This window comes from Nicotiana tomentosiformis, chromosome 4 (genome assembly GCF_000390325.3).
Source record: "Nicotiana tomentosiformis chromosome 4, ASM39032v3, whole genome shotgun sequence".
In the NCBI taxonomy this organism is placed as follows: domain Eukaryota; kingdom Viridiplantae; phylum Streptophyta; class Magnoliopsida; order Solanales; family Solanaceae; genus Nicotiana; species Nicotiana tomentosiformis.
In genome coordinates, this window is record NC_090815.1 from 34,498,301 (window position 1) to 34,570,389 (window position 72,089).

The 72,089-nt window shown below is 37.8% G+C and overlaps 2 protein-coding genes and 1 long non-coding RNA gene across 3 annotated transcripts; 1 reads left to right on the forward strand and 2 right to left on the reverse strand.

Annotated features, from left to right (window-relative positions):
* Positions 1 to 9,906: 9,906 nt before the first annotated feature.
* LOC138908934 (DExH-box ATP-dependent RNA helicase DExH12-like) lies at positions 9,907 to 16,857 on the reverse strand. The gene has a single exon (XM_070199721.1). The coding sequence runs from the start codon at positions 16,403 to 16,405 to the stop codon at positions 10,049 to 10,051; it is 6,357 nt and encodes a 2,118-aa protein (XP_070055822.1). The 5' UTR covers positions 16,406 to 16,857; the 3' UTR covers positions 9,907 to 10,048.
* Positions 16,858 to 34,376: 17,519 nt separating this feature from the next.
* On the reverse strand, positions 34,377 to 36,136 carry LOC108948639 (uncharacterized). Its single transcript, XR_001973375.3, has 2 exons — positions 34,979 to 36,136; positions 34,377 to 34,581 (listed from the first exon to the last, which is right to left on the reverse strand). It is a non-coding gene; the product is annotated as an uncharacterized lncRNA (long non-coding RNA).
* Positions 36,137 to 63,190: 27,054 nt separating this feature from the next.
* On the forward strand, positions 63,191 to 63,706 carry LOC138909491 (uncharacterized). Its single transcript, XM_070200692.1, has one exon. It carries the CDS (start codon positions 63,191 to 63,193, stop codon positions 63,704 to 63,706), a length of 516 nt encoding a protein of 171 aa, XP_070056793.1.
* Positions 63,707 to 72,089: the final 8,383 nt, after the last annotated feature.

Here is a 72,089-nt window from a genome sequence, read left to right on the forward strand (position 1 = left end):
CTTGACTTATCATCGTCGTTTGCGTCTTCCATCAGGCCCAACTGGTTCTCGTCCTGCACCTGACCCTGCTCCTGCTGCGAACCCTTCTCCTAGTACACCGATTGCACTTCGGAAAGGTATACAGACCACACTTAACCCTAATCCTCATTATGTCGGTTTGAGCTATCATCGTCTGTCATCTGCTTTACATACAAGTGGTACTTGGGAGCTTGTTCCTCTTCCCTCAGGTAAATCTACTGTTGGTTGTCGTTGGGTTTATGCGGTCAAAGTTGGTCCCGATGGACAGATTGATCGACTTAAGGCCCGTCTTTGTTGCCAAAGGATATACTAAGATATTTGGGCTCGATTACAGTGATACCTTCTCTCCCGTGGCTAAAGTGGCTTCAGTCCGCCTTTTTCTATCCATGGCTGCGGTTCGTCATTGGCCCCTCTATCAGCTGGACATTAAAAATGCCTTTCTTCACGGTGATCTTGAGGATGAGGTTTATATGGAGCAACCACCTGGTTTTGTTGCTCAGGGGGAGTCTCGTGACCTTGTATGTCGCTTGCGTCGGTCACTTTATGGTCTAAAGCAGTCTCCTCGAGCCTGGTTTGGTAAGTTCAGCACGGTTATCCAGGAGTTTGGCATGATTCGTAGTGAAGCTGATCACTCTGTGTTTTATCGGCACTCTGCTTCAAGTCTCTGTATTTATCTGGTAGTCTATGTTGATGATATTGTTATTACTGGCAATGATCAGGATGGTATTACCAATCTGAAGCAGCATCTCTTCCAGCACTTCCAAACTAAGGATCTAGGCAGATTGAAGTACTTTCTAGGTATTGAGGTTGCCCAGTCTAGCTCAGGTATTGTTATTTCTCAAAGAAAATATGCTTTAGACATTCTTGAGGAGACGGGGATGATAGGTTGCAGACCTGTTGACACTCCGATGGATTCGAATTCTAAACTTATGCCAGGACAGGGGGAGCCGCTTAGCGATCCTGCAAGCTATAGGCGGCTGGTTGGAAAATTAAATTATCTCACAGTGACTAGACCCGACATTTCTTATCCTGTGAGTGTTGTAAGTCAGTTTATGAATTCTCCCTGTGATAGTCATTGGGATGCAGTTGTTCGCATTATTCGATATATAAAATCGGCTCCAGGCAAAGGGTTACTCTTTGAGGATCGAGGTCATGAGCAGATCATTGGATACTCAGATGCTGATTGGGCAGGATCACCTTCTGATAGACGTTCTACGTCTGGATATTGTGTTTTAGTAGGAGGAAATTTGGTGTCCTGGAAGAGCAAGAAACAGAATGTAGTTGCTCGGTCTAGTGCAGAAGCAGAATATCGAGCAATGGCTATGGCAACATGTGAGCTAGTCTGGACCAAACAATTGCTCAAGGAGTTGAAATTTGGTGAAATCAGTCGGATGGAACTTGTGTGCGATAATCAAGCTGCCCTTCATATTGCATCAAATCCGGTGTTCCATGAGAGAACTAAACACATTGAGATTGATTGTCACTTCGTCAGAGAAAAGATACTTTCAGGAGAGATTGCTACAAAGTTTGTGAGGTCGAATGATCAACTTGCAGATATTTTCACCAAGTCTCTCACTGGTCCTCGTATTGGTTATATATGTAACAAGCTCGGTACATATGATTTGTATGCACCTGCTTGAGGGGGAGTGTTAGTTTACAGCATGTATATAATGTAGTATTGTCCCACATTGGTAGAAGAGTAGTATGTCCTTGTATAGTATAGCTATAAATAAGGACCTCTTGTATTGTATTGTTCATCTAATATCAATAACATATTTTCTCCCGTGCCTTCTCACAGTTTGAACCTTGAATGAAACATGTCATAATTTCTCGCTGTTCTTGGGTTTTCCAAATTATTTGCAATTCAAAATCTTCTAAAGCGAGATGCCTTGATTGTATGTGCTAATTGTTCAGTGACTTTATTCCTTACAGCATAAAGCTCCTTGCATTGAGGAACTTGAGGATAAGATGCAGAAGCTTCACAAAGAACGAGCAGCAGCCATCTTAGAAAGGAGAGCTGCCGATAGTGATGATGACATGAAGGAACTAGTAGCTGCTATAAGTGCTGCAAATCAAGTTCTAAGTAAAGGAGGTGGTGATGCAGAAACAATAAAAGCTGTGGCAGCTGCTGCTCTGGCTCTAAGAGCAGCTGTGAGGGAAGGAGGGGATTTTCCAGTCGAGCTAGATGAATTCAGTAGAGATGGGAATATGCAGAATCAGATGGATGTGAGCAGAAGGGCAAACGCCCGAGAACGCAGGAGAGCAAGAAATGATGTTATGAGAATGCCAGCTATAGGATCCTATCCGCCAATAGAAGGAGAATTAGACACTTATGAAAGTGACACCGAGAGCAATGCGTATCGGTCTCAGCATGATCAATTGCTTCACTCTACTAAACAGATTTTTGGTGATAAACATGAATACTCTGAATTTTCCGTAGTTGTGAGAAAGTTTTATAGATGGAAGAAAGATTATACTTCAAGCTATCGTGATGCACATGTGTCCGTTTGTATACCTGCTATTTTCTCACCCTATGTGAGGCTGGAGCTTCTGAAGTGGGATCCTCTACATGAAAATGCAAATTTCATGAATGTGAAATGGTAAGTGCATTTCCTCTCAAATTTTGTAAATACTAGACTCAGGGGTTGTGAGAGGAAACTTTTCCTTGTCCGACTGGGAGACTTCCTTTTTGGGACCTAGAAGTTCGTAGCACTATAATTGATATGTATGAAATATTCAAATACGAAAAGATGTCGTTGAGACATATATTCACTTCTATACAAATTTTTCATGTCTCTCACACCATCTTGGTAAGGAACTTTTGACTTATAAAAAGATTCTAATATGTAAAATATACATATATACATGCTCTTTTAAGATTTAACTTTGAACTATATTTTGTGTCATTCCAGGTATACTTTGCTTCGTAAGTATGGACTCTCTACAGATGAAAATCCAAATAGCTTTGATGACGCTGATGCCAATCCTGTTCAATTGGTGGTGAAACTTGCAATGGCCATTCTACATAACCGGTTAGCTCAGTGCTGGGATGTGTTTAGCACCTGTGAGACACAGTGTGCTGTATCTGCCATAAATCTGTTGTTAAGAAGACGTCTTCCGTCCACTGACCCTTCATACACTGATCTAGTTAACACGGTTCATGAGCGTCTAGATAAGGCTGTTGCTAATTTGACGGTCTCTTTCTTAGATCATTACAAACGTCTAGAAATCTTTACTTCATTTAGTTTCAGACAAATGGTCTGAAACTAAGTATTGGTCTTTGCAGGTCCTTGTGTTGGACTCACTTGTAACGGAAGCTGTACCTGATGCAGCACGAGTCGCTGCATATAGGTTTGGAATGTCTCTTCGCTTGATGTCTAATATATGCTTGTTCCATAACGGTGGGATTCTTGCCATGGCTGTCATAGAAACTTGCTCTTGATAAACTCTTATGTGGGAAGATTCTTCCTTATCTTCGAGGCATCCAAGCAAACATTCACGATGCTATTATGAGAACTGAGAAAGTTGTTTCATTAACTGGTATTTTCGCAGGGGATCACAGGTATTGTTTATTTAAGTAGGTCATTGTTAACCCTTTTGTTTTCTTTACCTACAGATTGTCTTTAGTAATGGTATATGATGCTTTCAAGGTTGCTACATATATGAACAGCTGTCTACTTTAATTTATTATTAGCAAGTTCTATATCTTTCCAAGAGGGCTTCTCTTATGAACACGTGATATGTTCATAAGTTCATTAGACTATTTATTTGAGAATGAGAATGTATGTTTAGACTCTTTGCTGTACATATTTAGAATCTCCTTTAGTGCAAAAGTGTGTTCTATTAAAAAACTTCTGTTGTTTGACTTGTTGTACGTATCGATATTGTTTTCGTGGTCCCTTTTTGTAGTCGAAAGTTACAGCCTCTGGTGGATTACGTGCTAGAACTCGAAAAAGGGCTTAAGGAAAAGCATTGTTCGTTTGGTCAAGAGATTTGGACTCATTTCGACGGTTTTTCTGCTGATAAGAGCGGTAAAGAGTTAGCTACTGCAAAATCTCTTCCTTATTTGCACAAGATGCTACGAGCTCTCAAGGAAGATGATCATGCTAAGGAAATGAGCAGACCATATTTTGAGACAGATGATCCGTTTTGATACCCTTTTTTCTTGGTGGTGTCAAAATGACCCTTTGCTTTATTTCTTTGGGCGTTTTATCAGTTTATACCTAGTTAAAATCTTTTGCACAGTGTTAATATCCTACATAATTGAGGCAGTGAAGGAGTCCTGTGTGCTGTACAGGGGAGAGTTGTAACCACTCGTATATCAGCTAGTCATTAACAATTTTTTCTGTGTCGTGAGCATTTGTCATTTGACCAATTGGCTGGTCCTGGTCATATATAACGGAGTGGCTTATATTTGAATGTTTGAATTTGGTTGGATTGACATCTTTTTGTTTGGGCTTAAAAACTATTGGTATTTAATGTCTGAGTAATCTATAGAAAATGGAAAAGAAGGTGCTAGCAAAGATTAAGGACCCGTTTGGCCATAGATTTTGCCACATTTTGGCCAAATCCCAAATCCCAATAGCTGGTTTTGGGCCAAAATATCACTATTATATTTTTTAAAAATTGCCCGAAACTTTATATTTTATAAAAGAGCCCACCATTTATTATTTTGTAACGATGTTGCTTCGTCTTCTCGGTCATCTGATAGTGTATCATGTAGTTTCAAGAGGTTGTGAGTTCGAGTCATCCCAAGAGCAAGGTGGGGAGTTCTTGGAGGGAAGGAGCCGAGGGTCTATCGGAAACAGCCTCTCTACCCCAGGGTAGGGGTAAGGTCTGCGTACACACTATCCTCCCCAGACCCTACTAATGGGATTATACTGGGTTGTTGTAGTTTATTATAAAAATAATAATTTTGTATCAAATTTATTTATGTTCAGGACTATGGTTTGTGATAATATAATGAATGTTATTGATAATGGTACTGTTAGGTATTTGTGATAGTTTTTAGAACTTGTGAGTATAAGTCATGTTTCATGTTTTTCCAAATTAAACTTCACCCAAAACAGATGTCCAAACACATTTTCATCTTCAAACCAAACTTCACCAAAATCAGATTTTTCAGAATAAATTTGAGAATTTATGGCCAGTTGTGTTTAGTTTTGACATGTGATGATTACACTTGTACCAGGAACTCTTTAGTTTGTGACAACTGGTGGTGAGAAATGCAACGGCTACTACAAATTCCAAGCTGGTCAGGTGGGGCCGGTTAGTTCGTGACAATGGGTATTAGCATTTCAGAAAAAGATTTGGCGTGTACAAGTCCTTTGTATGCTATTATTAATAAGGTCATTTTGAGATGGCCGCTGGTAATTCGTTAATTTGCCTAACATCGAGTTTGAAATAGATGAGCAGTTCTCCTAACGATGTCATCGGTTATATTTATTTTTTCTATTTTTACTTTGACACCACCCGTTAAAGTTTATTATTGACTTTATCTAGGATATATTGGTAATCTAAACTTTCTGCGTTTTACATTGTGAGGCAATCGTAAAGCACCTTGGGGCAACATGTGGGGCTCCTGTCTCATCATTTGACTGTTACGAAGGTTATCACTTCTGTTCAATATATAATGATGGAAGTCAGCTATGGCTGATTAATCCTATATGGTTATTGATCAAAGTATCAATAAGTTATACCCATACAAAGAATTAGAGATAGAACAAAACATCCAAAATCCTCTATATCCATTATGCATTATTAATAATTTTGTACTGAGATGCTTCATATAATTGAACTATTCTGCATTGACCACCGTAGCCCACCTCCTTTCTCTTGTTGTTCTTTTCCCCATATTACTTTGTTGGCTGAGAAAATACAAAATACCTTTATGTGTTCTGTAATTTTCCAAATTAAACGAACAACACTCGCACACAGTTTTGAACACCTTGCATTTTAACTCTTGAGATGTGATTGGGATAGTTAAGTAGAAGCAAAGTTTGCAAGCTTAAAAAGACTAATAGAGGTTGGACATTTTTTTTTGATAAGATAAGATTTTGTTAATACGCAGTTTCAAGAAAATACTGCAGAAAAGAAAAAGAAAACAGAGCTAGACTTGGTACATCAGATCTCTATAAATTCTAACAAGTCTAGCACATCATGGACTAAAAACACAGTTCCCATTCTCCCAATAGTTCAAATTTTGAAGGCATCTAAATTTCAGAACTTGAAGTGCTCCTTTAGGCCATTAAAACATCTCCTATTTCTCTCCCTCCAAATTGTCCATGCAATGCACACTGGAATAGTAATCCAGATCTTTTTCTTGCACTTCCCAACGTAGATTGATTTCCAGCACCCTAACAAACCTCTGAAGTTCTCAGGCATAAAACCTTGAACACCAAAAATAGCCACAAACATGGTTCAAAGAAGAACAACAGATTCGCATTGCCAGAAGCTCTCACATAGATAGTATCTGCTACACATATTAGAGCCTCTCGTCCTCAAATTATCTTGAGTCAATCATGCTTCATGAGCCACCATCCAACCAAAGCAGGCCACTTTAGTTGGTGCAACTGTCTTCCAAATCTCCAAGGTCAATTAGTTCCCAGCTTTGAATCAATTTTTATGAGTTCTCTGTGGTAAGACTTCACAGTGAGCACTCCATTCATAGTAACATTCCACCATAATGCATCTTCCTTCCCCTGATTAATCTCTAGTAAATGCAATTTATGCAAGAATAAGTCCGCTTCTTGCATTTCCCATTCAAAGAAATTTCTTCTAAACTGACAGTTCAAGCAAGTATCATTAAACATTTCAGCAATTAGAACATAAGTCCATAGCCTGACTCTTTGCCCATATCCAATCCTAATGCTGATATTCTTGCTAAACTTCCCCCAAAGACGAGAGATCTGTTTCCATACAGCTAGTCCATAAGGTGTTTTCACAGTCTTGGGAGCCCAAAACCCCTCTTCCATATTTGATCTCAACCGGTCTTCCAGGTAGCTATCTTCTCATCATTGAATCTACATAGCCATTTCTGTAATCTCACTTCTCTCTTCTCTGCATGGAATACTCTATAGGTTTAACTATTACAAAAACCACAAAGGTATTGCCAAAATATAAATTTTAAAATTTTCCACGAAACTATTGTTAAATTATAAATTTGACAACTTTTCATACACATTTCACAAATAATGACATGCTTTAGTAGCGTTCATGAATTATTTTTCACTTCTAGCTTGTTCATAAGCGACATAAGAAATGTTCAAGTCTGAAGAAATTGGTTTTGCTGAACTGTGAAATTACCAGGTACTGTACATCCGAAAAGGAAAAAGGAGAATTGGGGTAAAGTGACAATACTGTTTGCAAAGGAACCATATTTTCCTCCAAGCCTATCATTTTAGTTACATCATATAATCCTTCGACTCAGTAAGTCCCTATTTTAATTATCCTTCCTAGACAAGAGAAGGCTAAAGGTTATCAGTTTCACCACACCCTTAAGACTTAAGAGGCCTCTAAGAAAGGTACGAATTTACGTCTTGGAATAATGAATACCAACACAAGAATGGAGGATCTAATAAGACTTAGTACCTGACGTGGCAGGGGTTGTAAGAAGGTGAAATTAACTTTCACTTGAATGGCAAGCTTGATACCATCAGAGTCAATGGCAACCTTCCCTGCTTGCTTGAGTAGATTTGAGCATCCGTCAGTAAATCAATAACATATTGATGCCTCAGTTCTAGAACTGATGCACAACTCGAGGCTCGTAGTCACCAACTCCCATTGATTTTAGCAATGTTTGGACAATCTTTGTATCCCTTGGCAAATCCTCTTCTCCACCTTTAGCCATTTCTTTCAAGGTTCAACCTTACACAGCCAAAATTCACCTTCAGATTCATTTTCTACACATCAGTAGTGCCTATTTAGTGCCAAGTCCAACAAAGAATTGCAGAAACTAGATCTCTCTACTGCAGATTCAGGAATCTAGTTCACAAATGGCCCCAATTATGCTACTAATCATCAAATACCAAAAAGCTTGATCACAAATGAGAAGAAGAGCAATATCACTTATTTTAGTTGTTAGTATTCTTTGAAAAGAACCCAACACATGTAATAAAATCCAGCAAACAATTATTTTTTGTAAGTAAGAATATTTATACAGCACCCAGACCAGTTTTGAATTGAGGCGTTGTTGTTGTAAGAATATTTCATACACACAAGCCAAAGTAAGCGCTTAAGAGGACAAATTCTTAAGCCATCCTCAAGCCATTTACATCTTTTTGCTTATACTGAGAGACCAAATGCATAGAAAAATATGCTTCATACTATTCATGCATATTCCTTCAAATATCTTCTACTGCACTCTTGCCATAGACCATAGTTTGCTATATAGAGAGAATCGATGCAGCTGACCACAACTAGTTTGATTGAGGCGAAGTGAAAGAATGAGAAATAGAACACCATATACTTTTCCACATTAGTTGCAATAATATTTCACTCTATAATTAAATATACATAAAATAGAGTTCGAGGCGTAGAAAATGATCACGATTCACCGTGCCACAATTCTCTGCGCCGCAGCGAAATAGAGTTTGAGGCAGAGAAATCTGAGGACAACACATATTACAGAGGCAAGAGATGAAAAAGTAGAAAGGGAAAAAGGGTGAGTATAGGGGGGATAATGGAGGAGATACCAAGAGGGATAAATGGCATGAGGAAACCAGATAAAGATGAGATACGATAGACTATTAGATTGAAAAAGGCCTTGAAGTGGGTCAAATGATTGTATCTAATTGGGTCTTCACAGAGTCACAAATGATATCTTTAAAACAAGCATTTTATTATTAAGATAGCAAAATAACAGGAAAAAATAAATAAATTATCTAGCAGTTATGGTTAAGCTAGCACCTTCCAAGTACACTACAAAAGTATCTCCTCCTTGTTATCAGAAAACTGAAAAATAATAGTACAAATAAATATTCTAAAAAAATATCAGAATGAAAGCTAAAGCAAAAAGAATTCGTCAAACAGACAAGCCATTCTAAATATAAGAAACAAAGCGATCCAGCCAATATTTAGAGGTACAAAGTAAGAACGCCATAAACAGGACAAGAATAAAAATAAAATATAAATATAAAATGACACCCAAATTCCTTTTTACATGTACTTGATTCTATTGAGCACAAACAAATACTCAAACATAGCTTAATACCCAAAAGTGCGTTTAATGGAATAAATTAGATCGCCTTTATCCACTTCAAGAGGCGTGGTAATGGAACCCTTAATCTTTTGTATTTTATGAAATGCAGGAACACTGTGTTGTTGGACTCTCTCTCTCTCTCTCACACACACACACACTCTCTACCTTGAATTTCAGATATAAAAGTATAAAACCATTGAGGGAGAGAGCCAGGGAATGAAAATCAGAGACAAGAATTATTATTTTTCGTTTTTAGAAAAGCAAGTAGAGACAAGTGGCATAACACATATTTTGCACAAAAATATCTCTCACTTCCCTTACTAATAACACAGGAAAAGAGCTATCTTTTCACCTTCAGCTTCTTACTGCTAATTTTAAGCAAAACCTTCCACTTCACAAAGAAATTGAAAATGAAACACCACTACAAGGATAACTGGGACAAAGAAAATAGGTAAAAACTAAGTTGTATATATCGGAAGATTCATAACACCAAGCAACAGGGAAGGGAGAAGACAGAAATCTCCAAGTGAGAAACACAATAATGATATCAAATGAACATAAAATGCCATCTTACCAGCATTAAAACCAATTACTAAAAGCCATAAAGCAGCTGCAGACAATAGAAATATATATATATATATATATATATATATATATATATATATATATTTGATTTTGAGAAGATGACATATTTGTAAATATATAAACATGAACTACACAAAGCAGTGTAATCCTTCATAACTACAAAGCGAAATACAGACTGGGTTCCTAGCCCTTAAGACCTCACAGACAACAGGGATATAGGGAAAGTTCTCAAAAAAGAAAACTACATCAGACTCTTTCACTGTCCTCTTTAATCATTGCCGCTTTAACATCAAGTGTAAGAATATACTCCTGGTCACAACCCAGATAAGAATCGCACATGAAATAGAGTGTGTAGGTCCTCTTTCCAGCTTCTGCAGGTGCAGAAAAATTGAGCTTGACACTGGACTTCCTTTGCAGGGTAACTCTCTTAATGGCCAGCAGTTGGTTGCTCTTTGTATCGCCAACAACAAGCCACCATCCTTCTTCCTTGGTTGTGGGATATCTAGGTGCAAAAACAGGTCCAACCTCTGTTCCACCCTCAAGATCTCGCTCAAGGGTTACCTGCACACTCACATCGCCTCCAGCACTCACATTATCACGGTTCAACACATCATATGTCAAATCAATGTTTGGAAACCGATTACAAAACCGGGCAACATCCATAAGCTGTAAGTCCGACATTTGCAAGAGCTCACGCCTCTCGTCATCTTCCATCTCCATTAAATCAAACACTGTTTCTATACTCTTTCCTGGATTTTCTTGACACTTCTTAGCCAATTCATTTGTAAAGTGTGGAACCTGAAGAAGTATCGAGTCATGTTCCCACATTCCCTGTGTCACCATCTGGCTCACCTCCATTGCTAGAAGTGCTAGACTAAGCCATTTGTTACTGGAAATAACATCAACCATTGCTTGAAGCAGCCTAATAGCAGAAAGAAGCACCTCTTGCTGGTCAGAAGCAAGATTTCCACCCACCACTTGCCTAGAAAAATGGGCTTGTAAAAGAGCATTAGCCTGGGTGTGAGGATCTGTGTATTTCGGATTCTCAAAGGAGAAACGCTGGTGATTAATCAACCTTCTTGTCAACTCCTCTTCACCTGGTCTTATAGGCAACCGTTTATACTCCGACGCTGAAGCCAATATTTCCAGTAAGCCCTTCAACTTCGTTTTGGAGGACAGGGAAGAGCTAAATCGCTCTATTGTCGTGTAACTGATATAATAGTATGACGCTATCATGCCAAGGTTCAAAGGTGAAAGCAAAAAGTCATCCTCAACAGCAACGCATTTGCTTGCCTCCAAGTCACTGATAGCATTCTCCACCAGCTCTGAGAGGTGGTCCGACAGATGCCTGTGACTAACACCCTGCAGATTGTAGTAGTTTGGATTCTGTGGCAGCCTTCTATACATGAAGGTCCATGTTAGGTAATCCACCGCATCCTGCTTGTTCTGAATAACTCCCACAACCACCTCAGCAATCAAATTGTCATGGACATAGTGTTGCAGATGGCTTTCAACTGGGAATGCATCATACAAGAACTTCTTGTAGTAGTCCTTGCGTGGTGTATGGCAAAGGATGACACACTTCCCACAGCTATCTACAAGAGGTCGACTGGCATGACCCATCATCTTCAACAAATCAGTAACTGGATAATCAGTGTGCATATTTTCCCTACCATCATAGTACTGTGTTCCCGTCACCACCACCAAATGGGCAGATAGTGGTACTCCCCAACACATTGTACTGTTCATTACACATACTTGAATCCATCCAGTTTCAAACAACGTCTTCACTATTTCCTGATCAGTGCCGCTCAATCCGTCATGCAAGTAACCCACACCATACTTGAGTGTCTCTTTCAGCATAGGTTCATTGATCCTCTCCACAAAAGGCTCCAGCTCTTCTGCAGATCGTAGCAGAAACATGGGTGTGTCTTCTCTGTCCATACTAGAATAACTCATCAGATCAACAGCAGTCAGGCGTGCATGCTTCCTCGTGGGAACGTACACAATTGCAGGCTTTCCTTTCCTTGCATGTTGGACAATTGCAGTATATGTGTGTTTTGTCATGGCTTGCATCCTAGCTTCAAAGTTGGCAATATCAACATCTTGAATGTGAATATCCAGTGGCACGGGCCTAACACCAGAAGGAAAGTTGAAGAGCCCATGAGATGTAGCCCCAATCCATTCTCCCAAATCCTTGGCATTAGCTAGGGAAGTTGACAAAGCAACGATGCGGATCTTGTTCTCAACCCGGCTTGAAATATATCTCATCCGAGAGACAATCACCTCCAGGATTGGGCCACCTTGACCACCAATCAGGTGTAATTCATCAATAATGAAAAGACTGACTTGCTGAACATGCTTTCGCTGTTTCCAGCGACGAGATAAAGCATCCCATTTCTCAGGCGTGCTGATAATTAACTGACCCTTCTCTAACAGCTTCAGATCTTTGGCAGTCTCCCCAATTAATTTAACAACTCTAATTCCCAGAGAGTCTCCAAATTTCTTCTTCCAATCACTGAACCGCTCCTTGGCCAGAGCCTCTAGTGGAGCTATATACACAGTACGACTGATATTATCAGGTCCTTTCTGATGATTCCTCAATATGGCAAATTCAGCGCAAATGGTCTTCCCACTACCAGTTGGAGCTGCAACCAAGACATTGTCATCTGAATTGTACAAAACGGTGAATACCTGAGTCTGAACCGGATTGAAATGCTTAAAATCTTGATAAAGTGCTTCATATGCTGGATGCCTCAATGCAGTAACTGGTAGAGGTTGTAAGTCTAGTAACTCAGTGGGAGGAAGATATTTTTCTGGCAAAGTCAGGTGTAGGAAAGAGACTGGCAAAACAGTCTCAGACCCTAGCCACCTGTCAGAGACAACACGAATGAAATACTGAAGGGGCAATGGCTCATATATTGGGACTGTGAAGTTCAAAGTCTGGTCTTTATCAATATACTGCTTCTTCAGCATGAAATATTCATGATGAAGAATATATTCCCCATCATTGTCTTCAACAATCACCCAGAAAGGTTCTACAAAACCATGGACCGCGTCCTCCCACTGGAAATCCGGTGTAATGGTCAATTCTACCCTCAAGACTGACCGGGTAATTGGCTGAACATGTGCTGCGAGGTTCAGCTTCGGGAACTGATGAATACACTTGTCTAACATTCTACCCTTCTTCGGGAACCGGATAAACTCTCCCAACTCTTGTGATGAAAGATCGTAATAACGCTCCCAAGCAAGATCTTTCTTCTCCAACTTCATCAATATCTCATTTGAAATGTCGTGGAATTGGCGGAGTGGTGTTTGTACGCTCCACATCCTCTTACTTATCATTTTGCACCATTTCAAGGTCTTCTCAGCTAACTTAGCCCATCCTCTCTTCAGAACAATCTCAAAAAGGGCTCGCATCAGACGTGCAGCACTTTGAGATATATAAACCATGTCGGATGATAGAGACAACCCTTCAAGCTTCAGCCGTGAAATATACGCCTGCAGTAGAACATTGATCTTGGTTCTAGGCTCCTCAAGACTCTCTTTTATCGGAATAGGGACACGATCTAGAAGCTTTGCCAATTCTATTTTCTCATCTTGTCTGACTGTTACATATTTGAATTCCTCACTGAGAGAGAAAAGCCTACAAAGTTCAATATCACCCGTGATGGGCTTCAAATGCTCATTGTACGTGGAAATTGTCCCATGAGTTATGTAATAATAGCTCGCAATGCGCCCCAGGTCAGTCACCTGGAAATATCCACTTCTCTTATCGTACTTAACCAAGTTACTCTTGTCCAGCAACGTAGCAGCAGAATAAACCAAGTCAGCACGCCTTCCCTCCAAAGCATAATCAGTTTCGAGGGCATCCGCTGCTAGACCATAAAGTGTGGGATTCTGTACCATGCGAACATAGAGGTAAGTATATAGGAGCCACTTGCATGCCTCTTTGACATTCTGTACTGTCCCAAGAACAATCTCTGCATTCAATTGATCAGCCAACTTGGATATAAACTGACTTTCAATAGGAAGCTGTTGATTCATCAAAGAAAGATAATATTGCAGTTCACTGTGTCCAGTTATGATGATTCCTTCACCATAAGTGTCATATTGAGGCCTTCCAGCACGGCCAAGCATTTGCATAACATCAAGAGGACTGAGTTCAGTCCATGCTCCTTTTTCAGGATTGTAAATCTTGGTACCTTTTATAATGACAGTATGTGCAGGTAAATTTACACCCCAAGCTAAAGTTGCAGTTGAGACCAACACTTGCACATGTCCATCAGCAAAAAGCTCCTCCACAAGCTGCCGATCAGTTCTGACCAAACCCGCATGGTGAATTGCAAAACCATATGGTAAAAGATCTTTGAGATCATTGCTCTTGATAAGCTCAGTTTGAGACTGTAAAATTTCCCGAGTTAAACCATCCTCCTTCAAAAACTTAGTAAGGGTGTCATTACCAAGTGCAGCATGCCGGATTGCTTGAGCTGTTTTAGTTGTTTCTTTCCTAGAATGAACAAAGATAAGCACCTGATGCTTTCCTGCAACACTAATCACCTTCTCATAGCAAATATCATTCATCAACTGGAACCTCTGCAGTGGCTTCTTAACAGTAATTCCAATATACTGTTGAGCCAACGGTACAGGTCTATAGCTATTGTCAAAATGGAAGAGTCCTTTATTCAGATCAACTCGCAAAAACAAAGCCACATCCTGATAATTTGGAAGAGTTGCTGACAATCCAACAAGCCGAATATGCTCTTTTGTGATTTCAATCTGTCTGATAGTTCTTGCAATGATACTCTCCAAAACAGGACCTCGATTGTCATGCAGGAGATGTATCTCATCTATAATAACAAGTTTAACAAGCTGCATATAAGTGCGATTACCTAACTTTCTAGTTATAATATCCCACTTCTCAGGGGTAGTCACAATAATTTGAGTCCCTTCAATCTGTTGACGAGTTAATGTTTGATCACCGCTCAACTCTTTTACCTTGACACCGTAATGTTCCAAACGCTTGGAGAGATTGCCAACCACTTCAGAAACAAGGGCTTTCATAGGTGCCACATACACAATCTTATAATTGGTGTGGTTGAATGATCCATCTAAGTTGCGGTTTAGAGCGATTTGCTGAAGTATAGTGAGCATAGCTACATTGGTCTTCCCAGCACCCGTTGGAGCACAGAGCAAGATGTTCTCTGGGGAAAAGAGGGCAGTCTCATATACTTTACTCTGAACCCTATTCAATTGGGTCATCCCACTGAACGCTGGTTGAGCCCACACCGGAATAGAGGAGATCTTCACAAGCTCTTCTCCAGGGGCTAGTGGCTTTGGCTTCAGTGCTGGCACGTGAACTTCCTCATACCCCTTCTTATGATTCCTATAAGACCCCACTGGAAGCTCGCATTTTTTATTTGCCATCGACAGACTACCTTGAGGAAATGCAAGGCTGTCAAGATTAAGCAGCTGGTGTTGCCCCATTAACCAAGCATTATCATTATCTCTGTCACCATCTTTGAGATGCCGAGCTTCTTCCCTAATGTTTTTCTCCAAATGCAGTTGCCTCTCTTTTGCAGTAGACCTAGTAGCATGCAACTGCTCTAGTACCGCGGCATGATCTGGCCCCAACCGCAACATCTCTTGTTCAATTTCCTTCCTTTTCGCTTGGTCTTCAGCCCGTGCAAGACGGGTACACCATACTACCTTTAGCCGGTTCCGCAGAAGATATTTGATGAGAGTGAACTTATCAAATTGGAGATGCAACAGTAGCTTGGTTTCTACTTCACGATCATCGCCTTCAGCAAGAGTTTTGAGAACCTCTTCAGCAAGCTTTTGGCTCTGTTGCGGATCGATCTGGGGCTCATAAGCTCGAGAGATCTTTCTTTGAAGCCAATAAGCATCTACGTCCTGAACATTCAAGGACATTCCGTCATCCGCCTCACGCATCTCATAATCAGCAATGATAGGCATAGCACTAGAACAGTCGGCATCCAGCACATCATTGTCCTCATCCTCTTCATCATCAAGGTCACTCTCTTCTTCTTCTTCTTCATTCTCCTCAAACTGAACAGCTACACCAACATCATCATCCAGAGGTGCATCGCCATCGCCATCGCCATCACCTTGATAATCAGTGATGAGTCGCCCAATCGACACCAACTGGTCAAACACCTCATTTGATACGGAATTTAACAGGTTTTCAATCTGTTTTTTCTTCTTATCAGGGTTGGTAAAGTAGTCATTTTTTAAGACAGCCAATATCTCATCAGCTGCAGCAGTAACAATATTCAATGGTTGGCCGCCAAGTTGCTGCTGAATGAGGCTGAGCAGGGCCTCATAAGCAGCCCTCGTTTGCTTGGTTTTAGGTTGGTAAACACCTTCTTCCTCAGTTGAAGTAAGAACACTTTCAAGTAACCGTCTCTTCTTGCTTTGTCTATGCCAATCAGAGACAAGTAGTGGTTCGCGCTTCCTAGCAGCCTTGTCAGGTCTACCCTTGTAAGCACGATCACCAAATGTTTTGGGGTCTATTTTCCCATAAAGAGACTCAGGTGAGTTGGCTCCGTATTCATACACTGCTTGTGCTTCCAAATGGCCCATCACAAAACCTACACCTAGTTTGAATTTGAATTGGAAGGAGAGATTCTGATGTGAAGTAAATTGTAGGGAGGGAGAATATAAGGGATGGCGTTGGACGGAATTGATGAAATACAATACTCCTATAAGGGATATATATACTAGTTGGCGGAGGAGCTCAATCCCAATTCCAGTTGGCCTACATTGCCGGTTTCAATCCCAATCCCAGTCGGAATTGGCGGAGGAGCTATGCGGTTTCAATCCCAATCCCAATCCCAATCCCAATTCCAATTGGATTAAAAAGGCCTACATTGGCAGTCTCAATCCCAATTCCAATTGGCCTACATTGCCGGTTTCAATCCCAATCCCAATTCGATTTGGGTTAAAGAAAAAAAAGCTTTTGAGTTCTAAACTGGCTGAGCCTACAACGGCTCTAACCTTAACTACGGGAAACAAATAAATTGAGACCAAATAAGCATTTAAAATTATGTCATGATTTATGTACTAACTTAAAATTAAAGGTAATAATGTAAGCTCCTAAAAGTAATTTTATTTATTTAATTCAATTAAGAATAAAACATGATACCACACAAGTTTTAATATTGTCTTCACATTGTAATTGTAATGTTGATTAGTGAAGTAGGGATTCTGACTTAACAATATGCAAGGATTACAATGTATGAATTTGTAATGCTGAGATTAATGATGCAGGAACTATCACCTAATAAGAAACTGATGGTTCATTGAAATGTAGGGATTAATACTTTGTTAACACTAGTACTGAATTAGTACCTGCACAATGCACACACATAAATCATGTCAAATTGTGATTTATTTATTTGTATTATATGCAAATAACCTAAAATATAAATTATTCACATATACATTATAGATATTAATTAAGAAGTAGGACATAAAATCATTTCTCAACTAGTAGATAACTTATTTTCTTTTTCTATATGCAACGACACAACTCTTTGATTTTAGTACTTGCATTTTATTTCTTGATTAATATTAAAAATACCAAACATGTCTTATTATGATCTGTCTTATTTGAATACATTGGATCATATTGTTTCAACAAAATTCTTACTACCCTTTTGTTTTTCTCCTCAAATTCAAATAAGTCTTATTCTTCTATATTTTTATATAAATTTTTTATGTTTTTGTTCTTTCCTTATAATTATTGCATTATTCTTTCCTTAATATTGTTATACCGTCATGTGATCTTTTATTAGCTTACCAATTTATTTAATATCTTCCTTTTTTTTTTTTTAATATCTTGCTTATTACCATTTGAAGGAAAAATGTTTTCTTATAAGTTCTAATTAATTTTTACGGTAATGTTTTACCTATAATAATATCACTTCTTATTTTAAATGTAACTTTGAACTAGTCTAAAATATTAATAGATAGTTCTTTAATTATTTATTTCAAATCTTTGAGTTATCTTATAATTATTTTTGTATTACGTGTAATTAAATTTCTTTCTCTTTAGATTCAAGATACAGATTTGATTTTAAATTTTCGATAGTAAAATTACCTACATGTAATATTTATTTATATTTTTAAAATTTTTAGTTTGTTATCAAATATTATTTTTCTTTATCTAGTAAAACTTCAATTTCGTGGTCCTATCTATAGTTGAGCGTTCTTTCTAATCTCAAGTTTTGATAGTCTTTTCCTTCCATTTCTAATATTAAAACCTTTTGAATTCTTAATTATTTTTGTTACTTTTGCTATTATGTTATCTAATATATTGTATTATCACATTGTCGAATGACTTTTTATTAACTTTTCACTTCATTTAATATTATTTTTCACTACCATCCTTTAATATTATATAGATATATGTGCAATTTTAAAATTTTAAAATAAATATTTATTTTATTTTAAAACTATTGCTCGAAATTCTTAAATTATTTGAATTTGTCAATATTATTTTTAAGTATTCTATATTTACTCTATTTTATTTTCTAAACTAATTCTTAATATAAATTTTCTCATATTATCTCTATTTTATTTTTTATTTTTTATTTTTATATTAGACTTCAGTTATGTGGCCTTATCCATAACGTGATCTTTCGTATCATAATACTTCTCATTTCAAATTAAAATAAGTTTTATCTTTTTTGTAGGAGGAAACTTTTTATCTTTTTATCTGTTCCTTATTTTTGCTATTACATCATTCAATACTTAATATTATATTATCACGTGGCTTTTTATTAACTTTGTTTGAATTTAATATTTATTTCTACTACATTTATTTTAATATAATACAGATTAAGCTTGAAAATTATTTCAATAGTAACTTTGACTCTATTACTTATATTCAAAAATATAATTTTTCTTATCATATTTCAAAAAAAAAAAAAAAAACCTCCTCTCAAAGTCAAATAAATCTTATCCTTCTACTTTTTACATTGGATTGTATTGTCAAAAACTCATCTTATGCACTCAAACTTAGATTAACAGAGCTCAATTCAAATATTAATTATAAAAAAACTATTTTTTATTTATTTGAACACATTATATCTAATTGCTATAACAATATTTTCACTATTATTTATTTCTTACATAATGTTTCCAACAAACAAAAATATGAAATGAAGGAAAACGGATCATGTGGTTAGTGCATAACTATTAAAATAGGAATCTTTATTTTTAAAAACTTTTAAACTCTATTTACTATGAAAATAGGAGTCGATCGTAATTAATTTCCCCATATATTAGATTTGATCAAATCTGATTTGTCTTAATCCTTATTAGATTTGTCCATTTTTTTTTAGATTTTTGTCATAAAAGATCGAAGTGACTTTTTATTAATGTCACTTGGCTTAATATCAAGCTTGATTATCCCCCTTAATATAATAAAATCTAGTATAATATAAATAGGTATAGAGTTTTGAAAAACTATCAACACGATTTAAAAAGATTTTTTCCCATATGGAGGATGATATAATAGGCAGAGGAATAAATCTAGAAAGGTTGCTTATCTTGTTAATTTAAAAAGATTTATCTCTGAATTTAAACTTAATGTTATTACCTAATTTAGATGACTTTGTCCTAAAATTTCCAAGTGCCTTATTTTTAGCTTGTCACTTGGCTTAACTACATTGCAAACTATTTTCCTTATATATATATATATATATATATATATATATATATATATATATACTAGTATTAGCACCCGCGCGGATGCATGAACATTAACCATATCAAGTATTTGAGTTATTTGGATTATATGTAAATAATCTTAAAATTTAAACATTCTCGACAAATATAGATAATTATTGGATATTAATTAAGAAACACTACATGAAAAAGATTAACCATTTCTCAAATCTCCTAGTTACAATTATATTTTCTTTTTTGGTGCCATTCTCGTCGGTGTCATTAAAATAGTCAGAAAGAAAAATAATAACTCATATTTATGGCGAAACAATCAAAGGTTGAGACGATGAAGGACTCTTTGGATACGACTTGACTCTTTTACTACTACTTGAACTCTTAAAAAATATTTCTATTTTAAATTTCAGTTTCTAAAACTTTATTTTTCAATAATAATAATTTTGATAATAATGTAAGTGAAAATATTATCCTTAATTCAAAACTTATTTTACCCGGCTATCTAAAAATTTAAATAATTCTTTAGCGAGTGAATTTGTTTTCCAGTATAACTCCATTTTGATATTTGACACTAACCATATTAAATATCTAATTTATTTGAATTATATTTAAATAACCTTAAACTTTAAACCTTCTAGATAATTATAGATAATCGTTAGATATTAATTAAGAAACACTATGTGAAAAAAGACTAACATTTTCTCAAATCTTGTAGTGATAATATATTTTTGCACAATTTTCATTGGTGTCAATGGAATCTAAAAATAGTCACGAAGCGAAATAATAACTCGTATTTATGGAAAAGCACAAAGGTTGACAAAATATGAACGACTCTGTGGTTACGACATGACTCTTTTACTACGACTTGAACTCTTATTTCGTATGCTGTTATCTTTTAAAAAAAGTTTCTATTTTGAAATTTCAATTTCTAAAACTTTTATATATTTCAATAATGATTATCTTTATAATGATGCAAGTGAAAATATTATCCTTAATTTAAAATCCACTTTAATCGGCTATCTAAAAATTTAAATAATTTTATTGCCGGTGAAACTTTATTTCAGTATGACTCAATTTTGAGTTTATCGATATCTCAAACAACAGATTTTGAATTTTGAATAGCCTATTAGCTTGCTACTTAGCTTAACCACAATGCCAATAGTATGTGGTAACTTTATTCTTTTCTCGATACCATACTTGGCTTAACCACAATGAAAACTATTCAAATTGCATTTAAATTCAGATTTGAATATCATATCAGTTTGTTACTAATAGTGATTTTTGAAAAACGACATATAATGTAAATTAAAAAATTCTTATCTTATAATCTATGTATTTGAGTTGAAAAAAATATATATTTGAAATCGATGAGATCAACTTCCAAAATTTATATACTCAACAAAGATGAAGCAGAAGAAGAAATTCATTGTCATCTCTTATTTCTGGTTTTTAGTTTTTCCATATATTGTTTTCTATATTTATTTTCTTTTATCTTATTTTTTATGGTTTTTTTTTTGGTTAAAAAAATTAATTTATTTCACTATAAAAGGATGAGTTATAATAGAAATAGTCTAGATAAGAAATTTATTTATATTTTTAGTCTTTGGTTGAAATTCTTTCATATTTTTCTTTTTTCTTTATCTAATCAACTTAAATAGGTGCTCACCCAACTACTAAATTAAAAAATTGAAGGATATGTAATTTATATATAATTCATATGTAATATATGTATAATCACGTTTTGTCGGTATATCATCTATGTATATTAGCTATAAAAAGTAAAATATAAATCTGGCCACATATTTATGTAAATATTCCATAAGATCTTGTTTACTTGATTTTATCCATGATATGACTTTTGTTATAATAATTTAAAAAACTCCCTACTAAAATTCAAAAATATCTTATCCTTTTATTTTTAAATTATGTTATATTTTAAAAAATAATCCCATTTCGATATAATTTATTTACATTTTTTTAAAAACAATTCACGTCATACCAATTTTATTTTTTTAAAATATACATTTTGTGTAATGACCCAACCGGTCATTTTAACTTTTAGAACCCCGTTCCCTAAAATAAAACTTTCTGTAGGTGCTTGTAATAATTTATGACTTGCGGGGATGGTTGGTTCGGGATTTGGAAGTGTTTGAGGTGAAACCGGAACACTTGGTTCCTTAAGTTGGCTTTAAAGTGCTAAGTTTGACTTCGGTCAATATTTTGAGAAAATGACCCCAGAATAAAATTTTGATGATTCCAACAGCTCCGTATGGTGATTTTGGACTTAGGAGCGAGATCGAAATTTTATTTGGAAGTCCGTAGTGAAATTAGGCTTGAAATGGCTAAAATAGGAATTTAAAGTTTGAAAGTTTAACCGGGGAGTTGACTTTTTGATACCGGAGTCGGAATCCAGTTCCGAAAATTTTCATAGCTCCATTATGTATTTTATAACTTGTGTGTAAAATTTGAGGTCAATCGGAGTTGATTTGATAGGTTCCGACATCGAATGTAGAAGTTGAAATTTCTAAGTTTTATTAAGCTTGAATTGGAGCATGATTCGTGATTTTAGCATTGTTTGATGTGATTTGAAGTTTCAAATAAGTTTTTATGATGTTTTAGGACTTGTTGGTGTTTTGGGTTGAGGTCCCGAGGGCCTCGGGTGAGTTTCGAATGGTTAACGGATAAAATATTTGAGTTAAAAAGCTGCTACAATATTTCCTCTTCTGTTGGACATTCTGGGTTGTGATCGAGCCCACGATCGATCCTTAAGTCAAAGTCAGGGACGAGGCTCAGTATCGAAGCCTCGATCGAAGGCAAGGCTCGAGGGCATGATCGAAGGTAAGGCTCGAGGGCTAGGATCGAGACCCAAGCTCGATGCCCTGATCGAAGGCACATGTTCGATGCCCTGATCGAGGCCATGACCGAGGTCCAGGCTCAATCCTGTGATCGAAGTCACGATCGAGGCCTAGGCTCGAGGGCCATGATCGAAGCATCGATCGAGGCCCTGTTCGAGGCCCAGTTCCGAAGTGCTGGACAGTGTTATAAAAAGAGGACATTCGTCCCATTTGCCATTTTTGACGAACTTGAGTTTGAGCAGAGACAACGTTTGGTGGATTTTCAAGGGAAAATATTGGGTAAGTGATTCTAACTCAAATTTGGTCTACATATACAAGTATATCATTGTGTTCACCATAAATTAGTGTTTTGAGATTGAAATTTGGAAAAGTTTAGAAATCTCATAGAAACAAGATTTTGAGATTTCGGTATCGATTCGGAGCCGGATTTGAGTGAAATTGGTATGGTTGGACTCGTAATTGAATGGGTTATCGGATTTCATAACTTTCGCCGGATTCCGAGATGTGGGTCCCACGGACGAATATTTAATTAATTTCGGGATTTGTATTAAAATTGTAGTATTTTCTTATAGAGTTGATTTCCTATAATTTTTAGTGATTATATCGAATTGTTTTGGCTAGATTCGAGCCAGACGGAGTTGGATAATCGTGGAAAATGCCTTATAGTGGATTAAATTGGAGCAAGACGAGGTAAGTCTCTTGTCTAATATTGTGAGGGGGAAATTACCTCATAGGTGATTAAAAATTAAATAATTGTTGCTAATTGTGGGGGCTACGTACGCACGAGGTGACGAGAGTCCGTGCGTAGCTACTATTAATGCTAAAGTCCGGGTAGTTTAGGACTCAAAGCATGCATTACTTGTGTAAATTGTATTCTTTGATTAATTAATATTAATTGATATATATGAATATATATTGTAAATTGTTAGATAAAGATATTAAAGGATGAAAACCTCATATACTTGATTCTCTGTTTAAATTATTAATTGTTAAAAGAAATTATTCTTCCTCCCAAATTTATCTCATAATAAATATACTCTCCTTCCGGAGGTACATAAAAATGTCCTCCTTTCTTGTGGAGCGGGCCGAACGCCTCGGCAGGATAGATGCATCTATGGATCGCGCACGTCCCTCAGCAGTGTACACGACACTCTGGATCGGGCCGTACGTCCTCAACAGAAATCGTGCTTAATAATAATAATTACACGATACTTTAATAATTTATTTCAGCTTGAGAAGCTAATTAATTATTTGGAAAATTCTTAAAATTTAATGAATCATTATTCTTGTTTGTTTATGGAATTAATTGTTACTCCTGTAAATGAGATTTAATTGATAAATTAAAATTTTTCTGAATTGAAGGAATTTAATTAATATATTGAGAATTGTTACATTTGAAGGAATTTGATTATCTCTGATGATTAAATCAATTATTGTACATTCTGTAAATCATGCTGATTTAAATATTCTAGTTATATTTCAGTTATTATTATTGACCCATAGTGAGTGTCAAAGTCGGCCATCTCGTCTCTACCACTTCAAGATTAGGCTTGATACATACTGGGTACACGTTGTTTACGTACTCATACTATATTTGCTGCACTTTCTGTGCAGGATCTGAGACAGGTACTAGTGGAGGACCTATCATCACATACCCACGTCATCCCGAGGCATAGTGGTAAGCTACCTTTCTAAGCCGTTCTGCAGCTACCAGCGTCTCTTCTTATATTTATATTCTGTCTATTTCATTTCAGACAATATTTGGAGTTTTGTATAATCTACTAGATGCTCATGCACTTGTGACACCGGGTCTTGGCACACACACATTGGTAGAAGTTTGTATTTTATTATTTTCTTGGAATAAAAGTTTAACCAATGTACGTATGATTTATTAGTTGGCTTGCCTACCTGTAGTGTTGGGCGCCATCACGACCTATAGATGATATTGGGTCGTGACAACATGGTATCAGAGCACTAGGTTCACGTAGGTCTCACAAGTTATGAGCAGACCTAATAGAGTCTTGCGGATCGGTACGGAGACGTCTGTACTTATCTTCGAGAGGCTATATGGTGTTACGAAACTACCTTTCTTCATATTCTATCGTGCAATTGATGTAGTACTAAATATCTTTCTCTTATTCTCTCACAGATGGTGAGAACACGCTCTAATGAGATTCTAGACCAGGGAAGAGCTATTCCCCCAGTTACTAGAGGCCGAGGCAGAGGCCGAGGGAGGGCTCCAGCCCATGGTAGAGGGCGAGGACATCCCAGGACTATTCCGGTTATGCCGCCAGTGGATCCAGCAGAGAATCCCATTATTGAGGAGCAGGGTGAGGTGCCTGTGGCAGAGCCAGCTCCGGTGGACTTCACATCTGCACCGGGATTTCAGGATGTCATGGGTCGTATGCTGCGATTCATGGATAATATGACTCAGGCCGGTTTATTTTCGGCGGACCCAGCCACATCTCAGGCGGGCGGGGGAGCACAGACCCCTACCGCACAGGCTCATGGACAAGCAGCTGCTGTATATCAGACCCAGAGTGCACTACCCGTGGGTGGAGTCCAGCCAGTGGCAGCAGCTACACCTGAGCCCAGGCCAGCTGTAGCCGCCGATCCTCAGAAACTATTGGGAAGATGGACTAGACTACATCCTCCTGTCTTCCGGGGTGAGCGACATGAGGATCCACAGGATTTCATTGATCGTTGCAAAGATAGACTGTACAACATGAGGATATTGGAATCCTATAGGGTTGATTTCGCTACTTTTCAGCTAGAGGGTAGAGCCCGTAGATGGTGGTAGTCTTATGCTCTTGGTAGACCAGCAGATTCTCCTCCCATGACTTAGGACAGGTTCACCCGTATCTTCTTGGACAGGTATATTCCACCCTCCCAGAGGGAAGAGTTGCGGTTTAAGTTTGAGCAGCTCCAGCAGGGTCAGATGTTAGCGACTGATTATGAGGCGAGGTTTTCTGAATTATCTCGCCATGCACTAATGATATTCCCTACTGAGGCGGAGAGAGTGCGAAGGTTTGTAGCCGGTTTACATACTGGTATTCAGGCCACTATGGCTCGAGAGGTTGAGATGGGTACTTCTTATGAGCGAGTTATGGAGATAGCCCGGAGGATTGAGGGTGTACGTTAGCGGAGCCGAGAGAAGATTATGAGAGATAAGCGGTTCAGGTACTCTGGATAGTTCAGAGGTGCTCCGTCCGGGGGCAGAGGTCAGTTCGTGAGGGGACAGTCCAGCAGACCCCCATATCCAGCACCACCACCTCCTCGAGGTGCTCCAGTGCGATCTTATCTCAGTGCTATCCCAGAGAGTTCTTACTGCCCACCAGCTATTCAGGGTCTTCCCAGTGGGTATTTAGGTCCCCAGGGCCAGACACTTAGTCAACAGCCCATCGCACCGAAGAGTTGTTATGAGTGCGGGGATCCCAGTCACATGCGGAGATTTTGCCGCAGGCTTCGAGGTAGACCAGTACAGCAGGGTCAGTAGCCTATGCTTACTGGACCAGTTGCTCCACCAGTAGTCTGACCACCCAGAGGTGGAAGACAGGTGGGTAGGGGCCGTCCTAGAGATGGAGGTCAGTCAGGCGGAGGCCAGACAGTTGGTGCTCCAGCTCGGTTCTATGCTTTTCCAGCTAGACCAGATGCAGAGGCCTCAGATGCTATGATTACAGGTATTATTTCTGTTTGTGGCAAAGATGCCTCAGTATTATTTGATCTAGGATCTACGTATTCATATGTGTCATCTCTATTTGCTCCATTCATGGGTGTTTCTCGTGAGTCCTTGAGTACTCCTGTATATGTGTCCACTCCTGTGGGCGATTTTGTTGTTGTGAACCGGATCTACCGGTCCTGTATTATTACATTATGTGGTTATGAAACTAGAGCAAATCTCCTATTGCTTGAGATGACCGATTTTGAGATTATTCTGGGCATGGACTGGTTATCTCCATATCATGCTATTCTAGATTGTCATGCCAAGACTGTTACCTTGGCTATTCCAGTATTGCCTAAGCTGGAGTGGAAAGGTTTGCCTATTAGTTCATTTAATCGAGTTATTTCTTTTATAAAGGCTCAACACATGGTTGAGAAGGGTTGTTTGGATTATCTAGCCTATGTTCGGGATACTACTGCAGAGACTCCGACTATTGATTCAATGCCTGTAGTTCGGGAGTTCCCCGATGTATTCCCGTCAGATCTTCCAGGTATGCCACCTGATTGTGATATTGATTTCTGTATTGACTTGGCTTCAGATACCCAGCCTATATCTATCCCACCGTATCGCATGGCTCCGAAAGAATTGAAAGAACAACTTGAAGAGTTACTAGCCAAAGGGTTCGTCAGACCGAGTGTATCTCCTTGGGGTGCACCAGTATTATTTGTGAAAAAGAAGGATGGAACAATGCAGATGTGTATTGATTATCGCCAATTGAACAAAGTCACTATTAAGAACAAGTACCCGTTGCCGCGTATTGATGATCTATTTGACCAGTTGTAGGGTGCTAGGGTATTCTCTAAGATCGACTTGAGGTCGGGGTACCATCAGTTAAAGATTCGGGATTCGGATGTTCCGAAGACTGCTTTCCGTACTAGATATGGTCATTATGAGTTTCTGGTAATGTCTTTTGGTTTAACTAATGCCCCGACAACGTTTATGGATATGATGAACAGGGTATTCATGCCATATATTGATTTGTTTGTCATTGTCTTCATTGATGACATATTAATCTATTCGCGCAGTAAGGAGGAACATGAGCAGCATATGGGATTAGTGCTTCAGACATTGCGGGAACAAAAGCTATATGCTAAGTTCTCTAAATGTGAGTTCTGGCTTGAGTCTGTAGCATTTTTGGGACATATTGTATCGGGCGAAGGTATTAAAGTTGATCCCAAAAAGATTGAGGCAGTTCAGAATTGGCATCGTCCCACTTTGGTGACTGAGATCAGGAGTTTTCTGGGGTTGGCAGGTTATTATCGTCGGTTCATGGAAGGTTTTTCATCTATTGCAGCACCTTTGACCAAATTAACCCAGAAGGGTGCCCCATTCCGATGGTCCGATGATTGTGAGGTGAGCTTTCAGAAGCTCAAGACATCATTGACTACAACACCAGTGTTAGTGTTGCCTTCCGGTTCGGGGATGTATACAGTATATTGCGACGCTTCGCGCGTTGGCTTGGGTTGTGTATTGATGCAGGAAGGGCAAGTTATTGCATATGCTTCACTTCAGCTGAAGCCCCACGAAAAGAATTATCCGGTACATGATTTAGAGTTAGCTGAGATTGTTCACGCTCTTAAGATTTGGAGGCATTATCTTTATGGGGTGTCTTGTGAAGTTTACACTGATCATCGCAGTTTGCAGCATTTGTTCAAGCAGAGGGATCTAAATTTGAGACAGCGCAGGTGGTTGGAGTTACTAAAAGATTATGATATTACTATCTTGTATCATCCGGGCAAAGTAAATGTGGTTGCAGATGCCTTGAGCAGAAAGGCGGAGAGTATGGGTAGTTTGGCTTTCATTTCAGTAGAGGAAAGGCCATTAGCCTCAGATATTCAGTCTTTGGCTAACAGACTTGTGAGGCTGGACATTTCAGAGCCCAGCCGAGTTCTTACATGTGTTGTGGCCCAGTCTTCACTATTGGAGCAAATCAAGACTCGCCAGTATGATGACCCACACCTGGTGGTTCTTCGTGAAACGGTACTACGAGATGATACCAAGGAAGTTACTATTAGAGTGGATGGTGTTCTGCGACTCCAGGATCATCTATGTGTTCCTAATGTGGATGGGCTGAGGAAAAAGATCCTGGAAGAGGCACACAGTTCTCGATATTCTATTCATCCAGGTGCTACTAAGATGTATCGTGACTTGAGGCAACATTATTGGTGGCGACGAATGAAAAAGGACATAGTTGAGTATGTAGCTCGGTGTCTAAATTGCCAGCAAGTTAAATATGAGCACCAGAGGCCAGGTGGCCTACTCCAGCAGATGACCATACCAGAGTGGAAATGGGAACGAATTACTATGGATTTTGTAGTTGGGTTGCCGCGGACCTTGAGGAAGTTTGATGCAGTTTGGGTGATTGTTGACAGGTTGACCAAGTCGGCACATTTTATTCCTGTTGTGACTACGTATACTTCAGAGAGGTTGGCCCAGATTTATATTCAGGAGATAGTTCGGTTGCACGGTGTGCCAATTTCCATCATATCAGATAGAGGCCCTCAGTTTACTTCACATTTTTGGAGAGCAGTATAGAGTGAGTTGGGGAACCGTGTAGAGCTCAGCACAGCCTTTCATCCGCAGACCGATGGACAGTCAGAGAGGACAATTCAGATTTTGGAGGATATGCTCAGGGCATGTGTGATTGACTTTGGAGGTTAGTGGGATCGTTTCCTGCCTTTGGACGAGTTTGCTTATAATAACAGTTACTAATCCAGCATCGAGATGGCTCCATTTGAGGCTTTATATGGTCGGCGATGTCGTTCACCTATCGGATAGTTTGAGCCAGATGAGGCTAAGTTATATGGTACTGATTTGGTAAGGGATGCCTTGGAAAAGGTAAAGTTGATTCAGGAGCGACTTCGTACAGCACAGTCCAGACAAAAGAGTTACGCGGATCAGAAAGCGCGTGATATATCATTTATGGTAGGTGAAAAAGTTCTCTTGAAGGTTTCGTCGATGAAGGGAATTATGAGATTCGGGAAGAAGGGCAAGTTGATCCCAAGGTTTATAGGCCCATTTGAGGTGTTGAAACGAGTTGGGGAGGTTGCTTATGAGCTTGCCTTGCCTCCCAGCCTATCGGGAGTTCATCCATTTTTTCACGTATCTATGCTCCGGAAGTATCATGCCGACCTATCACATGTGTTAGACTTCAGCACAGTTCAGCTAGATAATAGTTTGGGTTATGAAGAGGAGCCAATTGCCATTGTTGATAAACAGGTTCGCCACTTGAGATCCAAGAGGATTTCTGTAGTAAAAGTCCAGTGGAAGGGCCACCCAGTCAAGGAAGCGACTTGGGAGACCGAGGAAAACATGCGGAGCAGATATCCAGACTTATTCAGCACTTCAGGTATAATTCTACACCCGTTCGAGGACGAACGTTTGCTTAAGAGGTGGAGAATTTAATGACCCAACCGGTTATTTTAACTTTTAGAACCCCGTTCCCTAAAATAAAACTTTCTGTAGGTGCTTGTAATGATATATGACTTGCAGGGATGGTTGGTTCGGGATTTGGAAGTGTTTGAGGTGAAACCGGAATACTTGGTTCCTTAAGTTGGCTTTAAAGTGCTAAGTTTGACTTCGGTCAACATTTTAAGAAAACGACCCCGGAATAAAATTTTGATGATTCCAACAGCTCCGTATGGTGATTTTGGACTTAGGAGCGAGATCGAAATTTTATTTGGAAGTCCATAGTGAAATTAGGCTTGAAATGGCTAAAATAGGAATTTAAAGTTTGAAAGTTTGACCGGGGAGTTAACTTTTTGATACCGGAGTCGGAATCCAGTTCCAAAAATTTTCATAGCTCCATTATGTAATTTATGACTTGTGTGTAAAATTTGAGGTCAATCGGAGTTGATTTGATACGTTCCGACATCGAATGTAGAAGTTAAAAATTTTAAGTTTCATTAAGCTTGATTGGAGCATGATTCATGATTTTAGCATTGTTTGATGTGATTTGAAGTTTCAAATAAGTTTGTATGATGTTTTAGGACTTGTTGGTATTTTGGGTTGAGGTCCCGAGGGCCTCGGGTGAGTTTCGGATGGTTAACGGATCAAAAATTTGAGTTAAAAAGCTGCTGCAATATTTCCTCTTGTGTTGGACATTATGGGTTGTGATAGAGCCCAGATATCGAGCCCACGATCGATCCCTGAGTCGAAGTCAGGGACGAGGCTCAGTATCAAAGCCTCGATCGAAGGCAAGGCTCGAGGGCATGATCGAAGGTAAGGCTCGAGGGCTAGGATCGAGACCCATGCTCGATGCCCTGATCGAAGGCACATGTTCGATGCCTTGATCGAGGCCATGACCGAGGTCCAGGCTCAATCCTGTGATCGAAGCCACGATCGAGTCCTAGGCTCGAGGGCCATGATCGAAGCCTCGATCGAGGCCCTGTTCGAGGCCCAGTTCCGAAGTGCTGGACAGTGTTATAAAAAGAGGACATTCGTCCCATTTGCCCTTTTTGACGAACTTGAGTTTGAGCAGAGACAACTTTTGGCAGATTTTCAAGGGAAAAACATTGGGTAAGTGATTCTAACTCGGATTTGGTCTACACATACAAGTATATCATTGTGTTCACCATAAATTAGTGTTTTGAGATTAAAATTTGAAAAAGTTTAGAAATCTCATAGAAACGAAATTTTGAGATTTCGGTATCGATTCGGAGTCGGATTTGAGTGAAATTGGTATGATTGGACTCGTAATTGAATGGATTGTCGGATTTCATAACTTTCGCCGGATTCCGAGATGTGGGCCCCACAGACGAATATTTAATTAATTTCGAGATTTGTATTAAAATTGTAGTATTTTCTTATAGAGTTGATTTCCTATAATTTTTAGTGATTATATCGAATTGTTTTGGCTAGATTCGAGCCAGACGGAGTTGGATAATCGTGAAAAAGGCCTTATAGTGGATTAAATTGGAGCAAGACGAGGTAAGTCTCTTGTCTAATCTTGTGAGGGGGAAATTACCTCATAGGTGATTAAAAATTAAATAATTGTTGCTAATTGTGGGGGCTACGTACGCACAAGGTGACGAGAGTCCATGCGTAGCTGCTATTAATGCTAAAGTCCGGGTAGTTTAGGACTCAAAGCATGCATTACTTGTGTAAATTGTATTCTTTGATTAATTAATATTAATTGATATATATGAATATATATTGTAAATTGTTAGATAAAGATATTAAAGGATGAAAACCTCATATACTTGATTCTCTGTTTAAATTATTAATTGTTAAAAGAAATTATTCTTCCTCCCAAATTTATCTCATAATAAATATACTCTCCTTCCGGAGGTACATAAAAATGTCCTCCTTTCTTGTGGAGCGGGCCGAACGCCTCGGCAGGATAGATGCATCTATGGATCGCGCCGCACGTCCCTCAGCAGTGTACACGACACTCTGGATCGGGCCATACGTCCTCAGCAGAAATCGTGCTTAATAATAATAATTACACGATACTTTAATAATTTATTTCAGCTTGAGAAGCTAATTAATTATTTGGAAAATTCTTAAAATTTAATGAATCATTATTCTTGTTTGTTTATGGAATTAATTGTTACTCCTGTAAATGAGATTTAATTGATAAATTAAAATTTTTCTGAATTGAAGGAATTTAATTAATATATTGAGAATTGTTACATTTGAAGGAATTTGATTATCTCTGATGATTAAATCAATTATTGTAAATTCTGTAAATCATGCTGATTTAAATATTCTAGTTATATTTCAGTTATTATTATTGACCCATAGTGAGTGTCAAAGTCGGCCATCTCGTCTCTACCACTTCAAGATTAGGCTTGATACATACTGGGTACACGTTGTTTACGTACTCATACTATATTTGCTGCACTTTTTGTGCAGGATCTGAGACAGGTACTAGTGGAGGACCTATCATCACATACCCACGTCATCCCGAGGCATAGTGGTAAGCTACCTTTCTGAGCCGTTCTGCAGCTACCAGCGTCTCTTCTTATATTTATATTCTGTCTATTTCATTTCAGACAATATTTGGAGTTTTGTATAATCTAGTAGATGCTCATGCACTTGTGACACCGGGTCTTGGCACACACATATTGGTAGAAGTTGGTATTTTATTATTTTCTTGAAATAAAAGTTTAACCAATGTACGTATGACTATTAGTTGGCTTACCTAGCTGTAGTGTTGGGCGCCATCACGACCTATAGATGATATTGGGTCGTGACATTTTGTTACACTTGAAAATCGATATAGAAATTATCAATTAGAAACTAATATTCCTCTTGTTGAAATTCGAGAAAAAAAACCTTTCATATAATCTAATGATTCACAACTAATATTCTTCAATGAAAAAAGTATTATACCCTTGCAATGTTGGCTTGACTGCAGCTAAATGAAAAATTTCAGCTTATATCCTTTAATTCCTATAAGGTGCAAAATTGAAATTAATGATATCAATTGTATAGCTAAAGTTTTGCTATTTGTTTGATGTCCATTTATACAAATTGACTCGTCAAGCAAACATTCTTCAAAAAGAAAAAAATAAATTTTTTGAATAGTGACTTATTTTTGTGATGTTTCTTTCTCCGGCATGTAGGTTTACTTCATTATATATGTAAGTAAACTTTTATTTAATTTTTAAACTCTTTTTTGTTAACTGGATAAACATAGACGTGTACCCTATATATTATATTTACTTTAAAAGAAATTCCCTTTATTCAAATCTAGCTATAGTATTTTAAAGAATTTTAATTATATGATTTTAGATGTGAAAGAGTTTTATAGTTATATGGAGTAGTTTTATTATTATTATTATTATTATTATTATTATTATTATTATTATTATTATTATTATTATTATTATTATTATTATTATTATTATTATTATTATTATTTTGCCAGAGGCGAAGTAGTATTTAAATAATTAGAAAAGATAACAAAAGTTCCTAACATGATTGCATATGATCATTAATCGAATTAAGTATGGTACCAAAAGATAAATTTATTTTTTATTTTAATTCAAATTTAAAAACTTGATCTATAATATATATATATATATATATATATATATATATATATATATATATATATAGAGAGAGAGAGAGAGAGAGAGAGAGAGAGAGAGAGAGAGAGAGAGAGAGAGAGAGAGAGAGAGAGAGAGAGAGCCAAATATAGAATAAAGTTGCCATATATTATTGACATTTATTAGCTTGCCACTTGGCTTAACCACAATGCCAATTATATATGGTAACTTTATTCCTTTAATATATATATATATATATATATATATATATATATATATATATATATATATACCGAATGCCTTTTCATTTTGCAGCCAATGGCTTATAATCAACCCATAAGCGAGTTGATTATGCACCCACTCATGGATAATAAACCAAGAGTCGTTGATTTAAGGGAACTGATTATCAATCAGACGTGAATAATATACTAATAATAGTTGATGATTGACCAAGAATGTTTGATGATTAACTAAGAATGTTTCAATAACTTTGTGAGGTTTGAAGTTTAGACTTTAGAGGTTGATAATCGACCACGAAGGTGGTTTTATTTGTATCAATGATTACTTAATCGACCATGATGGTGGTTTATTGCGCACTGGTGATTGATTACTTAATTGATTTTATGTAGTTGGTTAATGGTATCGTTAGATCATTAATTTTTTTTATTAAAATATTCTTTCTAAAATATATTAACTTTTAAATTATGTGACCGTTGGTTGATTTCATCATCATGTAAGAGAACCATTAACAACCATTGGTTGAAAATCGATTAAGAAGAAGGTCAATGAGCGATCTCTAATTTATATTCGACCATGAGCCACTCAATCACTTTGCTCTAACAATAAACTAAATGCAAACCATGTCAAGAAAAGTTCCATAAACCAGCACCTTTGAGCTGATACCATTTAACATTTGAACCATCCCAACGTTACACCTTGTCAAATTAAATGTTTAAGACAAATGATATTCAATCCATTACATCAAGTGGACTGCTGAAAATTTTAAGACAGGACTGGCAGCATAATTCCACGGCATACATCTAGCTAAACAAGGGCTGTGCCCATATCTTTTCTTCCTGAAGTTAACAGCACGAGAAAGCAAGAGACAATAGCATTTACAGCAAATCATCTTAATCTGGTTGTACTTCCTAGCCATAGCCATCAGAGAAGGCTCAATAATCCCTCCACGAAACCTCAAAACCAAATGCAAAGTCGACTCTTTCTGGATGCAAGAGTATGTCCATCTTTGAGCTTCTTTCCAGTGAAGATTAATCGCCGCTGCTCTGGTGGAATACTTTCCTTATCCTGAATCTAAGCTTTGACTTTGTCAATAATGTCGCTCGATTCAACCTCAAACGTGATAAATCTCAACCTCTAACTTGTTCAATTCCATATCTATCTTTTTCACTATCTCTATCTCTCACCATTTTCATATGCTTTCAATCTACTCTAAATTCCTCGCAATCCCAACCGACTGCCTGGAAAAGCACGAATGCACACCTGGATACAACCAATTAGTTGTAAAATGCCTCAGAAATCAATATCCTGACAAATCATTGTTGTTTCTATTGAAGAAGTAACAAGTAAATAGCATAAACTGTTGTAAATAACTGCTAGATGTAACAGGGGAGGGGAAAAAAAGGAAGAGGACCCCGAAAAACATAGTTTATCAGCATATAAATCGAAAAGGAAATACCAAGAGGGAACTCAAAGATTAAAGACCAGTAGGTTTCTTATCAAATGTACGGATAAAACCTTAAGACTTATAGGTAATCAGCAACCCCGAGGAGATTTGCAGAATAGCATTGCTGCTATTAATTTAAGGCTATATTAGATAACATGAAGACATGGAAAATGCATTCTTATTTTAGAGAACTTATTAAACAGACGAGATTACCAAAATGACTGAAAGAGCACTTGACATGCTACAAGCAAAATGCACCTCTTCAACCCAACCTTTGACATGGACAAATAAGTTGGCCTGCAGAAACAACTAAGTACATGACAAGTACTTAGTTGACTGATAAACAAGCACTGCACAGCGTTGCTTCGCAATCCGTCTCTTTCACTTTTCATCATCAAATGGCTGCAAATAAATACATTATTCTTCTATATAGAAATAATGAAAAAGGCAGTAAGCAAAATTCAAAGCAGAAATGTGTAGGATCCCTACGAATGTAATTCATTGTCATCTGCTGTAACAAATTGCATTGCCGAATCTGCTATTTTAAAAAGCTACCAGAAAACCGGGCCTAAATTTACAGGCTTAACCTAGGATAATGCTAAAGAATTCAGATGCTTAGGGCTACACAATACACAGTACAAGCCAACAATCATGTATCACACTAATGGAAACTAACTGCAGACATATTTTAAACACATATTTTAAACTATAATTTTTTGTTTGAACTATGATTGGAGCACATGGAATAGGGATGGGGAAGGAATACTTTTATTAAAGCAAAAAAAGAAGCATTTTCCCCAATTGTATTAGCAAATCTGTTCACTTAGCTAGCTTGAATCATCTTCCAAGAAACAAGATCATTTTGTCATTTCAATTAGATACTATATAGAATTTCAGAATTGTCGTCTTGACTCACCTGGGTGATCCAAACAGGGAAATTTGCAAGAGACGAAGAAGAATAATTTACAGAAACCACCACAAGACCAAATTTTTATGGGGAAAAAGGTAAATACACAGAGAGAAGAGAACGATGTGTGCCGGCGATTCCAGCTGAATAAATACATAAAGCGTGCTAAAGTGCATAAGTTAGCAGAACATATGCGAAACCAGTATATTACTTTTGAATCTAATAACTTAAACAATATTTGAAAAACTTCTCCTAGTACTTTGATAACCAAAACATTTAATTGTAGAAAAACTTCTCCTCGTACTTTACATATCAGTTATGCTGAAAATTAGAGTACTTATTTCTGAAAGTTACTTTTTTAGTCCTTAATAAGCTTAACCAAGGCCAAACACTGCCTAAAATAGAATGAAATAGAATTATGAAGATCCTCATTATCTGTTTCGAATTAGATAATAAAGTGTGAAGTCTACCAATTTCTCGTCAGTTGTTCCCCATTCATCAGTGTGAGCTTGTATGACCCTTTTCCGGTGTTTTCGAGGATTTGGTACGGTCCCTCCTAATTCGGACTTAATTTTCCTTCATTGGGTTTTAGAGTGTTGAGGGTGACTTTCCTTAACACCAAGTCCCCGATGTTAAAATATCGAAGATTGGCTCTTTGACTGTAGTATCTCTCGATTCGTTGCTTTTGGGCGGCCAATCGAATGAGGGTGGTTTCACGCCTTTCGTCCAATAGTTGTAGGGTTGTATTCATAGCCTTGTTATTTGATTCCTTTGTCGCATATCGGAACCGGATACTTGGTTCCCCGACTTCGACATGTATTAGAGCTTCTGCCACATAAACTAATGAGAATGGAGTAGCTCTGGTATTGGGCTTCGAAGTTGTACGGTATGCCCAAAGAACTTCGGGCAGAATTTCTTTCCATCTCCCTTTGGCGCCGGTTAGCCTCTTCTTAAGATTTTGGATGATGGTTTTGTTGGTCGATTCAGCTTGTCCGTTCCCGCTAGGATTGTTTTAATCTTATGATCTTCTAGGAATTCGGTCACTTTACTGCCGATGAACTGCTTCCCGTTATGACACACAATTTCGGAAGGCATCCCGAATCGACATATGATATGATTCCAAATGAAGTTGACGACTTCCTTCTCCCTAATTTTCTCGAAAGCTTATACTTTAACCCATTTAGAAAAGTAGTCAGTCATAAATAAAATAAATTGAGCTTTACCTGGTGCTCATGGAAGAGGGCCAACGATGTCCATTCCCCATTTTATTAATGGCCATGGTGACAAGACCGAATGGAGTGGTTCCCCGGGTTGGTGAATCATTGGTGCATGCCTTTGGCATTTGTCACATTTTCGAACAAACGCTTTCGCATCTTTTGCCATATCAATCCAGTAATAGCCGGCTCTGATTATCTTTTGAATCAATGATTTGGCACCGGAATAATTTCTGCAAGTGCCTTCGTGAACTTCCCTCAGAACATACTCGGTGTCCCTCGGTCCTAGACATATTGCTAATGGACCATCGAACATTCTTCTGAACAAGGTTCCATCTTCGGACAAGGTGAATCGTGCTGCCTTTGTGTGCAGGGCCCTTGATTATTTCGGATCCGAGGGATGTTTTCTGGTTTTAAATACTCTATGTATTTATTTCTCCAAACCCAAGTCAAGCTTGTGGAGTTTATCTCGGCGTGACCTTCTTTGACTACTGACCTCGTGAGTTGCATGACGGTCCCCGAATTGAGCTCGTTGTCTTCGATCAATGACCCCAAGCTTGCGAGGGTATCTGCCTCGCTATTCTCATCTCTAGGCATGTGTTGCAAAGTCAAATCCTTAAACCGGTGTAGAGTTACTTGTAACTTATCTAAGTGTCATGCCCCATAACCGAGGAGCGCGATCGGCGCTTAACCAAGTAAACCCGACCGAGCAAGCCTGTTAGATTTCATTCTACCCAAACTCATTCATGAATAGAGATAATACATATTATCATTTATTAGACGAAAATGTGTTCATGTCTACAATACCAATTCAATTCCAATAGTTTCATCATTTTTAAAGTCTCAAATGGACTAGTAATACAACCCCAACATAATATAGTTTGTCTTTCCCCGGCACAAATACATAACCCACACTATGTCTACGGAGCCTCTATAGATAAAGAAGAGTACAATAATAATGCCGGCAACAAGGCCCCGGCTATACCTCAAACCGAATACACAAAGTACAAAAGATACATGACCCCGGATGAAGTGGGACTCACCAAGTCAGCTGGGAAGAAAGTGCACTGCTACCACTGATCAATATCTCCTGCTGTGGAACCACCTGCATCTATTGAAAGATGCAACACCTCCGACAAAAGGCACATTAGTACCGTCGAATAGCACTAGTATGTATAACTAAACATCCTCTCAATAGAATGACAAATAATACAAACAAGATTATCATAATATCAATGAAAGCCTTAATCAACATCAAACCTCAATTTAGGATCAAGAGAGTGTTCAAATTAATTTTCATATGTCACATTGGGAGATTTTTATTATCGATATACCATTGTCCACAATACCAGTACCATTATTCACCATACCAATACCACTATTCATAATACCATTATTCACAAAACCAGTACCACCGCACTCTTAGCACGAAGTCCGATCATGACCTGATCTACTAGGCTATCTCAGTAGAGACATCAACCACAATTTCTATCAATATCAATACCACCATCTTTAACACGGAGTCCGATCACGACCCGATTGGCTAGGCTATCCATTAGGGACATCGACCACAACCATAAATTTTATTTACAATTTTCAGCACAATTACCACCATGTGTGCGGCATGGTGTCCGATCACGACCCGACCGACTAGGCTGTCTTATTTGAGACATCAACCTTTTTATATCAATCATCACATTTCTTATTACTTTCACATCTTTTCATTTCATTGGTACTAATGGCCATAATTATAAGATCATTCTTGGCACGTTGGTCATATTCAGTATTTCATGCTCAACTTATCAATCTCAAATATCATCATCATCATCAACAACAATTACAATTCAAATCAAGGTGTGTGGTACACATGTGAGCAATTTAGAGTCTAAGGCACATAGAGATATTTCACAAAACTTGGCATAATAGCCTTCATTTAAACTTGACTTAAAGTCGAAACATTATTAGTGCACAACCCATATTTTAACACATCCTCAATTGGTAACATAACATGAATAAAGCATCTAGGATGCTTGTTGAACATATTTCTTTCAATCTAATCTTACTCGGAAAAGCCAGTTTCATAATGAATCACTCGGGACTTACATAATTTACATGAATATCGTGGGATTCAATTCTAAGAGAAGAGTTTAGACAACATACCTCACTTGAGCTTCCTTACACTCTAAAACGTTTTGGAATTCTTAGCAACTTTAATCTATTTTAGAAATATAACAAATTGAATCAAAATTAGGAAGATGATCATGGTTCTAGCTCACTTGAGCATTTTATCAAACACTAGGTGTGCATAAGGTTTCAATGTCCTTTTTATGAAGGATTTCATCATCCCACAACCCAACCTTTACCATTTTTAGCTCAACAATATTCCTACACCCTTTGATAATACATGTATATAAAATAAACAACTCTCATGCCCAGAAATGTATCTTGCTATTACCCATTTTCAGAAAATTTCAAAATTAGGGTTTAAGGTATAGAATCTTACCTCTAGGATGAAGACCTAGTAAGCTTCCCTTCTTAATCTTCCAAAACTTGAGCAAGAATTGAAGAACAATTATTGGAGAACACCTTCTCACTCTAGGGCACCCTCTCTCACTCTAAAATATCAGATAATAGCTCACAAATGACCCAAAGAGTGTATTTAACGAAATAGGGTCGGGTTTTAAAAACCCAAAAATGGAGCTCCAGAACAGGTTCTGCGGTCGCATATGCGACCACATATCGGTCGCATAATTGGTTACAAAATAGCCAAAAGAACTGCCTGTGTATGCGGTCACTATGCGGTCCGCATAACTGTTATGCGATCGCATAATGCACCGCATAACAGTTATGTGGTCGCATAGTCGACCACATAGCTGCTTCCAGAATAGCCCTCACCTGCTCACTTCTGCGGCCATTATGCGACCCGCAGAGTGATTATGCGGTCACATAATGGACCGCATAAATTCACATTTCCGGCAAAAAATTTCCTTTACTTTCCCGTGCATTGTTCAACCCAAAAAGTCCAAGCCTACAATCCTTAAACATGTAATCCTAGTCCGGCACCATGAAACATTATTTTCTTTGCAAATTTTATCGGGGTGTTACACTAAGTATCTTTGCATTAGTTCTTCCCTAACTTCGAAGGTTCCGTTAACTTGATTCGCCACGAGGAGGGAGTCACATTTGGCTTCGATCACCTCCGCTCCTAAACCTTTGGCTAGTTCAAGACCTGTAATCATGGTCTTATATTCGGCCTCATTGTTAGTCAATTTTACAGTTCTAATAGATTGTCTAACCACGTTGCCTGTGGGAGGTTTTAGTACGATGCCGACTCCAGACCCTTTCGCGTTCGAAGCACCGTACGTGAAGGGGGTCTAGACTCTTGAGGTCGTACCCGAATTTATCAACAACTCTCTCTCGACTTCGGGTACTAGGGCCGGCATTAAGTCAGCTACGAAGACTGCCAAAATTTGGAACCTAATTGTCGTTCGGGGTCGATATTCAATATCGTACCCGCTGATATCTACTGCCCATTTGACCAACCATCCTGAAAGCTCGGGTTTATGCAAAATATTTCGAAGTGGATAAGTTGTTATAACACATATGGGATGACATTGAAAGTACAATTTTAGTTTCCTAGAGGCACTTATCAAAGCGATCGCTAACTTTTCTAGGTGGGGATATCTAGTCTCGGCCTCACCTAAGGTCCGTTTGACGTAATAAAGAGGGAATTGTGTACCTCATTCTTCTCGGACTAGGACTCCACATACTTCTACCTCCGATACTGCCAAATATAAGTAAAGCTATTCGTCTGCCCTTGGCGTATGAAGCAACGACGGGTTTGATACGTATTGTTTAAGCTCTTCCAAGGCCTGCTGGCATTCCGAGGTCCATGTGAATTCATTTTTCTTCTTTAGCAACGAGAAAAATTGATGGCCCTTATCGGAGGACCTCGAGATGAATCGAACCAGGGCGGCCATGCGCTCGATTAATCTTTGCACAACTTTTATGTTGTCTACCACCTTGATACCATCAATAGCTTCGATCTTGTCGGGATTAATCTCGATTCCTCAGTTAGATACCATGAATCAAAGAAATTTGCCCGATCCGACCCCGAATGCGCATTTTTCCGGGTTCAGCTTCATGTTATATTTCCTTAATATACTGAGAGTTTCCTGTAAGTGCTTCAAATGGTCCTCTGCCCACAAGGACTTAACTAGCATATCATCAATGTAAACTTCAATAGTTTTCCCTATTTGTTCTTCGAACAGTCGATTTACTAGGCGTTGATAAGTGGCACCAACATTTTTTAATCCAAATGGCATTACATTGTAGCAGTAGGTACCATATTTAGTAATGAACGAGGTCTTTTTCTGATCACCCGGGTTCATCTGTATTTGATTGTACCCGGAATAGGCATCGAGAAAACTGAGGATCTCGTGGCTGGCCGTGGCATCGATCATACGATCGATATTAGGCAAAGGAAAAGAATCCTTGGGGCATGCTTTATTTAAATCCTTGTAATCTACACACATTCTAAGTTTGTTTCCTTTTTTAGGGACTACTACTACGTTCGATAACCATTCGGGGTATTTTACTTCACAAATGGACTCTATTTTAAGAAGCTTGATTACCTAGTCTTTGACGAAAGCATATTTGACCTCGGATTGGGGTCTTCTTTTTTTTTTTAACCGGGTGGAACTTCAATTCCAAGCTTAGTTTATAGGTGGTGATTTCCAGTGGGATCCCTGTCATGTGAAGATGGGGCGAAGTGAGACAATCCATGTTAGCTATAAGAAATTGAATAAGGTTTTTCCTGAGCTCGGGATTTAACCCCGTGCCCAGGTATACCTTTTGTTTGGGCAAAAGTTCAATTATTATGATTTGCTCCAGCTCTTTGACCGTCGATTTGGAAGCGTCGGAATCATCAAGGACTATAAAGGATCGAGGGACCCTATAATTATCATCTTCGTTAGTCCCCTGCTTCTCAATTTAGGTCGAGGCTGGCGTTTGTGATTGCTATTTGGCCTCCTATTTTTCGTTCGAATTTGACCCCTTCGTTGTTGAAAGTGGCGATATTGGAATCACTTTGTTAATGGCAAACATTTCCTTTGCGGCCGACTGCTCCCTGTAGACTGCTTTAATTCCCTCTGGTGTTGGGAATTTTAGAACTTAGTGAAAGGTCGAGGGTACTTCTCTCATGTTGTGGAATCATGGTCTCCCGAACAGGGCGTTATACCTCATGTCTCCTTTGATCACATAGAACTTCGCCTCTAGAATGGTCCCGACCATGTTTACTGGAAATGTTATCTCACCCTTAGTAGTTTCGCATGCCATGTTGAATCCTTTAGCACTAGGGCCGCGGGCACAACCTGGTCTTGTAGACCGAGTTGCTCTACGACTTTCAATCGAATGATGTTGGCCGAACTACCTGGATCAATTAACACACACTTAATTTGAGTTTTATTCATGAGCTGCACGATTCCATATGCATCTTTGTCATTGAAGGACAAGGTACTTTTAGGTATGTAATCATGAGCCCAAGATCGCTTCTCCCTTATGATCGACCCCTTAGTGCATTTTAACACTGGTCCTTGGGATGCATCGATCCCTCTGACGATCATGTGAATAACGTGTTGCGGTTCTTCTTGCTCGTTTTGCCTATTAAATTCTCTGTTTTTAAAATGATTCTTTTCCCGTTCACTTAAAAACTCCCGAAGGTGACCTTCATAGAATAACCAAGCTACTTCTTCTCTCAACTTCCTGAAATCTTTAATTCTGTGGCCATGGGTTCCATGATACTTGCATATTTGATTGGGATTTCTCTGTGCTGGATTGGTCTACAGAGTTTGAGGCCACTTAGTGTCTTTGATGCGTCCGTTAGCCGATACGATGGCAGATGCATCAATATTGAAGTTATATTCAGATAGTCGCGGTGCTTCCTTAGGTCCAGCATGCCTATCGAAACCATTCTTGCTCATGAGCTTTCTAGAGCCCTTGCCCCTATCACTTCTCCTTTCACCTCGTATGGAGCTGTGCCCAGGTTTGTTACTCCTATGATCTCAATTATATGACAGGTATCGATCCATGTTCAACCTTGGTTTTTGATCGACGTCCCTTTTGGTTATGGATCGGTAAGGAGCCCACAGCTGGTCGTCTTTGACTCTAATCTTCAACTGATATCGATTATGTATATCGTCCTAGGTAAAACCGGGTACTCAATCAAGTTCTGCTTCAACTGGTGTAAAGCCACTGAGCTTCATTCATTTAGTCCTTGGGTGAAAGCTTGAACGGCCCAATCGTCGGTGACCGGTGGTAGGCCCATTCATTCCATTTGGAAATGAGATATAAACTCCCTGAGCATCTCGTTGTCTTTCTGCTTTACCTTGAAAAGGTTTGACTTCCTAGTCTCGACCTTTATGGCTCTAACATGTGCTTTTACAACAAAATATGCAAACATGGCAAAAGAATCAATAGAGTTAGGTGGCAAATTATGGTACCATATCATCGCTCCCTTTGACAGGGTTTCCCCAAATTGTTTCAGTAAAACAGACCAGTTCTCGTCGTCTTCCAAGTTATTCCCTTTGATAGCATATGTATAATAGGTTACATGCTCATTTGGGTCGGTTATTCCATTGTACTTCGGCATTTCGGGCATACAAAATATTTTAGGGATCAGTTTCGGGGCCGCGCTCAGAGAAAAAGGCTTTTGCACGAATTTCTTTGAATCTAGTCCCTTCAGTATCGGGGGTGCCCCGGGGATTTGGTCTATCCTGGAATTATAGGTTTCGACCTTTTTATCATTTTCTTCGATCTTCTTTTCCCCTGACTCTATCCTCCTTGTTAGTTCCTCGAGCATCTTTATAATTTCGGGGTTAGTCCCTGATACTTGTTCATTTGACCTTACCACGACTGGCCCCTTTATGTGAGTGACTTCTTAGGGTGGACCGGGCTCAGCCCTGCTCGGCGTCTGGTTTTGGCTGTGCAAATGAGCTATCTCCACCTGTTGAACTTGCATCATTTTGAAAATCATACACAGGCTGATCCCGTCTTCTCCAATAGTTTGGGTATTTCGAACTACAGATCGTGTCCCACCTTGGATGCTGTTTTCGGGACCGGGATGCTGGTTCTTTTCGATGGCCACAAGTGAATTCACGTCAATTGGCTCCATGACCCGAGTCCCAACAGCGTCAGCGGGTGGCCTTTTGTCCCCGGCGCCATGTTGTTATTCTCACCTTGATGGCTAGATTCGTTGTCGATATGTAGGGGCAGTAATTGAGAGTTCGTCATTTTTAGAATGAAATCAAATATGCGTCCAAGAGCAAGTGTAAAATAGTGTGTTTTATAGGGATTTGTATCAAATAATCACTATTATCCTTAGCCCCACAATGGGTGCCAAACTGTTTATCTGAAAAATGAATAACAATTGAATTTATACGCGGTTCTAAGGATACGTAGTATAAATTGGTACGATTTGAGAAAATATACAAATGGGTATCGAAATTAACTGTAAAGGTAATAAATGCAAACCAAACGGATGCATTAGCCTTGGCACTCAAGTTCGATCACCCTCGAACCAAATTAAAATCCTACTGATGTATGAACAAAGTAACAAGATATTAAAAGCTGAAAGGCGGCGGTGTATTACTTTGTAGTGTGTCAATGTGTCCTTTACAAATTATCAAACCACCCTTATATAGTAGGGAAGTCCTACTATTAATATAATGGTGGAGATCGAATTTGGAGGCCCGTAGCATCTGATTACGAGTCCTGAACATCAACTCTAGTTTTGTGACTTCTCTTCCTTCTTCAATTGATTTGTTGTTGTTGCTATTGTTGCTCCGTGTTTGGAACTTGTTGTGTAGTCAATTTGGAGAACTTTTGCAATCTTCTTATTGTTATAGTGAAGTTTTTTGGATCTTTGTGATCCCGTGATTTTTACCTTCGATTTGAAGGGTTTTCCATGTTCACATTTGGTGTTCTTTATCTTCGTTATTTTTGGGTTTGCCTCTTCCTCGACATAACAGTGGTATCAGAGCCTTGGTTATTTATCTGAATTTTTACGGAATGAAGGCGATTATGAGCAAGATGGTATGTTTAAATGGGACAAATTATAATATTTGGAGAAGCAAGATGAAAGATTTGTTATTCGTGAAGAAGATGCATCTACCCGTTTTTACAGCTCATAAACCCGAGAGTATATCTGATGAAGATTGGAATTTCGAGTACCAGCAAGTATGTGGATATATATGACAATGGGTTGAAGACAATGTTCGCAACCATATTGTGAATGATACACATGCGTGATCGTTGTGAAAACAGCTAGAGACTGTTTATGCTTCAAAAGCTGGGATTCCTACTAAAGCAATTGATGACCTTTAAATGCAAGGAAGACTACCCTATCTTTGATTACATAAATGATTTTCAGGGCGTCCTTGATCAGCTATCTGGAGTGGGAGTTAATTTTGATGATGTGATACAAGGACTTTGGCTTCTTAATACTCTGCCAGACTCTTGGGAAACTCTTTGTGTTTCTTTGACAAATTCAGCTCCAAGTGGTAAGGTGACCATGGGATATGCCAAAAGTAGTGTGTCGAACGAGGAAGTAAGGAGAAAATCTCAGGGTTTGTCCTCACAAGCAGGTATCTTGGTTACAGAAAACTGGGGGGGGGGGGAGATAGAATAAGAGGTTCGGGGAATAGAGGTAAAAGTAGAAGTAAGTCAAGGTCCAAATGCCATAATATTATGTGCAACCACTATGGCAAGAAATGGCACATCAAGAGGCTCTTCCACAAGTTGAAACAAAACATTAGAGAAGGAAAGAAATTTGAAAATAACAACAACATTGTTGTTATTATACGAGATGATCTGCTTTTTGTTTATGATTCAAACATCATCAATTTTTTATCCCATGAAACGAGATGGATAGTAGATTCTGGAGATACCTCACATGTCACACCAAGAAAAGATTTTTTCTAATCTTATATTCATGTTGATTCTGGAGTGTTAAAGATCCGCAATGCCAGTGAAATTAAGGTATTTGGTGTTGGCACAGTTTGTTTGAAAACTAATAATGGTTCAACGTTATTTCTTCAAAATGTCAAGCATGCTCCAGACATTCCTTTTAATTTGATCTCTGCAGGAAGATTAGACGATAAAAGTTACCATAATGCCCTCTATAATAGCCAATGGAAGCTCACCAAGAGCTCATTGGTAGTGACTCGAGGAGTCAAGTTTTCTCATTTATATGTGACACGGGGTTCTATTCTTAATGACTCCATAAATCTGGTGGAAATTGACACTTTATCATAATTGTAGCACAGAAGACTGAGTCATATGAGCGAGAGAGGGATTACATGTTTGGCTAAGAAAATTTTGCTTTCAAGAGTGAAACAAGCAAAACTGAAAAGATGCATCCATTGTCTAAGTGGCAAATAGAAAAGAGTTTCCTTTCAAAGTCATCCTCTTTCAAGAAAGCCCGAATTGTTGGAGCTAGTATACTCTGATTTGTGTGGACCTTTTAAATAAAGTCAAAAGGTGGTACACTTTACTCTGTGACCTTCATTGATGATCATTCTCACAAGCTCTAGGCGTATCCTTTAAAATCCAAAGATCAAACACTCAGCGTGTTTAAAGAATTTCAGGCCTTAGCTAAAAGACAGGCGGGGAAGAAATTACAATGCATTCGCACTAACAATGGTGGTGAATATTGTGGTCCCTTTTATAACTATTGTAAAGAACAAAGAATTCGTCATCAGAAAACTCCACCCAAGACGCCTCAATTGAATGGTTTGGAAGAGAGGATGAATAAAACTCTAGTTGAGAGAGTTAGATGTTTGCTTTCAGAAGCTAAACTTCCAAATACATTTTGACGAAAGCACTTAATATTATTTCTTATGTTATCAAATTTTCTCATGCTGTTGCTTTGGAAGGTGATGTCCCAGAAAGAGTTTGATTTGACAAAGATGTTTCTTTTGATCACCTGAGAGTTTTTGGGTGTAAAGCTTGTGTGCATGTTCCTAAAGATAAGAGATCGAAAATGGATGTCAAAACTAAGCAATGCATCTTTATCGGTTATGGTCAAGATGATTTTGGGTATTTGTTTTATGATCCCGTTAATAATAAACTTATTAGCAGTTGCGATGCAATATTCTTTGAAGACCAGACTATTGAAGATATTGACAAAGCTGAGAAGATAGATTCTCAGAGTAGTGAGAGCTTAGTTGATATTGATCTAGTTTCTATTGCCAAGGAACCTATTGTACATGAAGAAACCCAAAACAATAATGAAGATAGTGATCAAGATCAAAATGATCATCATGGTGTAGATGTTATGGATGCTCCAGTTGATGAATTTGTGGTTGATCAGCAACCAATTCCTGCTCAGATTATTACATTGAGTGCTCCTGAAACATCTCTTAGAAAATCTACAAGGGAGAAGCAAAAATCCATATGCTATCCTCCTGATGAGTATGTACTTTTGACTGACATGGGATTACCTGTGAGCTATGATGAAGCCATACAAGATACTCACAAAAATCAGTGGATAGAAGCCATGGAAGATGAGATTAAAGTCACTCCATGAGAATGGCACATGTGAGTTAGTAAAATTGCCAAAAGGTAAGAGAGCTTTATCAAACAAATGGATATTCAGAATAAAGCAAGATAACCATACCTCTGCGCCTAGGTGCAAGGTAAGGTTAGTTGTTAAAGGTTTTGGCCAGAAGAAAGGAGTTGACTTTGATGAAATTTTCTCCCCTGTTGTGAAGATGTCTTCTATTCGTGTGGTTCTAGGCTTAGTCGCGAGTCTAGATTTAGAGGTTGTGCAGATGGATGTAAAGACTGATATTCTTCATGGTGATTTAGATGAGGAAATTTATATGAAACAACTTGCGAACTTCATTGTTAAGCTTGCAGATAAGCATGCGTCTTGTAGAAAATTAGCAGGCATGAAGCCTGTCAATAGTTCATCTACTTGAAGACACATTTGCTCCCTTGGCTGGAGGGGAAGTTTGTTGGGAATATACCCGTGTTGTCCAGCCAAAGGCCTAATGGCCTAATCCTATTCTCTTTTGGTTTCCGTTCCTATTCGTAATTGGATTCGGTTATATTCTTATTTAGAATTGGGTTTGGCTTTAAGAGAAAGTACTACTCATTATCTACAAATATGAAAACCTTGGTGAATTGTTCTACGCTCATTGGTATAAGTCTTTGAAAGACTTAAGAATATAAGAGTGGTTTTTGAGAGAGCTTTCATCAAGAGAGAAGAGAGAAGAAAAAGTGTTTATTTTCCTGCAAATTTTGTTCTAACCAGCTAACTGCAAATCACGTTTTTCACTCCGTTAATCGTTGGATCGGGCTACACTTTGTACTGATGTTTCATAACCTCTTGGTTTTGATATGAACGGTGGAGATCATATTTTGAGGCCTGTATCATCTGCTTTCGAGCCTCGAACAATATCTCCAGTTTTGTGACTTCTCTTCCTTCTTCAATTGGTTTGTTGCTGCTCTTGTTTCTATTATTGCTCTATGTTTGGCATTTGTTGTGTAGCCAATTTGGAGAAATTTTGTAACCCTCTTATTGTTATAGTGAAATATTTTGGATCTTTGTGATCCCGTGGTTTTTACCTTCGATTTGAAGGGTTTTCCGCGTTAAATTTTGGTGTTCTTTATCTTCGTTATTTTCGGGTTTGCCTCTTTCTCAACGTAACATTAATTTGATAAGAACAAGAGATCAAACTATTAATGTACTGTTGCGTTCAAGGGTTATAATGGTTTAGTTGGAAAGCCATTTGAAAAGAAGATTAAAATATTTGTAACTTTCTACTCCCTCTTTAGAGACTAAAATCTTTGTGATTTTTTACTCATGCTTCGAGATATGTGTAATTTTTTACTCATTTGTTGAGATTAAACTCTTCGTGAATTTCTACTCATTTGTCGGAGATTAAAGTCTAAGTGACTTTCTATTAGGTTTGAAGATTGAAAAATTTCACCATTTATTAGATCTGGTTGTATAAGATATTATTCGGTCTAAAGATTAAAAACTTCACAATCTATTAATTCTGGTGTGTCATATTGGTTTGAAGATTAGAAACTTCACTGATCATTAATTATGGCTCTGTCGTGACACAAACAACAGTTCATGTGTCTCTACAAAGTAATAGAGGTGGCGAATATAAATCTCCTTTTAAAAAAATATGTTTGGAATATGGAATTTCACACCAAACAATGGCCCCTTACTCGCCGCAATCTAATGGAATTGCAGAAAGAAAGAATAGAATATTAAAGGAGATAATGAATTCTTTATTGATAAGTTCTGGTTTACCACAAAACTTTTGGGGGAAATCTATCCTTACAGCTAACTAAATACTCAATCGAGTACCTCATAGTAAAGAACAATCTATTCCATATGAAAAATATCAAGAAAGAAAGCCAACTTGAAATATTTTAAACTGTAAGGATATTTGACTAAAGTGCAAGTTCCTCTGCTTAAGAATAGGACAAGATTGTGTTTTCATATGATATGCAATGAATAGTAAGACATATCGTTTTCTGGTTCACAAATGACAAAATTACGACATTCATATTAATACGGTGATTGAATCAAATAATGCTGAATTCTTTGAGAATGTTTATCCATATAAAAAGGAATGTGAGTCGTCTAGTGAAAAAAATAAAAATCTAAGGGACCTCGGGAAGAAGCAGAGGAAAGTACTTTTAATGAGGAAAATCTAAGACGCGGTAAATGTCAAAGGACAACTACTTCCTTTGGGAGATTTTCTAACATTCTTGTTGAAAAATAAGCTTCAAACATTTAAAGAAGTTTTTTTTTGTAAGGCAGTCAATAGTGAGATAGATTCCATATTAAATAACCATACTTGGGAGTTAGTTGATCTTACTCTAGGAAACAAACGACTGGATTCAAAATGGATTTTCAAGAGGAAATTAAAGGATGATAGCACTACTAACATGTATAAGTCAAGATTTGTTGTCAAAGAGTGTAGACAACGAGAAGGCGTTGACTATTTTGACATATACCCGTCGGTTATGAATATTACGTACATATGAATGTTAGTAGCATTGGCTACAGTATACGGTCTTGAAATCCATCAAATGAATGCAAAGACACTCTTTTTAAATTATTATTCGGAGGAAGAAATTCAGATGGAACAACCAAGGGTTTGTGGTTCCTAAAAAGAAAAGAAGGTGTGTAGATGTGTTAAGTCTCTTTATGGACTAAAATAAGCACCTAAACAATGACATGCTAAATTTGACTAAATAATATTGTCAAATGGTTTCAAAATTAATGAGTGTAAACAAATGTATTTATATTAAGAATACTCCAAATCATGTAGTCATTGTTTGAAATAATAGAAAAGGAACATGAAATATTTGAAATGTGGGGGTGTTTATCTTATGGATGACAAAAGCTAATGTTAGGCGCAATATCTATTTTATTTAGAAGAACTTTGCTATGGTAGTTAGTAAATTCATTTCTTGTTCAATCTTAGTGATGACTAGTTGATGAAACTATCCATTCGACGTTGTTCATGTGCCTTTCCAAAAAGGATGTATTATTTCTCGAACATTTATGAAAGGGAGTCACCTGGAAGGTTGTGAATTTTCATGAAAATATGCGTTTGTATGTTTTTGTATGGACATGACCGGTCATGAATGGAGGTATTAATACGTTGGTTTATAATGTAGTGAACCAACTGATGAAAATAATAATAAAATTCATAGCAAGTTGGATTTGTTTCATAAGAAGGTGTTATAATTTGCACATCATATAGACGTGTATTGCATTTTGGAATCGGAATAAATAGCATACAAATTCTAATAAAAGGCAGAGTGGTTGCGAAATATGTTATATATTAAAAGATTTTGGTCACAACTAATTCCAAACATTTTTCTATTTTTATAATATAATATTACTACATTAAGTGTAGTCAATAATCTAATATGCAGTAGAAAGTCGAGACATATTAGTCTACGATATAAGGAAGTTCGCATTGAACTGTCATGACAATGAAATGAGTCTTGAGATATTTAAAATATAGTCAAAATTATTTTTTGCATCACAAAAGGTACCCGCAGTAATGGAAGGATATAATGATGCAAATTAAATCACCAATTTGACTATTTGTTTAGATCCACAAGTTATATATTTTCACAAGCGGTGGAGGAGTGGTGTCTTGAACATTATACAAATAAACGTGCATTGCCCGCTCTACAATAAAGGCTGAGTTTATAGCCTTAGACTAGTCTAGTGAAGAAACAGAATGGCTCCAGAATTTCTTAAAGATATTCTATTTGGCCCAAATCGTTAGCTCCTATATGCATATATTGTGATAGTCAAGTAGAAATAGGAAGGGAAGGGAGTGTTACGTATAATGGAAAGTCTCGTCATATATGACGAAGACATATAACCATTAAACAACTACTCTCTAGGGGAATTATTATAATTGACTACGTGAAGTCAAGCGATAATGTGCTGGGTCTACTTACAAAAGGCCTAACTAGAGAGGTAGTTGAGAGATCATCAAAGGGAATGAGATTATGGCCGATGACAAGTTATTGTGGCGATAACTCTACTAGAAGACTGGAGATCCCAAGATGTAGGTTCAAGGAGATCAAACAAAGTCATTAATGACGGTACAACATTGTCAAATAAAGTTATGATCTATTCTCGTGATCAGACAATGTTCAGTACCAAGGATAAAGTGTTAAGGATTTTTAATGGTTTCTAAGTTTGATACCGGGTATATCAAATAGTATATCTACGGGATAACACATTTAGGAATCACTTATCTAAGATTGAAGTCTAAGTCGCTTCAAGGAGGAATTTGTAAGGCTAATTGTAACGACCCGATCGGTGTTTTGAGCATTTGTACATCTCTCAGTAGTTTGAGGGCATGATCATCTCCGCATGATGTATTATGACTTGTGTGAATCATCGATTTGGGTTTTCAGGTTGTTCGAAATCAATTTGGAAGAATGAACTTCATGATTGAAACTTTAAGTTAGAAGAGTTGACCAAGTTAGACTTTTTAGTATATGACCTCGGATTGGAGTTTTGATGGTTCCATTAGGTCTGTATGGTGATTTTGGACTTGGGCGTATGCTCGAAATTACAATTGGATGTTTCTATAAGATTTTGGCATAAATCGGTAGAAGTTGAAAATTTGAAAGTTTAAAAAGTTTATAAGTATGACCGAGAATTGAATTTGAGGATATCAGATTTCGATTGTGGTTCTGGGAATTGTCATAGCTTCATTATATCATTTGGGACTTGTGTGCAAAATTTAGATTCATTCCGGGTTGATTTGATATGATTCTGTGCGAGTTTTGAAAGTTACAAAGTTCAGAGTTTATTAAGTTCGATTTGAGATATGATTCATTGTTTCAATGTTCTTATTCATGACTTGAGGCCTCTAGTAAGTTTGTATTATTTTATAGGACTTGCTGTTATGTACGGACGTGGTCCCGGGGGGCTCGGTGAGTTTCAGACAAGGTTTGTATTTGTTTGGATCATTTTTGCCTAGAGTTGCTGGTGGCAGATCTGGTGTGATCGCACATGTGGCTGGTTTGTGCAGGTGCGATGGTCGCAGAAGTGGCAGAGGAGTCGCAGAAGAAAGGTGTGATCTGGTAAGGAAGACCATAGAAGCGGAAGTAACGGTGCATCTGTGCGTCCGCAGAAGCATATGACTAGTCGCAGAAGCGGCGTGTGGCGCAAAAGTGGGAGTTGGTTGGCACACATGCGCGTGCGCAGAGGCGGAAAATGTCCGCAGGTGCGGAAGTGCCAGTGTTTATGGGGAATTGAAGAGGCGAGATTTGATCCGTAGAAGCGGAGGTCGCAGATGCGACATTTTGACTGCATATGCGGAAACCACTGGGCAGAAGCTATAAAATCGAGGTTTTGGTTCTTTTATCATATTTTGATATGTGGGACTCGGATTGAGGCGAATTGTGAAGCAATTTTCACCACAAGGACTGTGGTAACTATGATACACTTGGTTTTGATTATATTCCACGAATCTATCTTCGTTTTGGTAATTGGTTTGTGCATTTAAAGAGAAAATTGGGGATATTTGCCTAAAGTTTCATAATGTGAATATTTGAGTTTTGAACATGGATTTGGAGTCAGATTTGAGTGAAGATAGTATGCTTTGACTCGTAATTGAATGGTTTGTCATATTTTGTATGTTTTATCGATTTTCGAGGCGCGGGCCCGGGTTTTGACATTTGGCCTCGATCCTTTGATTTAAGGATTCGACCTTTACCATTTGGATTTGTGTACTTGGGCTTTATTTGATGTATTTGAGTTACTTTTTACTAGTTTCGAGCCGTTTTGAGGTTGGTACATGCGAGATAGCATTGTGGAGCATCGTTTGGTTTGCTCGGTATTGGATTTGGCTTGTTCGAGGTAAGTAACACATCTAAACTTGATATTGAGGGTATGAAACCCCGAATTACGTGTTATGTGATTTATGTTGAGGTGACACGCATGATATGTGATAGGCGTATGGGTGTGCACCGCATAAATTGTGATTTAGCCGATTCCATGAAACTGTGTAGCTATCTTATCTGAACATTTCTACTGTACTCTATGTGTTAGAGCACCCGAGCTGTAATTGATGCTAGAAATCATGTTTAGGCTATATGCTGGTACCATTGGGACCCATAGTGGTCGTTCCTTGTTGTTGAGTTATTTGCTTAATTGCAGTTATTTACTCAGTCGCATTCATCATTATATTTCATATCTTAGTCTCTATTATTGTTTATTGTCACATCTCATATCATTGATTAGGGCTGCTTAGTATGAACATTGTGAGCCTGTGAGACTGGAGAGAATAGTGACTGAGTTGGGGCCTGAGTGTCGTGCTATGAGTGATATACATACATATATGTGGATCAGGTTGAACGCATCAACGAGCCTTATGGCTATATATATATATGGATCGGGTTGCACACCGCAATGAGCCTTATGGATATATATATTTGTGGATCAAGTTGCACGCCGCAACGAGCCTTATGGCTATATATATTATGAGATCGGGCTGCACGCCGCATCATGTTATATTGATTTATGCCTGAATCTAGCTTATTATAGCGCTCGGGCTGAAGGAGCCCTTTCGGAGTCTGTACACACCCCTAGTGTTCGCAGTTGTTTTATGTTGAGGGATGGATCTTCCCTAGGCTGGATTGGCCATATACAGTAGTGAGTGACTGATGTCGAGTGATTGAGCATGATGAGGGGAAAGTGTAAAACAGTGATATTGAGTACTCTGAGAGTGTGAGTACATGAGTTCATCTCTAAGATAAATTGACACGCGTACTTGAGATACATGCATAGAGATGCATTTCTTTCTGCTACCCGGTTTTGGTGACACTAATGATTTCACCTGCATATTTACATGTTGGCATAGAGATGTACTTTCCTCAGGCTATCTGATACTGAAACATCTTATTTATTGTTGAAAAGTTTTTGGGAAGATTCACAGTTTTCAAAGTTACTCATATTTCTTTGGCGATTTCGGTAAGAGATTTGGGTTTTCACTGATAAACTTGAAAAACAAGACCATTTTCTGGAACTGTGAATGAGTTGAGCATTTTTATCTCTGAGTTTCTTCTTTTACTACTTCTATTATGTTGTTATGAACTGTTGTTAGCTATTGGATTTGGACTCCGACCTTTGTTCCAGCTCGTCACTACTTTCAACCTAAGGTTAGGTTTGTTACTTATTGAGTACATGGGGTCTGTTGTACTTATACTACACTTCTGCACCTTGCGTGTAGATCTATATGTTGACATTGTTGTGTATGACAGGATCTTGCATTGGAGACGTACTTGCGTTCCATTTACAATTGCCTCTTGTTCATGGTAGCCCTAGACTTATGAAAATCTGTTTATGTATATTCGAACAGATGATGTATTTATTTCATACTAGCTTTATAAACTCTAAATCTTAAAGCTCATGAGCTCTAGGTTGGTATCAGAGCTCGAGGTTCATATGTTCTACAAGTCACGAGCATGTGCCTAATAGAGTCTTGCAGATCGGTATGATGACATCCATACATATCTTCGAGAGGCTACAGGACAAATAGGATATACTTCCCATTTTTCTTTACTTATCGTGCGGTATTGATTCATCTTGAAGCGTAACTCTTTGAATTCCTTCCATGCATTCGTATGCGCATATGAGCGCTCAGTATTAGTTATGCATCAACAGCTTATGATTCCTTGGATGGGGTGAGAGATGTGATTTCTGTGTGCTGATGATGGGCTAGTCTGGAGGACTTGAAGTCGGGTTTCGACTGTAGCTCGAGCACGGGGATTTCGGTTGTATGAGCATGTGTTTTTGGACTTATATGTCTGGTAGTGTCCCTATGAGTGGAATTTATGGCTCGATTAATGGCTGGATGGCTATATAATAAGCATGATGTGACTGCGGGATGTGTTCAGATGGTTTGAATATGACGGGAGGAGTTTTCTTGGGATGTGAAAAGGACTATTGGTTGCTTGATTTATTTTTGGATGTGACGTATAGTCTCGAGTTATGAGTGTATTGAAGGATCTTCCATGTTTTTAACTGTGAAACGAATTAGATTTTCATGTCTTGTTGTGAGTTCAGACTCAAGAAGATTAAGAGATGGCATAGTAATCTTGGCTGCGAAAGGGCATAACAAGATGCCAATTTGAGGCTAAGCAAGTGGGTTATCTACTGCGAAGTAATCTACGGAGGTGTGATCCTTATAATGTTGTGTGGAAAGTTTCCTTTCTACCAGCGAGGTATATGTGTTGAGATTAGAATTTGAATTTGGTTGAGAAAGTTGACCAGACCGTCACGCGGATGTATGCGAGCTTAGTATATGATTTGAGGTACTATATGGTTTGTGTTATGTGAGCTTATAAAGAATTTAGTTAAATTTCCTTGCGGTGTTATGGTAGTAATAGAGTATGGGTATTGCGAGTTATCGGGTGTTTTGATCTATTGCTTTGAGCTAAGTGGGGGAGTTTGCTATCAACGATTTGATTGCTTGGTTACGTCCTGTATTAGTTTTGGTCTGAGGCATACTTGTGGATCGGTTATGACTTGCAGAGGTTAAAATCGAGGATGACTCGAGTAAAGAAGTTTCTGGATACGGGATATGTCACACTTTATGGTTATATGGGAACCATCTAATGATTGAGTTGTTATTGCGGAAGATATGGTGCGCACGGTGTATGAATTTTCTCGGTTGCGTTAAGGCGAGATTATTTCTTTGGGTATTGTCGCGCTAATGAGGCACATGTCGTTTGGCCCATTTGGGTGGTGCTGTCGAGATTTGAGAAGAGTAGATGACTCTCGAGAAGTTTCTTATAGATTCAAGATTTATATATGGCAATTGGGAATTTTTCAGGATTTGTATACGACTAGAATCTAAGATTTAAGTTGGATGGTGTTGAGACTTGTGGCATTCCTATATCATTATGGATTCTACATTTCAGCATCACGAAGGTGAAGGAAATAGTTTTGTATTCATAGATCTCTTGAGAGTGGGTGTCTCGCTTGGGGTACTTTTGGGGTGCTTACGAGGGAATTCAGCAGCTAATGGGCCTTAGGGCGGTGTGGTTCTATGCTAGAGTTCGTGGGGTGAGTATTGGTTAAGGATCATAGTATTCTAGCAAGGAAAAGTATCAATTTGAAGACAATTCGGAAGGAACTTTGAGAAATTGGACAGTTTAGTAGTAGGTTGGATCAGCACTGTAATGGATATGATTGGTTCTTTGGGTACTTATGATGTAGTGAGTCTCTACAGGTGTTTTGTGGCAATGCTCTTGGGTTTTTGGTGACATGTGTAGCTTGGTTAAGTTAGAGAGACTCAATTCTGATGGCTTGGTTATGTGCAAATGGGTTTCGAAGAGTTCTTGATGGTTTCTACCACGGTTTGAGGCAGATATTTCCATCCGGTATGAGGAACATGTTGAGTATTGCGATTCTCTACTGGATGGGATCATGTGAAAGGCTCCTGGCTAATCGAGTATGTACTTGATTAGTGACTCAGAGTTGATTATGAGATTCTCGTACTTTTCATATAATGGCATGATAGATACGGTGTGTTGTGTAGGATTTAGATTTACTTATGCAAGGTCATAGTTCGATTTTTACGGGAAGGTCATGAATTCTAAGACAACATGAACGGTTTAGATGCCTAGATGAATTCTATTTCTGAAGGTGCACTGTGTTCTAACCTACGGATGCTTCATTGGTATTGCAGTGCTCGTTCAGTTGATCGACTACTGACATTCAGATTTTTTTGATGTGGCACGGAAGAATCATAAAAGTATTCCTCATGAGATGATCATATATGAGAGATGTGTTAGAAATTCACATGGTGGAGTTGGGATCAAATATGGTGATTCATGTGTTCTATGGATTTGGAGGCCGGGAATTCTCAGAAGCTGATTGTTTCGTGGTTGTGGACTATGAAGATGTAGATAAAGCTAGCCATATGATGTCATGTGTTATGGTGAGGTCATGGTAGACTTTAGGAGGGTTATTTATCTATTTGTGGGTGATCAAAGTTGATTTAGGGTCCATTGATAGGCCCAATACGAATGTGTATTCTGCACTGGGTCGAATTGTTTGACTCCGCACTGCTATTGTTGAGGGGTGTGTCATTTAGTTAGAGTTGAGCTTATTCATGTTATGATATGTTCTATAAGTTAACCTTCTATGCCATCAGGGGATGTGATTCATTGGTTATATGCACACATGGTGGAGTTCTATTTGGGCCTTATGGCGGAGTTTGGGCGAGATTGGTATTAGGGTGTCCAATGATTGATTGTGCATTGGTTATGTTCTTTTCGGATTGTGGTATTGTGTTATTTGTCTCTCCGTGATTACAGTCATGTACCTTGTGTACTTGATGTTGAATTGCGCATGGCTATTGATTTTGAGCATGGTGGCTGAGTTATTTCATACAGACTAGTGTTTGAATAGGGTCACACATTGCAGCACGATTATGTTAAGATATGATCCTTTGTGTTAGATTAGTGTGTCTTGATTCTACTAGGTATGATGGGTTCGTAGCATTTTGGTTATGGTGGTACTTGTTGAACTTGCCGGGTGGTTCTCTCGTTTGAGTCAGTTTCCATGATTGAGTATATTTGGATAGTTTTTTTATTGGTGCACGAATTGCGCGGGTTGTGGCTTTAGATTGTATTGATGTGGCATGTCACTAGAGTGGTTGTGTTGGATGAGATGAGGTTATTGGACCTAGAATGGATACTATCGGATTTGATTACAACATGTATGGAGAATAATATCGGAAGTCAGCTTAGAAATTGGCTATAGTTCTTGTCGAAGGAGGAAGCTCCATGACTTATTGATCTGATGAATGGTTATGAGTTCTGCGTGTTTCTTTCATCATCGGTAGTGTACAAAGGTTTTAGAATGAGGTTTTGTTTGATATGAGGTTTATTACCGGAATTGGGTTGTTTTGAGCAGCTACTATGATCGAAAATTTTGCTATGGGTTTTTGAATTATGTGGTATATCCTATGATTATGCCTTGGATTATTGTTACTGCTTAATAGATTGTGAGGTTCAGGTCTTGTAGGAAAATTCGGATGTTGGAAATTGGATTCTGTAGCTTACAAGCTAAGGTTGAAGTAATGATCTTCAGTATGTTATGTTGTCGGGCCTATATGGAATAGCGTGACGTGGGATCTCCCCCGGGTATGTGCATGGTAAGGGTACACAGCGGTTTTATGGCTTTGGAACGACTGTAAGCACGTTTGACGACGAACGTATATTTAATTGAGGGAGGATGTAATGACGCGATCGGTCGTTTTGAGTATTTGCACTTTGCTTGGTAGTTTAAGGGCACGAGAATCTCCGCATGATGTACTATAACTTGTGTGAATCGTCGATTTTGGTTTTCGGGTTGTTCAAACTTGATTTGGAAAAATGAACTACATGATTGAAGCTTTAAGTTGGAAGAGTTGACCAAGTTGGACATTTTAGCATTTGACCTCGGAATGGAGTTTAGATGGTTCTGTTAGGTCCGGATGGTGATTTTGGACTCGGGCGTATACTCGGATTTGCAAATGGATGTTTCTAGAAGATTTTGGCACAAATCGGCGGAAGCTGAAAATTTGAAGGTTTGGAAAGTTCATAAGTTTGACCGAGAGTTGACTTTGAGGATATCGAATTCAGATTGTGATTTTGGGAATTGGAATAGCTTCGTTATATCATTTGGGACTTGTGTGCAAAATTTGGATTCATTCCGGGTTGATTTGATATGTTTCAGCACGAGTTTTAGAAGTTGAAACATTCAAAGTTCATTAAGTTTGATTTGAGGTGCGATCTGTCGTTTCGATGTTGTTATGCATGATTAGGGGCCTCGAGTAGGCCCGTATTATGTTATGGGACTTGTTGATATGTTCGGACGTTGTCCCGAGGGGCTCGGGTGAGTTTCGTACGAGGTTCGGATTTTGTTTGGATCATTTTTGGCTATAGTTACTGGTGGCAGATCTGGTGTGATCGTACTTGCGGTTGGTTTGCGCAGGTGCGATGGTCGCAGAAGCGACGTGTGAGCTTGTAAGGATGACCGTAGAAGTAGAAGTAAGGGCGCATCTACGCGTCCGCAGAAGAATAAGACTAGCCGCATACTCATGAAAATCTGCTTAGACTTAGATTTACAAATGCCTCTTGTTTATGGTAGCCCTATACTTATGAAAATCTGTTTATGTATATTCGAACAAATAATGTATTTATTTCATATTAGCTTTCTAAACTCTAAATATTAGAAGCTCATGATTTGTACTACTATTCCTTGGGAATTTTTATATAAAAATAGTTTTATTATCATTTCTTGCTTGAAAAAAATCTCATTAATTTTGATAGTTGTTAATTGGCTTACCTAGCGGATTGGGTTAGGTGCCATCACGACTAGTTAGATTTTGGATCGTGACAACAATTCTTTTTGCACTGATGAAACCAGGCATTGTTCATGGCCTGAATGAACACAACAATAAGAACCAAAAACGGTTAAGGGTTGATTGTGTGACTTATGGTTGTTTAGGTATACACCAAAGTTCGACGGTTCAAAGATATCAAATTTACCGAGTATATACGACATAAGTTCACTACTAAAAGTTCAAAGGGAAACCTACTTATCCAAATACAATTAATCCTTTCTTGCTAATCACCCAATTGCTTATGCATATTTTTATAAATATGGGCACTCCCCATTCGTTTGAGAGATTGTTGGATTTTTTCTAAAGGGTGTGAATGGGAATGGAAGAGACACCTCTTGGATTGCAACTCTTCATCTCACTCTTTCATTGTCTATAAATTTAGAGGCTTGGCCTCATTTTTTATACATGAAAAATGTGAAAACTTCTCCCTTCTTTCTATATTGTTGCATTATTTTTCAAATAAACATAAGTGTCAAGCATGATTTACTCCATTTGTTGAGTTTGTTGAAGTTCTGTGATTTGTAGTGCCGCTATCACAGAATAGTTATTTTGTTTTATCCTGGGAGAAATTAAACCAAAACCTTGGGTAACAGTGGGGGGATTAAATTCATTAAGGACACACAAATAACTTGTGAGCTTGAAATTAATTTATATTTTATTTATTGAACTAACGTTTTCTTGCTTCTCCTATTTTATGGTTTCGAACACATATTACTAACAAAGATATCTGTTTCGCCTTATAATTAATTGTAGAGTATCTCAATCATAATTATCATATCTCTAATTGTAAGCTAAAATATAAGCAGTTTCAAATAGGTTGTTGTTGAAGTATGTGCTGTCAGAGAGAGCATACTTCTATTTAATTAATTATGTCATTAATATGCTTCCACATATGCGGGCTTGATTCTTTTTTATGAGCCAAACACATGAAAATTATTTTTGATATTGGGTGGTGGTTAGACTCGAACAAACATATATCTGCTCTGATACCATGTTGAATTGTGTGATCATCTCATATAAAGTTTAAGTTGTAAGAGAAAGCTTTCTTAAGCAACATCATATATTAAAGTGTTAGGCAAAAAATTAATCACGCCAACAGCAACAAGAAAATAAATATGTTGAAGATAAATCTTAAATTAAGGAGAAAATGATGGATCTACTAATTTTCTTTTCTAGAAAAATAATAAAAACATAATTTGTTTTTTGTTTTCAAGAAAGCCCGTGTCTTAAACACCTTTTAGACTTGCTTAGCAGTACTAAAACTTCGGAAGTACTCGTTTGGCTAACTTGATTTATATTAATTATTGCAGACATTAATTGTTTCACATGATTCATGAAACTCTTTTTTTTTTAAAATAGAAATTTAATATAAAACTTTCTTTGTCTCAATTTATGTCACACTTTTTTATTTTTAGTCAGTCTAAAAAAGAATATCACATTTATGTATTTAGTTAACAATTTAACTTTCAGATTCTCTTTTTACTCTTAATAAGATGATTTATAGTAATACAAATTTCTATGGCTCCTTTTAAACTATAGTGATTTAAAAGTTTTCCTTTTTCTCTTAAATTTTGTGCTCGATCAAATAGTGTCATATAAGTTGAGAGACGCATGGAGTGGTTAAGTAGCTCCTTAGAGCGAATGGGTCCCAACACGAGCTAGAATTACAGGGAGTACGTAACGTCCCGAATTTTTGTTGGACTTTCTCGGGGACTAATTAATATCACACAATGAGGTAGTATGCAAAAATCATGAATATGAGTGTTTCAAAGTAGAAAAAGGTGAATTGGAGCAAGTTAGGAATAATTAGAATATTTTTATAAAAAGTAGCAGCTAGCAATTGTTGGGCATTGCAGCGCTTCAATAGCAATTGTTGGTGGCACAAAACAACATATAGAATCGCAACGGTTGAAATTTGAGTTCTGCAGCGCTCGACCCCTGTAGCTAGCGAGCGTTTTTACTGTAGAAAAAAGAGGCATTAGGGTTATATTTTCACATCCTTCCAATAAGTTTGAGAGAGGAGAACAACCCCAAACCTATAGATTTCTATGAATTCTTCAAGAGTACCCAACAAGTGAGTTTTGAGGAAAAGGCTTCAAAAAGTAAAATCTTTTATTTTGGGTTTGACATTGATAAGTTATGTGCCTTTTTGTTTTAATAATTTAACAAACTTCATATGAGAACCAGATAGACAACCCAATAGAAAGCCTCTTCGTGCTCAGAACAACAAGTCTAATGTCTGGCACAAGTTCCGATAAAATCAGTTAAGGCAACAACAGAGGGAACAAATAGATATCAGCTCCTCCGGTCATAACACAAGACAACTCTTTATAGTTGTTAAAGTTGTTGCACTGCACACGCAATACTTCAGCAGCCATTGTTGATGCACACATTCTTGCATCATCCTCAGTGACCTCACCAATATATTACCAACATGAGCCAAGGGATTACACATACTTGCAAACCCTAAAATACATTTTACTCTCAAGTGTGCAACCGCCTTCATTGACTCCAAATGCATTAAAGAACAAAGCAGCAACATGATAAAGGACTAGATCTCAGCATTGATTACATCGTGTGTCCTTAGTATTATTGTGTCTTTGTTTATGTTATTAACTTGTAAGTCCTACTCATCTTATTTAGTAGCATCTCGTAGGATAACTTTGTAAACCATAATCCTTATGTTTGTGTTTGACTAGAATTAGTAGGTAAGGGATTAAGAGTTTATTCCTAAGTTACAATAGGTTGTAATCTAAAGTTGCTAGGTTAGTGATGTTGAAATCCTACGAATGTAAGTCGTGGTTTTTAATCTTGTGAGCTGGGAGTTTTTCATGTAAATATTGTTGTGTTATATACTTACTACAATGTGTTTTGTGGGAACGGATAAGGAACCGAGTTCTCTATACAGTTTGATGGACTCTTAGTTTACATCAATTGGTATTAGAGTAGGTTCTTTCTATAATGCTAACACCTAGAATGGATCTACATGGCTGCTCCACCAAATTTTGAAGAAGGTCACTCAACCTACCGACCACCAAGATTCAATGGACAATACTATGTCTCGTGGAAGACAAAAATACATGATTTTATCATGGCTGACGATTCAGAGCTTTGGGATGTCACCTGTAATGGACCCTTCCACCCTATGAAAACCTTTGGTGAGACAACAATCACAGTCCCAAAGACAAGGAAGGAGTACAATGATGCCGATCATAAAGCCATTGAGCAAAACATCCAAGCATAGAAGATCCTCGTCTGTGGTATCGGACCTAACGAGTACAATTGAATATCATCTTGTCAATATGCCAATGAGATCTGGGAGGCTCTCCAAATTGACATGCTCACTACTGAGTATGAACTCTTCAAGATGAAGGAGGATGAGTTCATTCAAGACATGCATACTCGCTTCACTTCTATCATCAATGATCTTCATTCTCTAGGAGAGATTATCCCAAGGAACAAACTGGTAAGAAAAATACTAAGTGTGTTACCTGCTTCCTGGGAGAGCAAAGTCAATGCTATCATGGAAACAAAAGATCTGCAAAAGCTAACGATTGATGAACTTATTGGAAATCTGAAGACTTACGAAATGAAGAACAGGAATGATCATGCAAGAAGGGAGCCCCAAAATGAGAAGAACCTGGTTCTCAAGGCAGACAATAGTGACTCTAGTGGTGATCATGCTAACATGGCATATCTTACACGTAGATTTCAGAAAATGGTTCACAGAAATGGAGGCATTCCCAAAAAGGGCAGCTCTAGTAGAAACACAATAGGCTATGATTGCTGTCACAAATGCGGGAAGCTGGGACATTTCATCAAAGATTCTCCTCTCCACAAGCAGGACCATTAGATGCACAACACAGACAAGACGGCTAGGAGGAACACGGTCCCTGACAGGAAATTCAAGAGAAGAGATGCCATTGATAACATTGAGAATCAACCTCTTGCTGCATGGGGAGATTCCTCTAGTGAATCTGAGGATGATGATGAACAAGGTGACACCTCTATAATGGCCGTTGAAATCAAAACAATAGAATATGACTCTATATTTGCCGTGATGGCAAAATCTGATGAGGATGAAGATGAGGTAAACTTTCAAGATGTTCAAAGAAATTTGAAGACTTATTCTCAAAAGAAGCCGAGATCTTTAGCTAATGTCTTAATTGCTTACCACAATCTCATTAATGATAAAAATGCTTTAACTGAAGAAATAGGAGAAATAGAACATGAGAGAGATAATTTACTGGTCATAGTTGTTGATTTGAAAGAAACAATAGACGAGTTAAAAAAAGAAAAAAAATGTTCAAATTGAGAGAATTGGAGAGATAGAACATGAGAGAGATGACTTGCTGGTAGTTGTTGTAGATCTGAAGGAGACAATAGAGGACTTAAAAAAGGAAAATAATTCTGTAAAAATATCAATGGAAAATTGCATGAATTCTTCAAAAGAAAGGAAGTGATGAGTGAGGCACACCTTAAGCCTGAAAATAAAATAATCTCAAAAAGGCAAAATTGAGCCTTTGTGATGAATTGAAAGAAGTAGACAACTTCAGGAAGATCTAAGCAGGGTTAAAAATGACCTAGATAAATCTCTGAAGTGGACATGGTCCTCCGACATAATCACTTCCATGTATAAAAGTAATGGGGGGAACATCCAGGGAATTGGGTTCCAAAAAGGAAAGGCTCCCTACAATCCACATAGCAAGTATGTTACTGTGCCTAATAACTAGCTTTGCACCCATTGTGGCAACACTGGCGATTTCAATGATTTGTGTAAAGCAAGGTTTCAGTCCCAATAGAAAAACAAAGTTTTTGTTAAAAACGTATTTACTTCTAAGGAACTTGGTTCTCTCAAAAAAGAAATGTGTGATGCCTGCTTGGATAAAAAGAAGTTTAATTAGCCTTTTTCCTCATTATAAAGGACCCATACCTATTTTGGTTCTTAAGTCTAATCTCTGATTTCCCTGTGCAGGCAGCAGTGAAAGGAAGCAGCCAAAGATGGTACATAGATAGTGGCTGCTCCAAACACATGACTGGAAGTACTGATGATTTCTTTTCACTCAAAGCTCTGCAAGGTAGGAGTGTGTCCTTTAAAATGGAAAAAAGGGATACATTATGGGAGTTGGAAAAATTGGGAAGATACTCACTCATTCAATTAAAAATGTGTATTGTTTGAATGGCTTAAAATACAGTCTGCTGAGTATCTCTCAAATCTACGTCAAAGGAAATAAAGTGGAGTTCTTATCAAAGTCGTGCACTATCACCAATCTTGTAACTGGTGAAGTAGTTCTAGTTGTAAAAGATTTAAAACATATATGTTGCAGACTTTGAGTCTCTGAACAATGGCGATCTTACATGTTTGAGTGTTGTTGATGTTAGTGCTGAACTGTGACACAAAATATTGGGACATGCAAGCTTTTCTCTGTTGAACAAGTTCATCAAGAAGGACATGGTTCGTGGGTTGCCGAAGTTAAAGTTCAAAGATCACAAGGTGTGTGATTCATGTGTGAAAGAGAAATAAGTCAGATCCTCATTCAAGCCAAAGAAGGACCTTCTAGATTCACATGGACCTTGTTCCTCGAAACCAAGGATGAAACCTTTCCAGTATTTGATGCCTTTGTGAAGCAAATGCAAGTGAAGATGAGCCATAATGTTGTGAGCATAAGATCTGATCATGGTACCGAGTTTGACAATGCAAAAGTTGATGAATTCTGTGTTGAAAATGTTATAAGTCATATTTTTTCGACTCCAAGAACACCCTAACAAAATGGTATTGTGGAGAGTAAAAAAGGACTCTTGAATATATGGAAAGGACGATGCTAATTGACAGTGGTATACCAAAGAGCTTTTAGGCTGAAGCAGTAAACACTGGTTGTTATTTGATAAACAGGTGCATGATCAGGTCCCTCCTAAATAAAACCCCGTATGAATTACTAAACGGAAAAAACCAAAGTTGACTTACCTAAGAGCATTTGGTTGAAAATATTTTATTCTCAATAATGGTAAGGAAGCGTTGAAAATATTTGATGTTAAAAGTGATGAAGAATTTTTTCTTGGATATTCTTCACAAAGCAAAGCATACAAGGTCTACAACAAAGGACTCAATATATAGAAGAAAGCATACATATAATCTTTGATGAATCATACTACTCAAGTGGGAAGGATTCACATGATAAGAATGATCAAGATGGAGAGTCTTTAATGGTCCGTGGAGAGGACATTGATATGGCAAACGGGAAGGAAGATATGATGAGTCAGGTCAAGGGATCTAGTAAAGAAGATGCAGCAGAACCTCCAGCTGATTCGGAGGAAACTAGTCCCTCTATCACAACAACTGAAGTAGAAAATAGAGTTGATGATGTTGTGCTAGTCACCCTTGATGCTGATTAGAGAAGTGGTACTCACACTTCCATGGTTGCTAATGATGTGTTTCACATGGCGGAACCTGGTCCCTCACACTTTCAGACATATGTGTCTAACTGGAAGCACAAAATCTCACATCCTCTCCAAAATATAATCACCCCTCTGGATTCATGAATTTAGACTAGATCAAAGACAAGAAACATGTTTGGTGTGCTGATGCTGATTATGTTGGTTATCTGGTGGATAGGAAGAGTACATCTGATATAGCACATTTTTTGGGATCATGCTTAATTTTATGGGGTACAAAGAAACACAATTTTGTGGCCCTCTCCACTGTAGAATCTAATTATGTAGCAGCTGCCTCATGTTGTGCTCAACTACTATGGATCAACAAACAATTAGAATATTTTGGTGTATTCTCTAATTGTGCGCCATTGCAGTATAATAACACAAGTGCCCTCAGTATGGCAAAGACCTCGGTTCAACATAAGAGGACAAAGAACATTGATGTGCGACACAATTTCCTGAGGGACAATGTTGAAAAGGGTCTCATTTGTATGAAGTTCTCCAAAATGGAGGACCATGTAGGCGATATCTTCACTAAAGAACTGAGCACAGAGCATTTTGAAAAGAATCGACTAGAGCTGGGATTGATCAAATTGAACTGAGAACCTAGTCTCTCAATGGTTGGCTATGAAATGATGGTAAGGTGAATTGCTAAAAGTGTTTTCTGACAACTTCTATAACCTTACAGGTAAACACGTATGGCAATTATAGGACAAACAAGAAGCTAATGACATTGCACTGTGTTAAAAGGATGATGCTCATTTTTGCAAAATTAGTCAGGGAACCTGGTTCCCATGACTCACGTTAGTAGTTCCTTTTACACTCAGGTGCATTTTGAACTGCTAGTGTGCCACATCATTAAGTGTGTCCGCCTCTTTCCCATATCTCTTAAACCCAAACATCACACCTATTACAAACCAACCTGTCTACCCATTACATCGCGTCCATTTGTAACTGGTCCCTCATTTCCCTCTAAATAACCCCAAAAGACAAGTCTCCCTCATAACTGTCTACATCAAAGCCATCAAACTCTCTCTTTCTCTGAAAACTCTCTCATCTATGTCTTTACTCTAAAGAATTCACCATGTCTTCACAACAATTAGAGCTCCAAAGGCCACCACGGAGATCCCTATTGTGCCTTCGTCTCATAAAGCACAACTATCAGGATCAGAGCTGTGACCTTTATCTACTGAAACTCCTATCTCCAACCAACCACCAACCACTGTCACTTCCCCTACTCCATTGAGTTATGGTTCACATCGTAGCTGGAAAAGCTAAATTCCTAAGAAGTTTGTTGCTTCGACCTCTACTTATGCTACAAAAAAAAATAGAAGTAGAAGGACTGGTGGAAGGAGCAGAAGGTATAGAGATATCGAATCAGCAGTGTCACAACCCAAAATCTACCTAGTCGTGATGGCACCTAACCCAACCCGTTAGGTAAGCCAATTAACAACTATCCAATTCCATTAATATTTAACTAACTCTAATACACTCCTCAAGGACTAGTAGTACAAACCATGAGCTTCTAAGATTAGAAATTACAAAGTTGGTATGAAATAAATATATCATCTGTTCGAAATGTAGATAAATAAATTTTTATAAATCTAAGGTTACCATGAACAAGGGGAAGCTACGACCGGAACGCATGTGCTTCTTCAAATCCAGCTCTCGTCGATCACAACAATATCAACATCCAAAATCTGCATGCAATGTGTAGAAGTGTTGTATGAGTATAACCGACCACATGTACTCAATAAGTAATAAACCTAACTTTAGGTTGAAAGTAGTGACGACCTGGAACAAAGGTCAGGGTCCAACACAAATAGCCAACAGCAAATCATAACAATATAATGAAAATAACACCAGTAATAACTCAACAATAAATGCTCAGCTTGTTCCAAAAAATAAACATTGTTTTTATTTATAACAGTAAAACTCAAATCTTTTTATCGAAATCACCAAAATATGAGTACATTTTGTAAAAACTATGATTTTTCCCAAAACCTTTTCAACAACAGATAGGGTGTTTCATTTTCAAATGGCATGAGAAAAATACATCTCTGTGCCTACATGTCAATGAGTATGTTAATTCATGAATGCCACCATATCGTACAACATGAGGAAAAATGCATCTTTATGCCTGTATATCAAGTGTGCATGTCAATGCGATGCAACTCAGTGATAAAACCATATTCATACTCTCAGAGTATCAATTCACTCAGTCCTCCAAATCACTCAGTCCTCACAGTCACTCAGTTCTCCTAGTCACTCAATCATCACAGTCACTCAATCCTCGCAAATCGCTCGGCACTAGGCTCTCACACTTAGTAGGTACCTGCGCTCACTAGGGGTGTGTACAGACTCCGGAGGGGCTCCTTCAGCCCAAGCGCTATAACAAGCCAATCATGGTATTAATCAATAAAAAACTGTTGCGCCTCGCAACCCGATCCCATAAATATCCTCACCATCAGGACCTCAGCCTTACTCAGTCATCAATCTCTCTAATCTCTCAGGCTCACAATGTCATGAAAAGCAGCCCAAAAATGATGATATGATGAATCAATAAATAGAAACAGAGACTGAGAGATGATATAAAATGAATGAACATGACTGAGTATGAAGTTATAATTTAAACAAATAGTTCGATAGCAGAAATGATCTGAGTGAGTCCCAACAGAATAAGCATGAAGCCTAGACATGGTTTCTAGCATGAATCACAGCTCGATAACTCTAGTACGTAGATATTTCATGATTACAGATAAGTTTAGGTAGCTACATAGTACCACAGAAATAACAGAGTCACAGTTCACATGGTGAACGCCCACACGCCCGCCATCTAGCATGTATGTCACCTCAACACCAAACACATAACACGTATAATCAGGGTTCATACCCTCAGCTCTAAGTTTAGAAGGGTTACTTACCTCGAACAAGCCGAATCCAATGTCGAGCAAGCTAGAAGATGCTCCATAAATTCCATTCTATGCGTATCAACTTCCGAACGGTTCGAATCTAATCATAATTAATTTGATTCAGTCAACACAAATTATAGAAAATAATTCTATATCAAAACACTAATTTTCCCACAAAATCCGAAATTACTCTCAAAACTTTCCCATGGGGCCCATATCTCGGAACCCGAAAAAAGTTACAAAATATGAATACTCATTCAACCACGAGTCCAACCATATCAAATTTATCAAATTCTGACATCAACTCGACCCTCAAATCTTCAAATTAAACTAAGAGGGTTTTCTAAAATTTCCAACTTAATTCACCAATTAAATGTTAAAAACAACTATGGATTCGGGTAATTTGACCAAAATTGAGTTAAGAACACTTACCCCATTATTTTTCTTGAATATCTCCCAAAACTTGCCTCTTCCCGAGTTCCAATTAGTCAAAAAATGGAAAATGGGATGAAGTCCCATTTTTAGAACTTAAAGTTTCTGCCCAGGCCGCGTTCGCGAAGCAAAAGAATGTGCTGTCATAATTTCCTCCTTCGCGTTCACGACCTCCTTATCACGTTCGTGAAGAATTCCAATCTCTGCCTTACGTGTTCGTGAGCCACCAGCAGCGTTCGCAAAGGAACTTCCTATTCGCGTTTGTGTAGGCTTGCTAAACCTCTGATCTGCATTCCCATCTACTGCATCACGTTCGCGATGGGCAAATTCCCAGCACTCCAAAATCATTCTTCACGAATGCGTGAGACCCTTCGTGTTCGCGAAGAACAACACCAGACACTAGCTCCAACTGTTCCAAAACAAGTAAAAATGGTCTGAAACCACTCTAAATCACACCCGAGGCCCTTGGGACCCCGACCAAACATACCAACAAGTCCAGAACATCATACGAACTTAGTCAAAACCTCAAATCATATAAAACAACGCTAAAACCTCGAAAAAGACCTCAAATCATAATCACATAACATACTACACAACTCGCATACTCGCAGCGCTATTTCCGTTCATAGTAATTACACGAAACCAACCCGGTACTAGTATTAACCACATATCAAACAAAACTTCATTCCAAATACCTTCATACACTGTTGTTAATGAAAGAAGCATGCGGAATCTCATAACCATTTATCAGATCAACTAGTGATGAAGCTCTCTTGTCCCATCTAGGACCATTATCACTTTCTAAGCCGACTTTCGATATAATCTTCCCAAATAGACCATAATCAAATCAGATAGTACACATTCTAGGTTTGATGAACTTATATTATCAAACACAACTATTCCACATACATGCCACACCAATATGTCTCAAAGAAGAGAACTGTTTCGCAAGTTCAGCTAGTACCACCACAACCTAATATTTACAACCAACTCCTCAAATTTTCATGAATAGGATAACCGTAGGCGTATGTGCGCAATTCCTCAAATACCTTGCTCAAGTAATTAATTTTATCATAGAGGAAGGAAAGCAATAAAATTAGGTAAATTATCAAAGAAATAAAATTCCCACACACTGCACGAACAACTCACGTGCGACACAGACAACTCACGTGCGAATAATATAAATCACCTGGCATGGTCACCGGCCTCAAGTCCTAGCATATCATGTTGATACCCAATATTTTCCTCATATATATATATATATATATATATATATATATATATATATATATATATATACTTTCAAAATAGTGCATATGCACAATCATTTGATCTACAAGCATATGCAAGCATTTTTCATAACTGTCTAAGATTTTTAAAGGCTTTATTTCAATTTATTCCTACATTTTATTATATAAATATCTATTAATTACCTTTATAAATTATTTTTATGATAATTTTATCATCTACACTTTTCATTTACACCCATATTAGGTTTTAAATATTTTATTTACATTTTGTTATAATTATATTTGCATTTTTAGACTAAATTGTACGTTTTGCAAAAATATCCCATATTTACTTATAATTACTTTATTTATGCAGAAAATAACTTATATATTTTTTTATAATTTTAAATAATTGTTTTTTTATCATTTACATGTATAAATAATATTTTTTATTTATTTATTTATAATATTTATAAATTATTATTTATTAAAATCGAGTATTTAAAATTTGGCCCTAATTCTATAAATAATTCGGACCTAAAACTAACCAAACCAGCCCAAGCCCAATACTTCAAACCCAGTTACCCTTACCCATTCATTAAACCCAACCCCAATCCGCCTAAATCCTGCCGTTGATAAAAAATGATCAACGGCCCACAACTAACGACCCTCTTCCCTTATATCCCTCCTTTCTACCCTAATCCTCACTTTTCTAAAAACCTCCACCCTCATTTTCCCTCCCTCTGAAGAACCCTAGCCCACCGCCTAACAAAAACTCCTCTCCTAATTTCGCTTGTAATAGAATTTTCTTCCCTTTCACTTACCATTTCAATATATTCCCATTATTGGGTGATTCTCTACGGTATTACCTAGTACTTGCCTAAACATGGCAAGTACTCTGACTTTGATTCTGTCCTATTTAAATATCGTCTCTTAAATATGGACAATATTGAGTCCACACACGCTTATTTTGCACTGTGTGAGTCCGATTTGTTCATATTTTGCTGATTCGTACTTAACCCTAAAGCTAGGGTTTATAGATTTTCTTTGATTCGAACCAAAACGGGTTCAAGATTTGATTTTTAGCATTATTTCATCATTATTCACCCTATTATGTGTGAATCTGCCTATTTTTGTCGATTTTTATTACTTACCCAAATTAGGGTTTCAGATTTTTTTTACTTGAACCAAATCTGGTTCGATTCTGTGCTTCTTTTGAACAATTTCCTGT

Bases quoted from the DNA above. Each gene is read 5' to 3' on its own strand.
- LOC138908934 (XM_070199721.1), bottom strand. From the start codon at position 16,405: ATGGGCCATTTGGAAGCACAAGCAGTGTATGAATACGGAGCCAACTCA.
- LOC138909491 (XM_070200692.1), top strand. From the start codon at position 63,191: ATGCTCACTACTGAGTATGAACTCTTCAAGATGAAGGAGGATGAGTTC.